This window comes from Periplaneta americana, chromosome 2, assembly GCF_040183065.1.
Source record: "Periplaneta americana isolate PAMFEO1 chromosome 2, P.americana_PAMFEO1_priV1, whole genome shotgun sequence".
NCBI classification, from domain to species: Eukaryota; Metazoa; Arthropoda; class Insecta; order Blattodea; family Blattidae; genus Periplaneta; species Periplaneta americana.
The window spans coordinates 110,589,462-110,661,550 of NC_091118.1; positions in this window are offsets into that span (position 1 = coordinate 110,589,462).

Sequence of the window (72,089 nt, forward strand, 5' to 3'; positions counted from 1 at the left end):
GAAGATTGAATTCTCTAGGCTCTTCGGCTTGCCACATGACGGCATACAGCGAGCCATGACACAATTTGAACTCAACACGCAGTGTATATATATATATATATATATATATATATATATATATATACACATACGAAAGACAAGAAATAAGAGTGATGACAAACGATTGATTAGACGAAACTTGTACAGACATAAGCCGCCTGCTTACTTCATAACTGAAATACTTCATTGCTGGAAACAATGTAAAACTAAAAATTCTTTTAACATAAATTCAAAATGAAATAAGTCTTCTAGATAGGAATCGAACCGAGGAAAACTGTCGCACGGTCTGAAGAAGAGCAAGAACATTAAAAATGTTAAATAATAAACTCCAGTCTGCTGCAGAGTTCTGCACGAGTGACTTGCTCTGCAGGTCGTACGTCCAACGCATAAATTGACTTTTAGGGTCACAAATCCTCTGCAAGTTGTTGCGCATTTTGGTTCGTTTAACAGCACAATTCTGCGCCCCTCACTTCACTCTCCTCTACGAAGACTGCATGTGGTCGTAAGTTCTTGTTTGTCAACATGTGGTCAGTGGAACGCTTGTCTCTTATTAGAATTTAGTCAAATGGCTACTTATTACACTTAACTATGTATCACTCCAAATAATTCGAAATGGATCCAGTTAGATGAGAAAACTCTTCCTTCAACTTCAGCTTATACCCTTTCATTAAATTGAACCATATTACGAGTTAAGTTATAGAGGAAAACTATTTAATACGCCCTGTTAACAACCACTTCACCGACGAGTTTCTTTGTCTGGTTGCCTCTGTTGCAAGGCCCTGAACGTTAAATTCTAACTATAACGGTGATGTATTAATTAATAAATGAATAATGTATTTTAACGGACTTTTTCTTCGTACCTTTGGACAAAAATTGTAACAAAATATACAAAGTTACCTTTTTCGGGAGTTGCGTCGATGCCACCAGCAATGCACTTGTTAATTAACCCAGATTAGCCTAACGTATTTTATATAGGACACTTTCGTTTCATGGCGAAAGTTACTCAAATTTTGGGAAGTACCTCTAATTCTTCTTTATTTCTACACATGAATTTGTATCTGTGTTGTATGCTTATTTCCTGCAGATAGTAATTGGTGCCTAGTCGTAAGCATGTTATATATAGCTATATGAATCACGCACTTAAACATTTTTCCGAGCTAAGCTAGTCTCTACACCAGGGTAACAACTTTTCCTACGGCCGGGGACTCGTCTGTAGAAGCTAATGAGGCCCGCTGCGATGCACTACTGCCCGTGAGTGTGAACAGGGAGGGCTCAGGTAAGATAAACGGTGGTACGGCACGTCTGGATGTTGACGGTGCAGATAGACGCGCCGTAGCGTGGAACCTGTTTTGTTAATTTTGTACTTGCATTATTATACTCATCTACTTGTATTTATTATAACAGTATGCAGTAAGATAATATATATAAAACTTGTTTCTTCATAATCGGTGGATTCATTGCAGATTTATGTCATTCATTATTCATTATTCTTGCATCTGAAAATAAATTTTGCCATTCAGTGAAACATTTTCGTCATATCTTAGTCAAAATAGCTAACCACTACCTCGGTAGTCTTTGCCATAGCTACTGTAACCATAGTTAACGTTGTCATGGTTAACGTTACCATGGTTACCGTTGCCGTAATAATTGTTGCCATGGTAACCGCTGTCATGGATATCATTCCCATGGTTACCTTGGCGATGTTTAACGTTGCCATGTTACCTTGGTTAAAGTTGCTATGATTACCGTTGTAATGGTAACCGTTATCATAGTTACCGTTACAATCCTTATTTTTGCCATGGTAATCGTTGCGATGTCACCTTGCTCAAATTTGTCATAACCACGTTTGCCACATTGTCATGTTTACCGTTGACCATATTAACAGTTGTCATGATAACCGTCGCCATGGTAACCGTTCCCAAGTTACTTTTGCCATGGTAGCCGTTGCTATGGTTACCATTGTCATAGTACAGTTCTCATACAATAGCAACTATTATAACTGTTGTCATGGTTACCACTGCCATAGTAAATTGTTCGTGGTTACCGTTGTCATCGTAACCGTTGCGATGCTTATCTTTGCCATGGTAACCGGTGCGATGTTACGTTGGTTCCGTTGCCATAATAACCGTTTCCATGGTAACCATTCCTATGGTTACTGTTTTCATGGCTATAGTTGCCATGCTAAACGTTGCAATGCTTATCTTTGCCACGGTAACGGTTGTCATGGTACCGTTACCATGTTTACTGTTGCCATGGTTAAATTTGCCATGGTAAATGTTGTCATGTTTACCGTTGTCATGGTTAAATTTGCCATGGTAAATGATGTCATGTTTACCGTTGCCATGGTTAAATTTGCCATGGTAAATGTTGTCATGTTTACCGTTGCCATGGTTAAATTTGCCATGGTAAATGTTGTCATGTTTACCGTTGCCATGGTTAAATTTGCCATGGTAAATGTTGTCATATTTACCGTTGCCATGGTTAAATTTGCCATGGTAAATGTCATGTTTACCGTTGACATGGTAACCGTTGCCATGACCATCGACACAGAAATCGTTGCAGTGGTTACCATTGTCAAGTTACTGTTTCTATGGTTCCGTTGCCTTGTCGTTGATATGGTTATTGCCATGGTTACATTGCTATAGTTACCAGTTACCATGGCTAACGTTGCCTTTGTTACCGATGCCATGGCAACCATGGATTTAAAACAACCTCACCTTTATTGCATTTTAACTTCCGACAGGCATATTCATCAAAGCTAAAGCTGCTGCTTGATGAATTGTACTGTGTTGTACTGCACGAGCACAATCACCATCAACAATATTATGTGTGTTGCTTCATCAATTTTACTCTCTACCGTAGGTAAATTAGGCTACAATACCAGGAGCTATGACGTCAGGAATTCCAAGATGGGTTTTTACGTACGTCTTCACTTTATACCAAATGATCTCGATTGGATTTAACATTGGAGAATAAGGTGCCAACCATAACTTCTGAAATACAAGTGATAGTTTCTGAAATACAATTGACAAATCTGAAATGTAATTGATATTTTCTGAAATACAATTGATACTATCTGAAATTGAATTGACTAATCTGAAATACGATTGATGTTTTCTGAAATACAATAGATATTATCTGAAATTGAATTGACTAATCTGAAATACGATTGATGTTTTCTGAAATACAATTGATACTATCTGAAATTGAATTGACTAATCTGAAATACGATTGATGTTTTCTGAAATACAATTGATACTATCTGAAATTGAATTGACTAATCTGAAATACAATTGATGTTTTCTGAAATACAATAGATACTATTTGAAATTGAATTGACTAATCTGAAATACATATGACAAATCTGAAATACAATTGATATTTTCTGAAATACAACTGGAAAAGGTGCAGACCCTTATTAAAAGGCTAAGATTTTTTCGTATGTTTAAGATCAAGTGTACAATGTCAAGTAAAAGTAAATATTAATGCTTTATTTAACGTTATGTTTCATGTTTCTTATAAATGAATATTTATTTGAGAATTTTTTTATACAACTATAGGCCTAGGTAATATCTAATAACAGAACCGGAACTTTTTTATTATGATACTGTTTTGTTTTGTCTTTTTGTAGTAATTAAACATCTCTAATGTTATTTATTTCAATTTATGTATGTTATTCAAAGTTACGAAATTTTTCCACGTTGGCCAAATGCTATTTCGAGAATAATGAACGGGACTCGAAGCGCACGAGAGTTACGAGACGAGACTCGAAAGACAAGTGCAACGAACACAGCGAGCGAGAGCGGCAGTTAGTTTTGTACATCTCTAATTCGAACACTTAACAGCGCCTTGCAGAAGCGGCAACTATCTACACGAGCTTGTCAGTGAAGTGGTCGTCGTAGCAAGGCGTATTAGAATTTGGAACCTTACTTTCTGACTTCCCCTCGTAGTTCGAGGGTAGGCCAAGTCTTAGTAATTTATCGACATGTCAGAGGGAGCTTGTCGGGTGATTGAGTGGGCATCCGGCTAATAATTGATGAGCCAAGCGTCTAGCTCAGTAAAACATAACTACAGTTGCCAAACAGTGGGCGAATTGCCGAAAGGGTTACTGAGCTCCCGGATGAGAGTGATTTTAGTCCATTAACTTGAACCGATATGATAATCAGATAGGCGTTTCTGATGCTAGCGATTAAATGTTAATCCGCTCACGTAACGAAGCTTGGTTACGCATGGCGGACTCCGTAAAATTTGTGGTGGAGTAAGCGACAGGGAAACGGTTTTTCTTTAGGATTCAGAGGTAGGTCAGCCATCTTGATGGCTCGTTTTCAAGTAGATTAAATGTAGTAGTAGCGTGAAAGGTTTGGTCGCAGCTAACTCTGATTGGAAAAATTAATATCGGAATATGATCAACATTTTTAAGATTTCAGTCTTTGAGGTTTGTATTATCGTGACTCCTCTGTTATGTGAATTGATTAATATTCTCAATCATAATTAATAAATTTATTAAAGACGCTTTTGAAAGTTTTGTTTCTTAACTAAGTGTGTCTTTATTTTAATGTTATTGACGGCTTGGTATTTTCAGTGAACAGATCGTATTTTTGGAACTTCATTTTAGCCAAATTCTGTATTATTTTATTTTATTTTATCTGACTTCCGTTCAGAAAATGTATATAGTGACTTCTGTTATTAAGTTGTTAGATACTGTGAAATTTTACACTGGATAGACGCTGACCCATTGCAATAACCCAACAGCCCTGAGAATCGAGCAGTTAACCTTTTATTGCTTTTTCCTTCGGCGACTAACCAATATTACCTGCAAGGCAGCTATATAATATTTAGCCTTATATAACCATAGATAGGAGTTTTTACTGGATAAACTGAAAATAGCTTTTTAACGAAGTTGTTAATCTTCCGTCTCCCTTTCACAATCTAGCTTCGCATAGGCCTAGAATGTGTATACACCAAAGTTCATGAATATTATTCAATTAGAGTTCTTTATCAACAGTGTTAACATTAACGTTAGTGTCCGCCGAGTTAGGTCTGTGGTAGCACGTCTGCCTCCAGACTAGTTGGCCCAGGTTCGATTCCCGGCGAAGTCAGGGATTTTCAGGTAAAATTTCTATCTCGGGACGGTACACAACTTCTAATCACTAATTGTTCACCAATATGCCTGAGTTAAATGCCATTTCTCTTCGCAGTGTATAACCTATGAAGAGAAGGCATATGTCACTGTTGATAGTGATTCGTTCGTCGGATGGGGACGTTAAGCCTGGAGGCCCGCTTAGTGCTATTCGCCAGGAGTAGATTACGTACCGGCACCGAGTTTCCCCTTCTCCCTTCCTCACCTTCGTGATCATCCTCACCCATTCCATACAATACACTTACACGAACACTTACACACATAAACTCACCCTAGTACACGACATAACAATATAACATAGGCCTATAGGTACATCATGTACAGCGTGGCCAGCGTAAGTGGTGTACACATTGAAAATGGCTCACTGTCCTGTCATCTATCCGCAATATGTGGAACCCGAATAAAGTAAGTGACGTGGGTAGGCGTTAGATAGACATACATTAACGCTAGTTAACAATATTTATTTATGGTCTATTATATACTTAATTAATTTAACTTAGTACTGTCCATGCCAAAATAAAGTGACGAAAAAGTTTAGACCTATACTTTGTGTGTAGGGACGAAATATTAGGTCGTCTCAAATTTTCCCATATCATTGATTTGGTCAATTATTCATATGGATCTAATCGTCATCGTTTAGGCACAATCCAAACTTGGTAGAGCCCGATCGCAAACTCGTGGAACCTGCGCGGAAGAAGAATTGGCATCCACTTACATGGACTCGCCCAAGAATCTTGCTGGGGGGTGTTTGAACAGTACGCTCTAAGAGTAAGCAGTCACCCGCACACATAGAACCCCCCCACTCCGAAGCCTGAGAAAGAAGCTCGCGCATGTTGGTGCCACGATTTTGCGATCGGGCTCTAGAGGTAGCGACAGAACACCAAGATATTCCGACAATTCACTGCTACTGGCAAATGGTTACTCTCCCAGTTTGTTGGATATAGCCTCATTCTCTAGAATAGATGGTCTTCCTGAGCGAGGTTTATATTCAAGGCTTATGTCTCCACCATTCAACCGCTTAAACCAGTTTTACTTCGCCTTACTACTGTACTTATCACACCCCTTCATCTTTCACTTTAAATATATATCCAGTTGCTGATTTTCTAGTCGTGCTCTTTTTTTTAAGAAATGCAGAGGCACTCAAATTGCGACTCTTTTGTCGCACATTTAGAATGAGAAACTTAAGATAATAGGCACCATGTAGGCCTACCGCAAATAGATAGGTATGCTGTTAAATGCTTTTTAATGCGTTTAAAAATAGCATAACTGACAATTGAAGGGCTCGGTGCAATAAGGTGTTAACCCACACGTAGTTACTTCTGAGATATGAGCATTTTAAAGTTTAGAAAAAGGCATAATTCCAAATATTGAAATTTAAATGCTGAAACTGCTTTCAATGTGAAGCTGTGACTCTTAAGTTACATTTATGTAATTTTGAAACATTTTACCGAATTTGGAAGACCTATATTACAGACATATTTCATAACCGGGGATGTCTATGTTGGTTAGCACCTTATTGCACCAGATGGTTGGACACTACTTTGAGAGGGATTACGAATGAATTACAAACATAATTTTATTCTGAACACTTATTCAACCTAACTAAATTAGAATTATAATGAATAATATCTTAATTTGTCCTCTACACTTGGACATGCTAACATTTTGTTGTATTATACTGTGTTTACAACAAGATTTGCTTATAATAATAATAATAATAATAATAATAATAATAATAATAATAATAATAATAATAATCATCATCATCATCATCATCATCCGAGGCATGACAGTCCATGAAGGACCATGATCGTCCAGCCGGATGTTGACCTCACGTCCACATGCCGAAGCAGAGGTGGACGATCATCCAACCAGAATGCAGGTATCGTGTCGTTAGCACGGTGATCCCCCCAGCCGTTATAGCGGCTTTCGTAATCAGATTTCGCTACCTATCGCAGCTTCCCTTGTGCATCACGATGCTGGGTGGGCACTGTTCCCATACACTGGCCGAAATTTAAATGGCATTACAGCAATTCAATTTTACCACGCACTATATATCATCAAGTATATCCACATTTTCAGGTTAATGTTCTTCACCTGCAGTACCGTGAGTAACGAGATTCCTGTAGAAAACATGATGTACTGGTGGGATCTATTCCAGAAGTAACATTACATCTGATAATTTTCGACTCTTTATATGAAGTTGTGTTGAATATTTAGGTTGTAAATCACAAATTGAAATTGTTGAACTATGACGACCCCATTTTTTGAGAGTGTACTGAATGTAATGACAGTTCATGCTAGTAAGTGTAACCAACTTCTAAAATGCCTGGTAAAGCTGAATCAATCTTAAACAAAGAGGCGTTTGAAAATTGGAGAGGTTTCTTTGAATCTGAAACTGTTTTCTTTCTTAAGTATTGAATAAGTCAATGGACGAAAATTTTTAAAGTTCAATTGATGCATCTTCGTTACTGTAAACTTCTTTTTTTGTATTAGCATTTAAGATTATACAGGGTCTATCAAAAGATCAGGTCAAGCCTTAAGAACGTGATTCAGAACCCTATTTGCAACAAAAATCCTAATAAATTTTTTCAATATCCATCCCCGTGTCCACACCTGTGGAGTAACGGTTAGCGCGTCTGGCCGCGAATCCAGGTGGCCCGAGTTCGATTCCCGGGCAAGTTACCTGGTTGAGGTTTTTTCCGGGGTTTTCCCTCAACCCTATATGAGCAAATGCTGGGTAACTTTCGGTGTTGAATCCCGGCATTATCACCTTCATCTCATTCGGACGCTAAATAACCTAAGATGTTGATAAAGCATCGTAAAATAATCCTCACCTCTTCCGATGTGCCTTCATTTCCAGTCAGATATAATATAATCTGGGTCGTCGATGCTATCATCAGTGTAGTTACTTACGTCATCGTTTCAATTAATTTATTTTTTTCAGAATATGTTCATTTGGCTACTTTCTCCTTCCAACTTGGTATAGGTTGGCGCCTTATTGCTCAAAACAAATGACTCTTAACATTGATTAGAAAAAGGATATGCATTTACTGCTGCGAAATTTATACTCATACCAGAACCATCTTTTGACAGAAACTGCACAATATTATTCCACGTATGTTTGTGTATAAATCTCAATTTTCACAAAAGTGTGGGTTAGCACCTTATTGTACCGAGCCCTTCAATTGTCTATTGCTTAGCAACTGAAGGAAAAATGAGAAGAACATTAAAGAAAAGGCGTCTGAGACGATCTAGTAGATTAATTACTATGTGTGGTATTTATTTTTTTATGTAATATGATATACAATAAAATTTTTTTGACAAAACGTAATTAAGAAAGATGTTACATAAAGCGATTAATTATAATATTACAATATTATTAATTAACGTTCGATCACTATGTCATAATTTGTTATGGATTTCTTATGCTTATTTTAAAAGTTTTATTAAAGGCAAATTGGACTAGGGGATATCTTTTCTTACAATACAATCGCTCTCGGAAGCGGTTACCTTGTGCAATTTACACGGGGGAACGAATGAAATCCTTAACATGAGTTCCTCCGGGAGAGAAATAAAACTGTGAGTCTCATGTAATAGATTCAGTGCACTCAAAGGAACTCTATTCTTTGTAGAGGGCTCCAGACAAAATATGTCTGCCATTTCTGGTTACCGTATATAATGAGTTTGGAAAAAATTAAACATACATGGAAAATGTCAAAGAAAATTATCTTGAAAAGTAGCGTTCATAAACACAACTTTTAAATAAACATTGAGAAATGTATCATACAAATAAAGAATAGGTATAAACTGTAGTTTGGTATGGATGCATTCTTCGGTTCTAATCTTCATTGTATACCGGAAGTAATTTCTCTTATAACCTATAGTTTCGCACCAGATAAGAATATGAGGGGATGTTTCTTTCTTTTCATTACATAGTGTTGAGATGGCTTGCTTGTCTTTGATAATATTTATCGTATGAAAATATTTTCAGTACTATTACCGCCTTGTAATCAGTTATGTTATTGGTGTGGTTCTTTGCTTGTGAACATTCCTCAAAAGCTTGTTTTCTTGGCTTCATTTTACGTGGGTCCAGTAATATAATTAGAGTTTTGTTACCCGCTCAGTGCTCTTACATCCATTACTGCAAACTCTGTGGAAGTTCTCTGTCCAATATTACTACATTAACACCAAATCATCTTTCATCTTTCTTTTTATAAATTATGGCCCAGTCGACTACGATAATTCTCGAGATTTCTACAATAATTTTCTCTCAGTTTAATCGTCTATGGATCACAAGCAGAAATTAGATATTACGATCCTTTAATGTGTCAATGCTGAACGGCCGAGATGGAAGGAAAATAAATTGTGAAGAAATTATGAAATGACGGGAATGAATGGGAGATTGTTCTGAAAAGAACTATCCATAATCATCATCATCATCATCATCATCATCATCATCATCATCATCATCATGCCACTAGCGTAGCTCAGACGATAGCGATCCGAAGTTGCTGTCGAGCTTAGGTTCGAATCTTGCTTGGCCTGATTAACTGGTTCACTTCTTTTTCTAGGTTTTCACCTGTTGTAGTCGAGTGTTGCACATTTTCAAGGCGATTCCTCAGACTCATCTCTCGAATACAAACTCGCTGTCACCAATTTCACCGCCGTAGGACAACAACTTAGTTGATACAGAGTTGTTGACTCACTAGTTTTAAAAATCGTCATAATCACCATAATCAAGTATTATAAAATTTCATTTTTTTCTAGTCTCAAGAAATTTAACAGTTAGAATTTTCCAAAATTTGAATACTGTAGCCAATCATTCTTTTAACTTTTTAACGTGAAAATATATGCGCGTGACATCCCAGAAATAAGGTTACAATTTCTTTTAAAACGGTGACGTCATTAACTACAGTAGGCCTTGGATGACTGGAATTATGATGTGTTTAAAACAATGTAATTTCGAATCAGACCAGCAGCCGTGATAAAATATGAAGGGATCATAGTGAGTTTATTATTCGTAAAAAGTTGGGATGATAAATAAACACGGGGAGTATAAAGACAGAAACAGTTAATTTAGTCGGGTCGGGTAGCTATGTGGTTTAAGGTGGGCTTACCTTAGGCGGCGAGGTCCAATGTTGTGTGGGTTCTAATCCCGTCGTCCCTATGCTCTGCTGATCCCAGGCTAGGAGAGCCCCACATATGTGTCGGTGTCTAATGTGTGCATGGTCCATAGAAGGTACTCACTCCTACTGGCATTGGTGTGCGAGTCATACAATACGGAAAGCGAAAAATTAACAGTTTGACATAGTCTCCCACTCTAAAGTTCTTTACTATAGTATTAATTTCCTAATGAATCCAATTCTCCATAATTATTATTCATTAAAATTCCAATCAACTCATTAACAAATATTAATGTGTCGACTATCAATTGCTTTATTTAAATAATTTCAAGGGAAATTTGTTGTGGGGCCGGGTATCGATCCCGGGACCTCTGGTTTAACGTACCAACTGAGCTATCCAGGAACTCCACCCGACACCATCTCAACTTTTCTCTTTATATCCACACAGCTCGCGTGGGCTGACGAAACGCCAGAGACCCAAATCGATTGCACACAACTCTGTGTGAATTCGAATTGTGGTTTTCTGTTAACGTGCCTACAGTAACGTAAATATTATGCAAATATAGTTTTTCAGGTAAAGCTCCCTGTAAAGCCGATTTGAATAATTTCAAGGGAAAAATTGTTCCGGGGCCGGGTATCGATCCCGGGATCTCTGGTTAAAGGCACCAGCACTCTACCAACTAAGCCACCCAAGCTGCTTAGACCACAGTCTAGTATATACAGTCACGAAGCTTGAGTTTATGAGGGTACTAGGAACAATAGACTGTGCCGGTACTATTTCGCATTGTCTGTAATGAGGCGATAGTAGCGATTCTAGTGGTTAGCAACTATCTAAGGATGCATATTTACTACGTATTGAGCTTCGTGACTGTATATACTAGACTGTGCTTAGACTGTGCGATAGTAACGATCCTAGTGGCTAGCAACTGAAGTTCAACTGTCATTGGATGCATATTCCCTACGTATTGAGCTTCGTGACTGTATGTAGTAGACTGTGGTGATGCTCAGCTATAATCTCTAGCTCTCTTCTCTAAACTCTCGCCGTGTGAACGTAGCATTAGGGAAGGATTGAGAATTCAAGCTCAGTGCTATCAAGGACGTTCACCCATGATAGAAACCACATCCTCTAAGACATGGCCTGCCGTTACCGATGGCGATGGATCTAGAATTGACGCTTCATGCAAGGATGAAGAGAAGCACTTGGGGGAAGTTCGGGATGAAGAAAAATCTAAAAAGGTATGAGCCATCCCTCGTCCTGGTTAGGGATCTTGGGACTGATGAAATGACTATGTGAGATGCAAGTCTGTTGGCCTCCGGGGTACTCCGTTCGACTGAAAGAACAGATAGCTTCAAGAGGGGAGCAGGATGCAGCTTACCGAAACATATACAGGAAGATAGCTTACAGGTCAGCACTATTTGAAAAATAGGGGTGTGGAGAATGTAACATGATACCGCAAAAGTCAATAACGAGAATTTCATTATATTATAACTTTTCAGCGCTCCAGATAGGCCTACCTAAGGAATACTTTCGACATGCCATATATCTGATGTCTGTCTGTCTATCTGTCTGTCTGTCTATCTGTCTGTCCGTCCTCTCAAGGATCAGCCACACATTTCACTATTGTAATTTTACTATAATTCAACATTTTATTTTTCAGAATACATAAACACTATACAGGTTTATTCAAGAGTCCGGCGACATTGACAAACTCCGTTACTATTGCAGATAGCGAAAAAGGAAGAAAAGGGGAAGTTGTTGGACATAGGCTATGTAGTTTTGAATATGACGTGCTTGAATTTTCAACTTTGAATACATCGCCGAGATTTTACAGTGGCATTAGCCTCAATGAGAACAGAAAATGCGGTGTTGCCACATAATTCGTTCGTAAAGGGGCCATTTACGGTGTTGCAATCGCCATTAGGTAAATTACGAAATTATGACAATAATTATTAGCAGTGTTAGCAAATTCAGAAAAACCCGCCAGGCAAGAATGAATTTCTCCCGAGTCATTATGCTGTCAATATAAAAAAGTGTTCCTTTGCACTGTGAGAAGTTAAATAATTGCTCATCTCTGCATGTCGACTATTTTTTTCGTACGTATCTAACATTCACCAGAACTAGCGGAAGCCACTAATTTGGCAGCACTGGGGTTGGCGGTTGTGTCGAATTAAGGCTCAATTGTTTATTCTACGTTGTAAACTCAAGCATATTAGATTGAAAACTACATACTGTATTTCCAACAACTTCCCTTCTTTCTATTTTTTTACTATTTCCACTAATAACGGGGTTGTCTATGTCGCCGGGCTTTTCAATCGTCCTGAATGTACGCCAATAAGATATTTTAATGTTTTTTAAAACATAACATTTATATTTAAAAAAATCGATGGTGTTTTGGCAGAAGGTCGTAACCTACAAACACGTAATTTTACACGAGAGGCAAAATAATATTTTTGATAATTTGATTTGATTACTTTATTATTCTGAGTAGATACGTATAAGATTTGATAAACCAAAATTATGTATTGGCATTCAAAGTTTCCGAAACAAATTGCTCCAATTGTAGAAAATGAAATTATAATTGTGTAAAAATAAGAAATTATACTCAAATGTAGTTTATGAATTTTTGCAATAGCTTATCTCCATCACTTTAAGGGAACATTAAAGCATAAATCATTTGGTACGTGGGCATTTTTATTTTTTTAATAAAGTGAGGATTATTGTGATATAACTTTGTCAACAATAAAGAATAAGGTAATTATGTTGAATTTTACACCAAGACTTTTGTGAATAAAACTAAATAAGACATAGGGGACAGCGGAATAATTGCACGTACCCAACTTCTTATTATTACAAATTCAAATATACATAATTTTAATGTAACATTGAAACTTTCGGAGATAATAAAACAATTAGGTTCTAAACAACATTCTTTTTTATTGATGATATATGAAAAATTTGTAATACTACAAGTGGAAACGGGAAGTAGACAGTTGGGGGTAGTAGTACGCAGATTGCAATTGGAATACAGTAGAGCATCGATTATCCGAATACCGATCAACTGAAATATAATTTTTTTCTGGGAAAACTATCAAGTTTTGACCTATGTTGTATGACATTTTTTGATTCTGTAGACCGTTCCCGACGACTGTGAAAAGGACGGCACTTATACCCCTTACACCCTGTATATATCTTGATTACGGCACATACTTTTAACATTTTGTATCACTTAAGAACAATTTTTTAGTGTTTAAATGAAAAGTGCTCTTTGTAGTGACGATGGTGATGGTGGATGTGCTGGTAGAGATAGTAACTTTGATGGTGACATTTTTATATGAATTTCGCAGTAATGATAATAATCTTGGTGGTGATGGTATTATTTATGGTGTTTGTAGTCACGAAAGTGATAAGAATTGTGTTTATGTTGGTGGTGACTATGACAGTGATGATGATGATGATGATGATGATGACGACGACGATGATGGTGATTGAGGTGGTGATGATAGTGAGTTTAATAATGATATCTGATATTATATGATCATACTTTTATTATGATTACATTGATTGTTTTGTTGATTATGTAAGTGATGGTAATTAGTAATCATCATAATCATTAGTCGACCTGGTTGGCGAGTTGGTATAGCGCTGGCCTTCTATGCCAAAGGTTGTGGGTTCGATCCCGGGCCAGGTCGATGGCATTTAAGTGAGCTTAAATGCGACAGGCTCATGTCAGTAGATTACTGGCATGTAAAAGAACTCCTGCGGGACAAAATTCCGGCACATCCGGCGACGCTGATATAACCTCGGCAGTTGCGAGCGTCGTTAAATAAAACAACATTTACATTTCATAATCATTAGTACCATCATGATTACTGTGATTATGTTGACAATTGACGGTGCTGATAGTGACAATGGTGATAATGATATCGGGGCAGTTGCCCTGACAACGTTCTGATACAATATAAATTCAAGTAAAAGTCACAGAGGCCTCAACCCGGGCCGCCGCACCGTCACAGAAGTAATTCTCAGTAAATGGTTGCGACTTCCATTTGATAACATCTGCAGCAACAGCAGCAGGCGAATGGGCGTGTGTTTATGGGAATCTACAAGCCATGTGTGCGGGGCTGAATGTGTTTTCTGGGAAGGTATACCAACCATCAACAACTTCCACAAAAGGAAATATTTCGCAGGACTATGTTCTTCTGCTTTTTTCTTTATTGTGCTTTTATTTGTCGCATCGTTGTGACATCTTCCCCCTGCACGGGGGTGGACATCTGTTGTGTCTACAAGGGATGCGGCTGAGCAACCCCGTCAACTACTTCGTGGGGGAGAGAATTCATTTCGACATTCCAGTCACCTCGCCGCGTTCAACTCTGACTTCGTGCAAGTTGCTGTCTCTCTATTTAACGACACTTACCAACTACAGACAAAACTTAGATTCTGTTGAGATGGTAATCAATAATGACGGAATCAAATTGATTTTGTCGATATTTCTTTCTTCTCCATTTTTTAATTACTAATCAACTATGAATAATACTTAAATTCTGTGACATTTAGATAAAATATAATGAAGCAATCACGTAGTCATATTATTTTGTGTTCTCTGACTTTTTTTATATGCTCCTGCTGCCTTTGATCAGATACAGAAGATGCTTAATTATGTCAAATAGCGAAGTTCAGATATCGGGGTTTGCGCCTTATAATGATGTGAAGTCTTTTTCTTTTATACATCTTGATTACATAACTTTTAACACTGTATCACTTCGGAATATGTATTATATGTCTTTTTCGTGTTAAATTTTACTGTACCTGGTTTACATGTTTCGGCCTACTATTGACCTTCTTCAGAACTGGTTGTTGCTGGTCTTGGCGCCTTTTGTTTTGTTTCCTGTGGGGGTGTGTTTGTGTAGTATAATGTGGAGTCAAAGAGTGTATATGTTCTGAAATTGAGTTGTGTGTTGAGAATTTAATTTCATTTGGATATGTTTTTGTGTGTCTGTGTATTTCGCATTGTTCTAGTGTGTTCTGGAGAAGGCCAATAGCAGAGCGAAACATTTTTCTTTTGCATTTAGTAACACTCATCAGCTAAGTACAGGGATATTTTATTTTTACTTCAATTTTCATTGTACCTAAATTTGTGAAAGTACTTCACTCCCACCAATTCTACTAATAAAGTTCCAACTGTCCTCCACACAGATCCAAGACCGCACGTAGTAAACACTACTGAGTTAGTGAGTATAGTACGTTCCAGAAATATGTTCACGTTTTCCAGTGACGAAAGTGCTTTCAATATTGAATCATATATTCGCACAGGTACTGCCGTCCGTTTGACTACGTCGCATCCCGATTTCCCCCACCTGCTTCTACTCGCCTCTCTGTAAAGGCTAGTAGCTGGGCTGTCTTAGCTCTTTTCTGAAAACATTAATTTCAGTTAGTAACTGGACGTCTACGTAATATTATACAACTGTTTAAAATAACTTAAAAAAGGACCTCGTTAAGTAATTAACTATCAAGTGATTTTCCCCCTTTCTACGATCCTGCGACATAACCACTTGGACGGATAGTAGACAGCATGTCTGAGCAATTTTATCTGGCCGGGTCTGGCAGAAGAGAAGACTGAATTTACAGTACGTAAAGTACTCTTTTATAGAGTAGGTACAGAATTATTTCAAGATGAGTTACTAGTACGAAGGACGAAATTAGTAATTGGAATTAGATGCAATAGTCTATAGTGCGATAATATGCACAAAATAACTGAAGTCTGTATTGAAATGAACGGCCACCATTTTCAAAAATATGTTTAAATATCCATATTATGATTATTTTTCAATTTAACTTCATTCTCTATATTGTATGCTAATGTGCTGTACACAGTTTAATAATGAATACGTTCGCATGGATAACGAAGTTCGTGAGTAAAAACACTTATTGTTAATACTGTACTGCATTTTGATTAAACAAAAACTTAATGAAAATTATCAAACTCAAAATCGCGATATTTCCTAGTATATGTAAGTAGATGAACTACTTTTATTCCCTCTTATACCTAGTAAAGTGATTTGTTTGTATTTTACGCCAGTATCATCGAATTCCAGTCGTCGAAATAGGTAGAAAACGCTGTTTTCGGTTCTCAATCGTTAATCCAAAGGTATAGCCAGGTTAATATTAAAAATGTTAGTAAAAATAAAATGATGTCCCTGTAGAACTTCACTATCTGCGAGACTTTTGTGTGGCAATAGTGGGACAATGGTTGAATAAACTTTTGTGCCCTCTTGACTTTATAAACATTGCTACTTCTTTTTAAATAGAAACACCGTCAGATGAAATGTGAAAGATTGTGAGATTTAGATGTAAATCGGATTTTAAAGAGAATTTCAAACATCTTAGTATGTGGTTTTATTTATATTATTTTATGATTATATCCGTAATATAGGTTCTGACATTACGGGTTCATATCCGAAAAAATATTATAGGCCTATTTCGACTCCTATATACGCTTATTTAATTTGAGCATAACATTTTGAACCACCCAGTACATGAGGAAACAAAAAGTATCGAGAATTGTTTATGCAGGGAATATGTTCAATGTGATCTGTTAAAGATGAACATAGATTTATTTGAATTACCTTGCGGCAAGAATCTGTGTGGCACAGTTGGACCAACGCGGTTCTCAGTTTAAATATTTCCGATTTCATTCAAACTCTTATCCTTGATTAAGTTACACAGAAAAAATGAAAATGATTGAGATCGGAATTGTAAGGCGGCCAGGTCTGTTCATGTTCGTGGCACCGTGGATTGCGATAAGACTTGACTTGATCACTAAAAGTTAATGCGGGAAATCGTGTTTTACATCAGCTGTGTGTGGTCTTGCAACATCCTGCTTGAACCATTGAGTATGCACGGGTAGTCTAGCTGCGTACTACAGCTATGACATGAGCTGATTATGCAGCATGGCTGCATAATTATATGTTCATTGTTTTGTTGAAGAAAAAGGGCTCGATTATGTCATGGCTTGATAAGGCAAACCTGCCACAAATTTTTAACCGTTCCGATCCTTTACACGAAAGTACCGTGGTCGTCCGACAGTCCATGATCTAATGTTATGCTTATTCACGACTGTAGGTATTCAGATGGAAGTACGTCTCATAGGTATTGTGAAGTACGCCTTCTGTACGCGTCGCCGAAGTTACAATTTGTAGTCTTTGCTGTATTCTATGTGCAAGCTTGTTGTTGTTTATTAAACTGTCCGAAGAAGGTCTGAACCTCACAAATGATACCAAGAAGGCACCACTCATGGGGCAACTATGGGAGGAGATAATGGGGTAGGGTGGCCAGTTCCTTCCCCCCCTCGACTAGCTACTTATTACACTAGTCAAACTTCAGATGTATACAAACAATTGTTCTTCCTCTGACACATACCGTCAAGTGAGATGTACTGCCTGATAAAACACTGGTCTGCGTTTCAAAACTTTTTTCCTAAGGTCAAGGATTTTATAACTGATCTTTTATGTTCCTTCCATGCTGAATTGAAAAATATAACTCATTTTGCTCAATCAGGTCAGGTTTCTTTACTAGCCAAGATTTTAGTTAGTATGTATTTACTGAAATAAAACGTACAACAGGTAAGAAGAAATTATAATTACTATCACAAAACAGACTTAAATTCACATCAAATATACATTAAATATATTATATAGTACATAAATACAGTTAATTTGGAAGAAAGGGCCTTTTCGAGAAATTTCATTACTGTTTCAGACCTTGAAAATTACACTTGAGACAAGGGCCATAGCTTGCAACTCTGTATAGTGATAACTTAGTAGGAGATAGAGACAGGGATAAAATCAGCTTCTTTCTTGCAGCCCCATATAGACTGGCTTGAGCTTTCTCAGTGATGAGACTGATTTAAGGAACGTTTTGACAAAATTAATAGAAAGTGCAAGACTCACCCTGACCGATTTTACTACATTTGTGGTAAAGTCACTATGCCAATCGAAAGTTTAAAATCACTCCATTTGCAAGGAAAATGCACGAATATCATGTCTACTTTGGTGTCAAAATTGGTGATCAGGACAAACCTTTCGTATCTCGTGTGTGCTGCACTTTCTTCAACGCATCTGGAAAGCAAGACTAGCCTTAAACCAGGTTCACACAACGCTCTGTCAGAAGCTCTCGTGGATCCTCAAAAATTCTACTTTCGCCACTGCACATCAAATGTGGCCTAATGAAAAATTTTGTCAAGACACTCAACAAAGAAAAAAGAGCTCTTGCTTTCCTAGATCAGAAATTTCCACGTGTCAGTGAGGCAAAACTAACAGCAGGTATTTTTGATGGCCATCAAATCAGGGAGCTTATGAATGATGCTAAATTCAATGATCATAAAAAGGATAAAGAGAGTAACGCCTGGCTCGCATTGAAGTGTATTATTAAGAACTTTCTGGGCAACCGTAGGAGCTCAGAGTACAAACATGCTGTTGAGGAACTCCTGCGAAGATACCAGGCTCTTGGTGCATTTATGTCCATAAAGTTGCACTTCCTCAGTTCGCATTTAGATTACTTTCCTGAATACTGTGGGGAATACAGAGAGGAGCAAGGCGGGCGCTTTCATAGAGACATTCGAGTGAAGAAATAGAGGTACCAGAATTGTTGAGATGTAAACATGCTTGCAGACTATCGCTAGCAGGCTACCTCAAGAGGGATGTTCCAGATGCAAAATACGCACTAAAGTCCTTGAAAAGGTCCTTCCTTCCACAATAATGGTATTCGTGTTTCATTCTATATAGGCCTACATATTTTACTATTTACGCAAATCTAAGTCAGACTTGAGACTATAATTAGTATAGTCTCATAACTATAAGATACAATTTATCTCTGAAATACCATCTTTTTAAAAAATGCGATAGCAAGAAAATCTGACCTGACTGAGTAAAATGAGTTATATTTCTGAATTCAGCATGCACTAAATATAAAAGAACAGATGAACATGTTGACCTGAAAAATGACGCAGACCAGTGTAATAGATGTACGTATCAGTCAGAACTCAATCAGATGCAAGCTTATTTGTAGGAATGGGGATTGGTTAAATTGAGAAACGTGAGATTTTCACTTCTGCTGCGGCTTTTCTTGTGGACTTGCTGCGACTAAGCTCTATGGCCGATCTCAAAGCTTCGACATTCTTCGAGCTCCGAGCGCTTGGGTATCTTGTCAATGTAAACTTTAAAAACAATGTGTTATTAAATTAATCCTAACACTGTATGTTGTCCGATAGCTTGAACGAAGTCAACAGTTGCACGGATTGTTGTGCCTTGAATTTACTGTTCATAGTACTGTATAATTATGTTTGTAAAATGACGTCAGACAAACAATATAAATATATAATTTTATTAGAGGACCTCGACGTCCTCTACTGAACATTGTGTGTCAATAACTTGGTGTAGTCATCACATAGACAGTTATTAATGCAGAAAAATTCGTTCCGGCACCGGGAACAGAACCCAAGATCCTCAGCTTGGCGCACTGAGTGCTTCTACCATCTCAGGTATGTTGGGACCCGATCCACAGCGCCGGCTGAACTGTCCTCCTTTGTATCGTCATTAATAAGTAAAAACAATACAAGCATTAGATGATCGTTTACCTTTTATTTCTACATAATTATGCTGTTAAAACTTGTCTGCTGATTTTTCTCAGGCAGTTGGCAAAATGAGAGCAGACGATTACAAAAACAACGGAAGTATATGAAGCTCATTGGTTATCAATTGAAATGAAGGGCAAGACTGGGTTACTATGACTATTTCGTTTATATAACGTCATTCCATTTTCGACCAATGAAGTGTAATGAAATTTTGAATTCCAACCAATCACAGTCAGACTTTGCGATAATTTTTGCAGCTAGATTTATCGCTATCAATTTATCGCATGGTCGTTCTTTTGTTTAGTCGTTGTCGCCAACTGTTTCCCCGTAAATTGATGATCATGAATACATTAAGATGCAACTACACGGTTAAACTTTTCTTTCAACTTTAAAGCAATGAATGCAAGATTGATGTTTAATATTAATTAATATATTTACGCAGTGAAGACGATGTTCAAAACGGCGCACCATGTAGACACAAAATCTTCATGAATCATAATTGAACGTACCTTTTAAACTTGATTCTTTCAATATTCTTCCCAGATTGCACGCATACGCGATTGGAATATTGAGCTGTGTAGATGCAGCTTTAGTTCCGTTACACACTACAGCGAGAATGCTTTTGCCGAGCTATAAAAAATGCTTTCCTGTAGCACTGAGTAAGAGACAGCTGACATTGGTCCTGCTCCCACAGGAAACGTAACCTATAACTGTAGCCTATAAAATTTGTATTTTGTGAATGAAATTAAACAATTAATAGAAAGTCAGATGTTCAAATTTATGTAACATCATCGCATATCAAACCCAAAGACCTTGTATAGTAATATATACAAAGTCTTTAATCAAACTGCCTTCCATATGGCATAATAAAATTCGTGCTTTAATTATCTATACAGAGATGGCTTCAATGTGTAGCAACATGTCTCGCTTTGAATACATAAGCATTGCTATATAGCTGTCCCTACACATATTACGTTCTTAGTTCTCGGTGTAGTGTGTAATGTAACGATGAAGTAGTCTAGTAAATAAAGTGCGAAATTATACTTCCACATCTTCATCTTTTAATTCAATGTCGTTATAGGCTACCTGAAAAAATTATTCCTTCATTCAGATTTGATAATTGCGTTTTCAACAATTCTTCATTTAATATTATTTACATTTTTATTTTATTCACGAAATAGTCCTAATAAATGTCACTCGAGGTATGAGATTACTACAAATAATTCATGACGGCAATCTCACGCTTACAGCCATCATAATGCTCAATTGCTCAACTCACATCAACAATACTGTACAAGGTTTCTATTAGAAGCCTTGAATACTGTAATGAAGGTGATAGCTGGAAAACTTATCTGTTTCTCTATCAATTTGTATATCAGTGTTACCATCGTAATTTTATCCTCTGATACACTATAGGCCTAGACGTTTTTTATATAGAACAGTGATGTCAAAGCAAGCTCATTTTTCTGACCTTGACGTCGTCTGCGGGGATCAAGCGCCAGGTATGGAAAGAGAAAGAATTATGCATATGAATAAACAGCCTGTTGGATTAAGAAAACAGTGGTGCACAAACTTCAAACGGAACGTGAAATTTTATGTCGTTATTTTTATATGGCTTCTTTCTTTTTAATATTTTACTTGTTGTCTGCAAAACAAAAGTACTACACCAATTTCTTAATATTGCACTTGTGTTTTAAATGTTAATAACGTAATAAAGAGTTAAGAAGAAATATTCACATAAATTCTACAGTAGTACAATTATAGTACTAAGTGAATGAAACACATAATTCATAAAGAAAGTGATATTCCAAAGAAAGAGATTGAGTATGACATGGTAAGATGGAATTGATATTGATGGTATCTTTAGCCTTATAAAAGTAATCAACAACTAATCAAAACAATATTATAGTACAAAGCAAGGTACCTAGGTATATGTTTTAACTTTAACTAATATTACATAACAAAACTCTTATCGCATTATGATTTTAAGGTGATATTGGTGCAAAACATCCTATCATCAGAATATTAAATTATTTTCTCGAAATCTGCTGAAGCTATAGAGCTGACGTTTTTACAACAAATAGGCGCATATCTTTTGTCTTTGACTTAAAAGTAGTTGCTTTGTCACTTCATTTCCTTACAAACATTTTCTAAGCGAATATTTTCAAAATTTTCAATACACTATCTTCAATATTAAGTATTTACGATATATCAGATTTACGAAAACATTGTTTCAGTACCTGTAAGGCTTCTAAATAAACATATTTGAAAATTTCACTTTTTTGTATAAAAGTTGAGAAAATAATTGAATTTTGAATAAAAAGCAACCATTTGTGAAAAATGAGCATTAAATTTAAAACTTACACTCTTATAATGCACTTATACTTCTCAGACAAAATATATAAACATTAACACGGATACAGTTTTAATAAGTTCTCTTCCCTTTATCTATTGAATCAGTACTGATCATCCCTGTATAAAGCGGCACATACTACCTCTCTTTTTCTGTCTCTTTCCTTTCCGTTGTAAAGCGCTCACTCTTTTCTGAGCTCTAAAGCGCGCGCTTGCGCCTATGGGCATCAGTTGACATGACTGATATAGAGTGTAACTAAAAGGCATGTCAAAACTTTGGGGATACATTCCTTGGATATAAAAGATGAAAATATTCTATTATTGGTTCGCAAAAGATATAGGTCTATTTCCTTGTTAGAGCTACTTTTCTTCAGCACTATCTATATTGCATGACGCACAAGCTGGTGTCTTTTTGTGCTAGGCATCACAACTATCATTTGCATTGTGCACTACACCCCATATTAGAGCTCTGAACGCAAAAAAAAAAAAAATAGGAAAATGCAAAACATTTGTATATCACGAAATGTAAGATAGACAACCTCAAGAAAATCTGCAAATATCTTATAATACTAGTAAATTATATATCCCTGAAGAGTTTCGAATTGTCCCACAGCCTTTCACATTGCGGTCACGAAGATTCTGCCGGCATATCTTGCACTGTGATTGCATGCACGAGCCATTTTAAGTGCACCCACAAATAAAAATCTAGTGGATTTGGAACAGGGGTGAATGGACGCCACGTTTGGATGTCATATAATGTTAACAGATCCTATAGTCAAAAGACAAAGGTAGGATTAGTGATTCCTAGACAATGAGCTGTACTGTAAATCCAGGCAATGTATGACGACCTTGCCACACTCCAACATCGAAGGGTTAACATTCTGTTCTCAGGAACTCTACTCTGTTATTTCTAATTCTCCACCGTCAAAGGGTTGCCTTTTGTTCTCAGAAATATTTCCATTATGACGTATAGCATCGAAACAACGACAACGGATAATGAAATTTTCTTCTTTTATTAAAAGGAGACGGACATTAAGTCCAGGGCATAAATGAAGGTAAGATTTCGATGGCTTTCAAACTGCATCAACTCTCTCCCAGTTTCCATTAAGTGACCCGGAAAATTCCAAGGCTGAGTACGCCGTCACACCATAACAGCGTTTGTCATTTCTACATTATCAGTCTGTTTTTAGTGTTCCAACAGTGAATATTTTATAAAAATGTCGAAGCGTGAAGTGTTTTCTTTGGAAGGTAAGGCGAATATTATAAGTGACATTGAACGTCGTCTTTCGCAAGCGGACGTGGTTCGACAACATAGTTTAAGTAAATCAACTGTGAGTAGCAGTATACAGTGTAATCCATTTCAGAAAAATGAAATATTTTATTCTCTCGTTCACAATTTCATTCATTTCTGTCATTTAAGGAGTCAGACTTTGGATATAGTAAACCTTGGATATAGTGAAGGAAATATGCAAGTCCGCAGAGGTTCACTATATCCAGAGTTGACTGTAATAATAATAATAATAATAATAATAATAATAATAATAATAATAATAATAATAATAATAATAATTTTAATAATAATAATTTTAATAACATGGCCTATCACAATCACTTAGCACAGTTTGAAACATTCATATTATTGACTTAGCAAATTTCGGAACAAAAGAACTGTGAGATTGTAAATGGAATAACACTGAACATAACATCGTCTGGAAAGTTTCAAGTATAACGCTATATAAATGTATGCGAAATAATAGCGTTAACCTTTAAAATAAAAAAAGTTTATAAATGACTTAGCACTGTTTGGAAAATCAGTTTTCAACTACAACCGTACCCGTCCGTCACGGACAGAAATCATCATGAGTTCAGATCCGAACTGCTTGTTTACATTAACAATTTCGTTCGTCCAGCGACAATCAAACCCGGCGGTTTTGTCTTTGAGGTCGTTTAAGGCAGGAGTCATGTTCAGTTGGCAGTATAATACCGTAAAATCGCCGTTGGTTGGCGCTAGTGCATTAACACAGGATAAATTGTAACTTTACGACGAAATAGGTGGAGGTCCTGTCATTAAGTTTTATACATTTTGTGGCCATCCTCTCCTTTGATGGCACACAGAAGCAGTAAAAAAAGGATTTTCAATAATGGTATGAATCATAGCTGCGAGTTTTCATGGGTTGGAAACACAACTACAGCTGCGCTTCTTCGTGAATGCGGGAGTGGTCTGCAGCCGGTTGCAGCAGCGCTTGTGTGGTGCAATTAAGAGTTAGAAATGGTGAGCGCATATTTCTTCCGTTTTCATTTCTTGTTAATTAACAGCCTTATATTAAAACCGATAAGTCCAACAAGATATGATTATTACACGTTATAATGCTTTAAGCTATAGACTTTCAAGCTGCAGGACCCGGCCAGTTGTAAAACATGTGATAGGAGCGTATTTCATAGACATACAGTTATTCTGTGTCCTCCACTGTGGCTAAGTTGCAATATTTATGGTTATCCAATGCAGTTAATCAGAATTCGATTCCCGGCAGAGAACCACAGACTTAGTCTCAATGAACACAAAATAGACTGTTTAAAAATGTAATCTTTGTGCCTTCTAAGAAGCTACTCTAGAGGTCTTCGCATCACCTCAGTAATACACTACTGTTTGTAAAAAGTGTAACACCCAGAAAGAATGGCCCGAACGACTCCATACTCGGGAGATGTGTAGAACAGTGTACCACCAATAATTAATTGCGTTTCCAGAAAGATGGCATACACATAGGCGCAACAGTGACGTCTCTTGTGTCACCAGCAAGGTCAGTGTTATGCCTTGCTCAGTCAGTGTAGAGCTTCCAAACGAACTGGAAACATGTAAGCTAGTGCAGGTATGCCTCGTCGATGTGGAAGGGCGCAATATCAGCACATGAGTGAGTTCGAACGGGGCAGAATGGTTGGTCTCCGGGAAGCAGGATTGTAGTTTCAAGGATTCATCAAAGCCAATGTCACTGTCACTGAAGTTTCTAGACATTTCTTTCGTAAATTATTCCAATTACGTCTTTTTTACATATTCATATGAATTAACAACTTTTCTCAGTGGAATGTATTGTCCTCTCATAGTACTGAAATTTTGTTGTAAAAATACGAATTTATACGAGTGATGAATAACTATCTCGGCTTTTTAGATTAGATGCACAACAATATTCCTTCTATCATTGATGGCACGGAAAGATGCTTCAAGCTAGTTATTGGCCATCAGTCTTAAATTGGTACTTGTCAATTAGTAATACATTAGTTCATTGTTTTATCCTTACACTTCTGTTTACTTTTCCATGAGTCTCTAGCTTCTATGCCTTGCTTCTTAATCTTCTCGCTAGAGTTGTCCATTTGTCTCCCCGTCTTTAACTTCATTTTGTCCTACTGTATCCAACGGTCGCCTCTTCTTGCTAGTAATTGTGTCAGCTCTTGACTTTGACCTGAGCTATCGTCTCGTCCGGTAGAGACTTAGATTATTGCTACATACAGTAATAATATAAATAGATAGTAGTGGCATTTTACTACTACTGATTATTACTTAGAACGATATGGTGATTACAGTATACAAGAATTCATCGTTAAGAAATTATAATTCAATAAATGCTATTCATTTTATTTCTCAAAACTAGTTTTCATCTTAATTATGTCGCTACCGCTTGGCCGGGAAAAACATTATTTTTTTTATTAATTTTTGTAAAGTTGTACGATACTCTTTCACACTTTTTCCCCTTAAGATCACTAACGTAGTTCGTCAATCCTTTACTTAACTGCATTATTTTTTTGAGTAACGCATATCTTTGTTCTTGGCAGCCTCAATACTTACGAAGTTTCGTGAAAATATAGATTTTGTCTAAATTTCGGATTTCAGCCAATATACTACAGAAAACAATATATATTCAACAGTTGAAACGTTATTTAGCTCGACCGGACACACAATAAGGACAAAACTTCACGAGGGATAAGAGCTGTTCATAGGAATAACACAATACGTGAAACTGACTTGAGGCTCAAAAAGAAGTAAAACATAGCCTAAGATAAAAATCTTATTAATGTTAAACAAAAAATGTCCTTTATTTCTCGCACACTAGAACAACATTATTCCTACCATTTTCTCTAAAAATATTACAAATAAAGGTAATAGCTTAATAATAATAACATAATGATAATAAACGGTCTTCATCTCAGGTGAGTGTTTAAATATACCACACACCAACACAAACACACACATCGCTATGATATGTTGCGGTATTCCTTTGAAAGGCGAGAGATACTCCTTCAATGGACAGCGATAGGCAGATGATGGAAAATCGTAGAATTGTGGCTATATAAACGAAAAAATCCGAAACATTTTCTTCCAACGTTGTTTTTGTGAACCACAAGTTCCACTTGGACTCCCTCAAAATTTGAGCCTAATGTTATATATTTAATAATAATAATAATAATAATAATAATAATAATAATAATAATAATAATAATAATAATAATAATACGACTATCGACTTAAAATAAGTATGCCTAATGTTATATATTAAATAATAATAATAATAATAATAATAATAATAATAATAATAATAATAATAATAATAATACTTATTTACTTACAAATGGCTTTTAAGGAACTCGAAGGTTCATTGCCGCCCTCACATAAGCCCGCCATCGGTCCCTATCCTGTGCAAGATTAATCCAGTCTCTATCATCACACCCCACCTCCCTCAAATCCATTTTAATATTATCCTCCCATCTACATCTTGGCCTCCCCAAAGGTCTTTTTCCCCTCCGGTCTCCCAACTAACACTCTATATGCATTTCTGGATAATAATAATAATAATAATAATAATAATAATAATAATAATAATAATAATAATAATAATAATACGACTATCGACTTAAAAATAAGTATGCCAATCATTTTAATGCCTAAATTGCGTATGTCTTTTGGCATAAGATTAAATTATTCTTAAAAGTTCAACTAACTTATATTGCTTTAATTCGCCATTTTATTCGTCCCGTCAGAAACGTAAACGAGTCAAAAACCTTATAAAATTAAAAATCAGTCTGAGTTATTATTTTTAAGCGAAAGATGATACTTATTATGTCACAAAAGATATTGAAAGCTGCCTCGTCTTGCATTACTGTATTAAAAAAATTCTTATATTAATGTAGTTTTAAATATTTAAAAACACTTACAGGTATTAACGATATGTCATTTATTGATAGTTTTGCTCGGAGCAGGTATTTATGTACATTCGGAAACTCCTGTTTTCAGTGCCATTTTTGTGTAATTCTAAATTAAAGAACTTACATAATTCAGATAATTTCTGGAACATTATTATTGTTATTATTATTATTATTATTATTATTATTATTATTATTATTATTATTATTATTATTATTATATCAACATGTGAATATATCAAAGTACAATGTCGATTGCAGATATTTTCTTTTTTCTCTATTACAATTTTATAGTAAAGACTTTGATTGAAAATCAGCATTCGAAATATAAAATAACGACGTTCTTTCTAACAGGTACAATATTTCATGTAACAACTTTCACATATAGGAAGTCTACATTCTTGATTGAGGGGCCTATACAAAGAAAAGTTCCAGATTCAACACTCCCACAAAATATTATAAATCTAGGCTATTTTTGTAGAATTTTATTAAAATATATGGCACAAGAATAAAGTTATTATAATTTCAGGAGTATTGGGTGCTGAAGTAACAATTGCAGTTTATAGAAAATATTAAATTATTTTCGTAAAGACGAAAGTTTTATAATGAAAATATAGGCCTAACATTGTTGGGAAATGATTCGCCAGAAAAGTTCTAATTTTAATGAACGAAATTTCTCTTCTTTTTTTGTTTCCTTTTTCGCTCATTTAAATATTATTTGAACTGTGTGCATACGCGCCGACTTCTTTGAAATATTGGGGTGAGGGCAGGACTCCGCATGAAAGTCCGGTAGAACTTTAATGGTTCTTTCACAAACATTTCCTCACATACTTTACAGAAAAAAACATCGTCTGATTTTTCATGTAATACCCATGGAAAATACTTAACCATAGATGGTTCAAAACTACGGCCTTTATGCTTCACTGCTTTTTTCATTCTTCGTTGATCTTGCAGCGATGACGAATGTGAGCTATCAGTTTCACTGTTTCTACTACAGCCAAATTTATCACTCCGTTTCCGTTCATTGTACTTGTAATTTAGACAGTTTTTTTAGCAAGAATTTATCCATTGTCAATAGTTACATCGCAACTGCTGATCACTTAACAAGCAGATATCTGCGACGACGATCATCACCAGAAATTATCATTACTGTTACTTTTTAAATTTCGTAACAAATTTAATTGTTATGAAAAAATATGAGTATTAATAATACTTTTCTTTTACTGACATTAGACAAAATTGTAGTCGAATACGCGGTTAATTCAACTGTTAATTTCGTCTTATTGTTTCTGCTTGGTAATATTTATGACCATTGTTATACGATCACAATAGTTCAAAGATTTAAACTGAACTGAAAAAAAAAATGTGGATTACAGACAAAGAAGTGGAGTCACAGTTGCATAATGTATGGAAACTGACCGATCTCAAATGCAGAATTAGTGAAAGGGTAAGGGGATTTTAAGTAAAACATGGTAATAGCTGACCCTCTCTATGCATTTGGTAAACCATTTTTAGCTTATGTCCTACTTTATTTTTCAAGCAAATTAATTATTTATTTTAAAATGAGGAATCTCTCTTCGAATTATTTGGAGAGACGAGGCCCTTTCATTAATTTTACTGGGGGCCGACGTCCCTGCTTTATAAAAACTCAGTGGACAGAAAGTGCCTAGTCTCCCAGAGTCGGTACCTATAAGTGTATGCATCAGATATATTCACAAAACAATGTTCATCTTCATTTTTGTAAGGGCTTTAAAACGATAAATAAATAGATTAGATAGATTAGATAAGATAGATAGATTAGATAAGATAAGATAGATAGATTAGATAAGATAGATAGATTAGATTAGATAAGATAAGATAGATTAGATAAGATAGATTAGATAAGTTTAGATAAGATTAGATAAAATTAGATAAGATTAGACAGACAGACAGACAGACAGACAGACAGACAGATAGATAGATAGATAGATAGATAGATAGATAGATAGATAGATAGATAGATAGATAGATAGATAGATAGATAGATAGATAGATAGATAGATAGATAGATAGATAGATAGATAGATAGATAGATAGATAGATAACAGTAGTATCATTCAAAAGAAGACAATTGAAAATACGTGAAAATGAAATTGTGCTGAAAAATGAATATCTATAGGCCTAGATTTTTAGAAAATAAACAGATCTATAAATATTGCTGTGACCATAGACTGACGCAGAATCGAACAGCTTCATTTTAAGAACCCAACGAAAGCATCACAAACGCAGAGAAAGGAGTGATAAATGGAAGGAAGATTTTTTTATGTGTATACATTCATTCGTGAAAAATGTACGTGCCAAAACAGGAGCTTCAGGTGGCGTTCACACGTATATGTGCGCACAATACTTGTCAAACATGCAAAAAAAAATTACAGACGTGTTGTTGCCATGGCAACCCCCGCATCTGGCTTGCACACGCGGACAAGGACAATTTCATTGAATGCCATTCCGCCCATCCTGCTAATGGAACGCAGCCATTGTCCACCGCCGCCTAAATGAACATCCACGGCCTGCCGGAGTAACATCCTTGACGCAAGTTAACAGTCGATTGGCTGCATGGACAGACAGGTGGCCATTAAGAGTCCTCGTCAATGGAAATGCAGTGCATGTCACAATACGCAGTGTTTCCACATTACTTATGTGACAAGGTTTATGAAATTGTTCCAGCTTTCCATTCCTACAGCTTACAAATTTTGGAGTCTGATAAAACAGGAAATGGAAGTTTACTTAGGCCTATTAAATTTACAAAATTCACATAAACAAATCATTGAAGGAAATTAGCTACGTAATAACTATACTTTAAATTGGAAAATATAAATCTATAACGGTTTTAAGAATTTTTCACCATTCGGTACGAATTAAAAACCTATTAAAGCAATTATGTTTTTGCAATGTGATTAATTAGCCAGCTTAATGAAACTGTAAGGTGGATAAAGATGTTGCTCCATGACGGCGTATGGTGATCATGCAGGTAGATCTCTATGCTTTCATGATCTTGGCACTAGAATTAGGTATTGTGCTTGGCAACACGCTTCGATCGCCTTTACCCTCTCAACTCTTAATGAACATTTAAAAATTACGGAATAAAAAATGAAGCTGAAATTTCAGCTTCAATATATATTAAAATTATCCCTTCCTTTCAATAGTAACAGTATATACTCACAGATATCATTTACTAAATGTAAAAAAAATCAGATCTGTAAGTATATGTATACTGTTACAAAAAGCCTCATACTCAATTTAACACAAGAATGAGTGAACACTAAAACTGTTGAAGTTTCGGCAACGAGAAAAATCCCATCATCATTCGGGATTGAACCCCGAATCTTTAGGTTCCTATTCTGTTTCTCTCTCAACTGAGCTACCCAGCTGCCTCATGGGACTGTACCTCATATTATACATTATGATTGAGAGTAACTACAGCGTTGGCAAAGTGTTCTAGAATTAGTTGCATAATGTCTTTTACATTAAACAAGCAAACTATTTAATTGACATCAGTGATTGCTGTTACTGAGTTTTTAACTTGCAATTAGGCATCCATTCGGGGAAAGTGTTGGTTACAATTACTCTAATACTCTACGCGCATGTCGCGTCTTAGCGAGAGCACGTCGATGCAACCTTCGACATATTTCTGCACTTACTTACAAATGGCTTTTAGAGAACCTGGAGGTTCATTTCCGCCCTCACGTAAGTCTGGTCCCTATTCTGAACAAGATTAATCCAGTCCCTACCATCATATCTCACCTCCCTCAAATGCATTTTAATATTATTTTCCCATCTACGTCTCAGTCCCTTCAAATGGTTTTTTTTTCCCTCCGGCCTCCCAACTAACACTCTATATGCATTTTTGGATTCGTCCATACAGCTCATGCATTATGTCCAGACACTCCCCCACTCTTCCTTCAGAGCTGCGCACGAAATCGTATGAGTCTGCTTACGAATTATAGGGAAATGAATTAGTCTTTGCCTTGAACTCGGTAGACACACGCCCGACCTTCCCTTCTACTCCTACCCCCTCCACAGAAACGTTATTCCCCTACTGCGCATCGCGAGTATCTTGACAAAATGCATGCGATGTACATGCTACACGCTCTGTCCACCACATACGTCTGGATTTAATGTTCCTCATTATGTCAAGTGAAGAATACAATGCGTGCAATTCTGCGTTGTGTAACTTTCTTCGTTCTCCTGTAACTTCATCTCTCTTAGGCCCAAATATTTTCCTAACCACATTATTTTGAAACACCCTTAGCCTCTGTTCCTCTCTCAAAGTAAGAGTCCAAGTTTCACAACCATACAGCACAACCGGTAATATACCTAACTGCGTTATAAACTCTAGCTTTCAGCTTTTTTTTTTTTAGAGCAGACTGGATGACAAAAGCTTCTCAACCGAATAATAGCAGGCATCTCACATATTCATTCTGAGTTTAATTTCCTCTCGAGTGTCATTTTGTTACTGTCTCAACATATCATATGGAAATATAAATGACGTTCGAATATCATCGCATATGTATTACATTTAAGATAATACTAGTGGCTTGAACAGTGAATGCTGCATTTATTTTCTTGCAATGGTTATGATATTATTCATTTATTTTATGATTATACTAAGATGATCAGAACTGTTTTCAGAATATGGAAGGGATGATAATAGGAGGAAGTAGAATAAAGTGCATAGTATTTACTGATAATATGGCGTTGTTGACAGAAGAGAAGGTGATGCCAAGAGATATATTGCTGGAGATAATTGACAGCTGCGAGCAGTATGGGGTATAAATAAATGCAACCAAAATGAAAATCATGATTATCGGAAGTAAAATAAAGAAGGTTATCATGCGAATTCTAAGTGAGGCAGTAGAGCAAGTGGACAGCTTCATATACTTGGGGTGTAGTATAAGCAGTAACATGAGCTGCTTCCAAGAAGTCAAAAGGAGGATAGCAATGGCCAAGGAAGCTTCTAATAGAAAAAGGAACATGTTCTGCGGACCTGTGGGGAAAAAAAAAGAAGGAAGAGACTAGTGAAGTGTTTTGCGAGGACTGTGATATTGAATGGGGCAGGAAGATGGACATTACGACGAAGTGAAGAGAAACAACTAAAAGCAATTGAAATGTGGATATAGAGAAGAATGGAGCGTGTGAAATGGGCAGACAGAATAAGAAATGAAGACGCGCCATAAAGAATGGGTGAAGAAAGAATAATGCTGAAACTGATCTGAAATAGAAAAAGAAATTGGCTGGGACACTGACTAAGAAGAAACTCCCTACTGAAGGATGCACTGGAAGGAATGATGAACGGGCAAAACGTTTCGGGCAGAAAAGGATATCAGAATTATAGACAATATTAAGATACATGGATCAGAGCTGCTGTATTCAGAATTTGAAGTATTTGACTTCCATCAAATTTATAACAATGTAGTATTACTGAATTTCGTACATAAAAACCGAAACATATTTAATTTATATTCACATAAATATAAAACCAAAAGATCAGACAACATATGCTTGACAATTCCTAAATGTACAACAACTGTAGCATATAATCACAGTAGCAACTTCGGTCCAAGGCTTTATAACATGATAATAGATAAAATTCCAAACATACAATTTGCTAATGCTCCTTATTTCAAAAATCTACTAAAATTGATGTTAACAGAGAAAATTTAAAGTCCAATTATTGTGATATGTGTTTTTTTCTTCTTTTTTTCTTTTATTACTTTTTACTCTGTTATTCAATAAGTCTTAACATTAACTTATGTGGAATACCCCTGAACACGAGTATGTAACTTACTCTTTCTGGGGGTGCTAAAGAGTTCTTACATAAAAAATCAATATATACAGTATCTTTGTTCTGGCAATAAAGTATAATAATAATAATAATAATAATAATAATAATAATAATAATAATAATAATAATAATAATAATAATTATTATTATTATTATTATTGTTATTATTATTATTATTATTATTATTATTATTATTATATACGGAGACTAAGAGCAAAGCGGAAAACAGGAAAGAATGGAGAATGCTGGGTTTGCAGTGAGAGATCTGGGCAGAACACTATGAATGGACTACGATCATTCTCATGAAGCGGTGCTGTACGATTATTTGAAATCACAGAACCACCAACCACTGGAACGAGTCACGCATTTAAAGCGATTCTGCTAATCCCCTGCCATGTTTTCTTCTTTGTCGATTAACCAGGTAATTGGCGAAGGAAGGAATTGAACCCACGCTCGAACGCAGCCTCCTGGATTAGCACACTTATTGTAATTACCGGTATATACACGGTACATCATCTTGCTGAAACGACAGAACACGAGTTTGTTAGTGAAGTGACCGCCGACGTAACAAGGTGTGGTACACACTCAACTACTGTCCTGCATCATAGACAACCTGCGAAACAAGCATGTTTGTGAAGTGGTCGTCATAACCGGGGTTGGTAAAGTCAGTGCCTACCGTGGAAAATGCTGTAAACTGAGTCCCTGCCAAGAAAGTGTAGGTATAGTTGAACAGTCTTAGTTAATAAAAGAGTAAACTAAGTCCAAGCTAAATTTCAAGACACAATATTTCCTCTCACTTTTTTAGGCTTGGAATCGGCAAGCAACTAGTAATAGTAGTCTAGTTGGAATGTTTGGTTAAAAATTTTGTCACTATACTTTAAGGGCATCTAAAATTAATTTAAATCTATGATGCTTTCTTACATTTGAAATCAGTATAAGGTAGGGGAAGAAACATGAAACCAACTGATTTTACGAATTAAACATGAAACCAACTGATTTTACGAATTAAAAATTTGACATATATACAGAGTGAACCATAAGTAATGTCATTAATTTAGGGGATTATTCTTTGAAATATTTCAGACAAAAAAGTTTTATATAATTTTGTTCGCTTTTGTTTCCTTCTCGATATAAAAATTATATGGTATGAAGCGTGTCTTGGAAAAGCCACTGATTTAATTCCCAATATGCTCAATCAATTTAAGAGAGCAGTGTATTAAGATAATAAATGATTGAAAGAATTTTAGTTTTGTCCTTTAAATGTGGAGAAATTTTATCTGAACAAATGTAACATTGTACATTTCTTTTTCAGAACGAGAAGTTGCATTTATTAGGATCAAATCTCTACACATTTAAAGGACAAAACTAAAATTCTTTCAATTATTCATTATTATAATACACTGCTCTCTTAAATTGACTGAGCATATTGTGGATTAAACCAATGCCTTTCCCAAAACACGCTATGAAATATTTCATATAGAACAATTTTTATTTCGAAAAAGAAATAAAAACGATCGAAATTATATTAAACTTTTTTGTTTGAAATAATTAAAAGAATAATCCCCTGAAATTAATGATATTACTTACGGATCACACTGTATTGATTCCCTAAATGCTTTATTTTTTGCGAAAAGAATTCTTCCCTCTCTTCGATTACACTTGCTTCTCAATAAAATATAAGAGTTTAACGGGATGTCTTTCAATACATCTATAAGTGGTATATATTGAGACAGTAACTATAAAATGATGAATTTAAGCGGGAATGGAAAATTCGCAATTGTTTATTTGTTTTGCTGTTAGTTGTTGTTTAGAAATCGGCACAAAGACGGAGTGAAAATATGTCGTCTGCTGCGATGTATGTGTGAAAGATGTAGTCCGTGAACATTTTAATTTACTGTCTTCAGGTTGAATAGACATTACATCGTCAGTGAAGCATTCCTCACCGTCTTTTGGATGTAAAATAAAAGACGAAGAAATACTTAAGGAAGCCACTATTCTCTGAATTGAGCCTCTATTTGTTAGTCATGCTGAGTTATTGTATTGCCGTCATAATGACATTGCAAGTTATGAAAAAAAATAACTTTTGACATTGAAATATTTTACAAATCTATAAAAGGGTAATAATCAATTATATCTCCACTTTTTTCTAGATATAATGGAACTCAGTTTACCTAAACGATTATGACTCTACGAACTAAGTTTACCTACACGAAAGTAAGTAAATAAGTACTCGGGACTTAGCTCACCCACCCTCTCGTGACTAAGTGTACTGTAGTTTACAACTTTATTCTCTTACTTAAGTGACAAGTTATATGCCTACTTAAAATAGTGATAGTGCTTTCTTTCCTATTATAAATATAAGAGAACAGCATATGATGTACGAATATTCATATAATAAGCTAATAATAATAATAATAATAATAATAATAATAATAATAATAATAATAATAATAATTTGTTGCTAGAAGAAAGATAAGCTACATATTTTCTTACATATAAAAATCACTCTGAGTTCCCCCAGATAGAGCACACTCGTGCTCAAGGTGCATTCCACAAAATGTTAACACATTTTCTTAATTATCATAATAAAATGTAAAAAGAGAAAAATAAAAACACAGGTATTACAGCAATTGAAATTATTTTCTATTCTCTCCCTAAACAATAATTTTTAATTATTTTTTTTAATAAGAAGCATTAGCAAATTGAATGTTTGGTTTAATTTATAGACTGATTATTTAGTCCTGACAGCTCAGCGACGCGAAAGAGTGGAAGTATTAGGAGTAGTGGGGAGATCTCCGGAGTAGAGATAAGGGCGAGCGGTCGGTAAAGGAATGCAGTACAGTTTAATTGTACTAGAAACATACCGCTTTACCACACGCATGACATCCGATCGCTCCGACGGCAAGCGAGAGACTAACCCAAACACCCCTTGGCGAAACTAAATGGACTAACCTGACCCAGGCGCACATCGCCAGGGACTATCAGGACTAAATAATCATACTGTAACCGTTATCTTATTACAGGGTCTGGACCGAAGTTGCTACTGTCCGCTGCTTCCTATACCAAGAAGGTCCCGAAACGGAAACCACTATGTGGAAGAATGAACTCTCTTCATCTTTGATTTGTTTATTAATATCTTTGTGTTCACCTATGACTTGATGTATGGTTATCTTTGTGTTTGTATATGAGAAACAGCAGAGGATTGTGAAAGGAAGTTGTGAAGGTTTTAGTAAGGAAACATACCGATGTTAATATATAGAACAAATTTGGCTCTTCTCCAAAAATTAAAGAAGCTAAGAATTGTTATGAAAAAGTTGTGCAAATGTTACCTGAAGAGAATGCTAATGTCAATACACGAAATAATTTTGGCTCTATTGTGATATTTTGTGCATTAGGAAATTGTAACGATGTTAATAGAAGAAGACGTTTATTTTAATATACTTAATCAGAATGGTGACAGTTAAATATTTAAAGTGACTAATGGTGGTCATGAAGGAAATGTGAATATTTCAACATAAAAAAATGATTGTTAATGCAAGAAATATCTGGTTCTAGTGCAATAATGTCAGCAGCGGAGAAAACTTATAAAGAAATTCTGAGGAAGTTAACACATTAGACCACTGATGTCATGCGCAGATTAAGTATAGTTATAAATCAATGTTTTATGCAGCTATTAATGAGCATAGCCCTATTACCACGGCATGGCGCGTCCTCAGGTTGGGGATCGAGGAGACGGCCTCCAGATATGGAGGGTAGCCGTGAATATATTGAATAAGCAGTCGTGGACAGCCGATGAGGTGTGGTCCTCCAGCTTGGGGGTTTTTACTTGAAGCAAGTAAAGAGATAGGTTTGGAAATAAATCCCGAAAAGATAAAGTATATGATTATGTCTCGTGACGAGAATATTGTACGAAATGGAAATACTAAATTGGAAATTTATCTTTTGAACAAGTGGAAAAATTCAAATCGCTAGGAGCAACAGTAACAAATATAAATGATACTTGGGAGGAAATTAAACACAGAATAAATATGGGAAATGCCTGTTATTATCCGGTTGAGAAGTTGTTATCATCCAGTTTGCTGTCAAAAAATCTGAAAGTTAGAATTTATAAAACAGTTATATTACCGGTTATTCTTTATGGTTGTGAAACTCGGACTCTCACTTTGAGAGTGGAACATAGGTTAAGGGTGTTTGAGAATAAGGTGCTTAGGAAAATATTTGGGGCTAAGAGGGATGAAGTTACAGGGGAATGGAGAAAGTTACACAACGCAGAACTGCACGCATTGTATTCTTCATTTGACATAATTAGGAACATTAAATCCAGACGTTTGAGATGGGCAGGGCATATAGCACGTATGGGCGAATCCAGACATGCATATAGAGTGTTAGTTGGGAGGCCGGAGGGAAAAAGACCTTTGGAGAGGCCGACACATAGCTGGGAGAATAATATTAAAATGGATTTGAGGGAGGTGGGATATGATGATATAGAATGGATTAATCTTGCTCAGTTTAGGGACCAATGGCGGGCTTATGTGAGGGCGGCAATGAACCTCCGGGTTCCTTAAAAGCCAGTAAGTAAGTATTAATGAGCATACAGAAGTTAATTGAAGAAGTTATTAATGTTAATGAGGAAATCTTGGATAAAGCGATCTATCGAATTTTATGCAGAATATTTTGAATAATTTGAATTTCCTGCATGGAAATCACTCACGAAAACTGATGTTATGAAAAGAGAATAATTGAGCTTGACGATATGAGAGTTTTACGTGAATACATGAGAATAGAATTAAGAACGAAGTAGGGGCAATATTTGGAGAGTACATAATATACCAGAAATAGCAAAAGATCTGAAGAAAACGAAATAGAAATAGTGATTACTCTGATATAAAATCAATGTAATAATAATATTAGCTATTTAGAAATGCTACCTTCAATCTCCATTATATTCTTATTCTATAAACTCTCAAGATGAGAGCTTCTAAATTAGCCAGTACGCATTCAATGCAGCTGTCAGTTCTAAGTTTGGAGAAAGCCTTAAGGGACTTTTCCCGCTTATTTAATCTAGATACTTTCGCAGAAAAATTCATGCTCTTGAAACTGCTACAAAATGAGCGCGCCACTGGAGCAATTCGTTCTATTTTCACAGTCCTCCTCACAAGTAGATCTGCTTCTCTCTCTCTCTCTCTCTCTCTCTCTCTCTCTCTCTCTCTCTCTCTCTCTCTCAGCCCACACGCGCACGGGCTTAGATCCACTTTAAACATCTCTACGTCCGTAACATATCTCAGGAAGGAAGATCTCCCCATGATAAAAAGAAAGAACACTCCTTAATAATTTATTTAAAGCTACAGAGCCCATTTAGAACAGAAACTCGATAATATAATGATGATGATAAAATTAAAGATTGAGAATGGTAGAATAGATCGAAGTACTAGGAGAAAACTTAGACTATTTTACAGTTGCTTTGTCCGCTATAAATAATGTCACAGAATTTTCTGACAGTCGAATACACATTGATAACATATGCAAGGAAATTAAGTAATACACTTGAGTTGCGATTAATATTTCAAACTTATACTTGTCACAACATGGAGTAAACATTTAAAAACTACAAAAAGTCAATTGCCATTAATATTTTATGCCCACAGATCTATTAAAATGAATGAAAGACGATTCTTCATACCCTACAATTTTCATTCATTTAGAAGATAGACCTATCCCAGAAGATTTCAGAAAACTATTGTTCCAATTTGGGTGGAAAAAGATTTTTATTTACGATTGAGAGACGATAAGAGTTAAATTCACTAATAAAGATGTCGAATAAATACAACATAGCAATAGGACTAAAATAACTTATAGGGCTGAAAAAAGTATTGGTTATAGCACAGTCTAGTATATACAATCACGAAGCTCAATACGTAGTAATTATGCAACCATAGATAGTTGCTAACCACTAGGATCGCTACTATCACCTCATCACAGACAATGCGAAATAGTACATGCACAGTCTATTGTTTCTAGTACCCTCATCAACTCAAGCTTCGTGACTGTATATACTAGACTGTGGTTATAGGTTACGCTGCATCGTGTTTACAAAATGCTTGTGTGCACCCATGACCAGTTACTGTAGCGGCTGCTAGTACAGTCCGCTCCGTATGAATGAACTCATAATATAATTTACATTTACAAGATTAGTTATGTTTCAAATTAACTCGGAACAAATATTAAATTTACATAAACATCATTATCAATTAAGTGTAACACAATTTCCCCATGTTCTGAATTCAGTCCTCCTATTATCTGTTCTTTGTCGGATATTTGTTTCGGCATTCTGATACAACCTCGCGTCACTTAAGCAGATCTACTATTGAGGAGAGTCGGATGTTCAGTCTCTCTGCTCCTTCAAACAGTAAAGACACCCGGCAACACGACGCATTTTGTAAACAATGTAGGCCTATATAGAAATGATTTTCTACCCTGATATCAATACTTTTCTTCAGTCATACTTACAGACGTAGGCAAATTATAAGACTAAATTAATTACATGTGCAACAAAGCTGTATTTATCGGGAGAAATAATGAACAAAAATGTATTTTGCAGAGAAATAATGAACAGAAAATTGAGTCTGGAGGTTACTAATATTTTGTGAACACGTTGATTTTGTCAGGGATGCTGGAAACCAAAGTTTGACACTTTCTTTGAATATCAGCATCATTTAGCCAGATATCAGTGCTTAAATGAGTCCATGTTTTGTTGTAAGCCTCCTTTGTTCACTTTCTTCTTCAGTACAGATTACAGATTTTCAATTTCGTTCATGTCCGGTCTTCTTGCAGGCCATGGGAGAATATCTTCTGCAGTATGTAATTAAAACACCAGTAGTACCAACATAGCCAGACAAAATATACTTAACCATTGGAAAAATATACCAGAAGATGTAAACAATTATATTTACAAAAATAGAAACTCTGTGAATTATACTGATAGTTGATATGACGAATTATATTATGTTTCCAAGAAAAACGTTTTAGTCTAATAATTTGTCCACGTCTGTATAAGATATACTGTACAGTTTAATAATAAGTTATCAGAAAATATTCAAAAATTAACCTCTCTTGGTCAAACTAAGCTCTTATTTAGTATTGTCACATCACTATCATCGGCGACAAGCGTTGAGCTTTGAATTTGACACAAAGAAGACAGCCAGGCGCGCAAAGGAGATTGACAGACCTTTAAGTTCTCCCGCGCCAATCATTTCGTTTTACAAGGATCAAATTTTCGTTAACTTTGTGACAGAATTGGACGATCAATTTTGTAATAAGATACAGGGCATACAATTTGAAAAGCTATTGTAAATTGTCAGAACATGCATTGAAAATTAAATTTCATTTGTGCACAAAAATTACCGCTAATCTGAATTTTTGTCTACATAGCTCCTTAAGAACGTGTCACTGAGTACGTGATTTTAACAGGAAATTATCGTCTCTGTATGCCCTATAATTCCTCAAAGTTTGTCTGTTAGATTTGTGACACCCTGTATATTAGCCTTCAAATGATAACTATACGTTATAATGAATATTGTTTATTAGAATATTCTTTTATAGGTATAGATTAAAAATTGAAACAGAAAATCAGTTATAACTTAATAAAGGATCATAAACGCATAATGATTTTATATTGATCTATTTCAGTGTCACAGCAGGACGAAAGGACAAGTAGCATATCAGAAGAAATACACGAAGCAAAATAAGCTGCTCTCCTCTTTCTTTGAGGACTCAATGAACGACAGGACTTCCATATAACCTCTGACATGGAGCTCGCAGGAAAGTTCGACAATGCAATATTGGACATTCGTACAAAGGGAAGGCACGCAAGAATGTAACAGAGAGACAACTCATGGCACAGAAAGGCAACTTCAGCATTCTAAAGTATACAGTATGCTGTATATAAGTGGAGAAAAGATGCCCTGCAGATCCCTGGTCTTTTCCGCGAGACAGAGTTCTATGTTTACATGGATACGGCAGTAATCAAAACTTTGAGTTAAAATGCTTGCAAATCTAAACTTATTGCGTGGCAGTCTCAATACAGGAGAGAAATTGAAGGGGTCAGAGTCATAGTGGGCCAAGCCCCATACATTAAAAACGAAGAAAATAAGCTTTAAAATTAGGTGCTTACCATAATTCAATGAAACATATAGCAAATGATATAGTGTGCACATTAAAACTAAATTATATGTCAATCTTCATTAAACGATGGTATTCACTTAACTTCAACCCTTGCTTTCTCCGTTTTTAATAAATGGCGCTTGGCCCACTATGGCTCTGAACCCTTCAATTCGTCTGCTAAGTCGATCGTAACTCTCTATAGTTATTGAATAAGCCTGACTTCAATCAGCGTATGTTTCTGTTTAGTTTTTATATCGATTAGCCCAGACAGAAACAACCAGACGCCTTCACCCGGGTAAAACGTGTGATTACACACTAGGGACAGTCTTTCAATACGAGAAGTTTCTGGTCCACATAAAAAACTGGTGGGAGGACTGTACCTTGTTCTTAACGAACGAAATTGAGTTCTGAACGGCTATGGAGGCAGCAACTGTTGTTGACATCTGTAAAGCGAAAGCCGATAACCTCCCTCATTTCGATGTAGGCCTACAATTTAATGAGGAGTTAGACTCATTTAGGAGACTTTTTAAATGATGAACATATTTGTTTTTTCAGAAAACCAATGATTTCACTTGTATCAAAATTCATGATTTTTTAAAATGACATTACGATAAAACGATCCTGCTAATTTACTGACTGATCGAGTGAGTAATGTACTCGTATTAGCACACTGAGGTTAATATCCAGGAAGCTATAAATTAAACAGGATAGTTATCCTACATAAATTTAGATTCCAAATACACTTATTGCAATTCATAAATAAAAGAAGGTCATGAAAATTAATTGTTGAAGATAAAATATAATAATAAATTATAATTAAATGCCACCGGTGTATCTCAGGCGGTTGGCGCATTTGCCTGTTGTTCTGGAGCTGCGCTGGGACGTGGGTTCGATTTCCTTTGAGTTGATTACCTAGTTGGATCATCCAATATTTTACTCTACTGTAAGGTGAATTTAGGTAAACATATGTCGAATCCTCAACTTCATACCACCAAATACCATCTAGCTATCACCAATTCCATCGATGCTCTTAGGTTATAATAGTTGATACGTCGTCGTTAAATAATAATCAAAAGAAAATAATTAAATTCTTATAATACTACTTAAGATAAATTTGTAAGTGAAATCATCAAATTAATTCTTTTACTGACAGAAGTATTTGCTCAGGCAGGGGTACAATGTTGAAATCGTAATTCAATTACACTTTGGAATGGACTGTTGACCAATCTCATGTAGGAACTCCGAGAATATTACTTCAGAAAGGTGCAAATATTAATGCACGAGATAAAGAAAGCAATATTCCTACGTTGAGTGTTTCTAGGCGAAGTCATGAAGATATCCTGAGAATGTTAAACGAATGAGGTGCCGATGGTTACTGTAATTGTCCGATACTGAAAATAGCTGAACAGGGGCAAAAGATAAGTTCGAGAATGTTACATCTAATAAAGTGAAGTGATAATGCGATAATGAAGATAATTTTCAGGAGAAATTTACAAGACTGCTACCATGCAAAGGCGACGATGTTACTGTAGTGCTTAGTGCAATTGTCAAATATTTGAAGCAGTTACAATGGTTATGTGAAAGTTAAGAGGTTGCTAATAAGTATGCAGCAAGGCTAATATTATGGCTTTGGAACAGTATGATCATAATAAAATATTCAAGCTGGAAATACCTTAGTACTTGTTAATGTTTGACTAGTTTGCTCACGATTCCCATATTGGAAGCTGTTGAGAATGGTCAGAAGGAAGTTACAACGATGCCAATAGGGAATTGCGATGATATCATTGTATTGGATCAGAGTGATATAGTGTAATATTAAAAGTGGTTGAGAATGTGAATGAAGGAATTTGAGAGTACGCCAATGGAGACTTGTAGTACTGTCACAGAAATTTAATCTCTTTAATAGTCCAGTGCGCTGAATTTAGAATTTGGCCATCAAAGGGACTTTAACTGCCTGGAGCTACGTTAACTTCTTCCTCCATGTTGCCCTCAGGATAGCCCCAAATGATCTGTTGAAGAGTCAGCCATATTCATTCCTCGAAATAAAAATAAAATACATCACTTGATTTGAAAACATTCTACACGAAATATTACATTATTTAGTGTTTTCTGGAAATTCTTGAACACATTCAGTCTTTTTCAATTTTTAAATAAAATTAAGAGCTATGGGGAAACTCTGATGAAAATGCTTCTTCAATCTCTATTTTTTTTCTTTTTTCGGCAGAATTAATCAGTACATGAGGAATACAAATAACCAATGTTGTAAACAGATAAACAGTCATTTAAATCACACGATCATGACAAAATATGTTAGCTGTAATGATTTCCAGTTCAGCAGGAAACTTATCTCTCTTTCATAGGGAGGATAATCATATTATATTGTACTTATTCTGTGTTATCTATATTTTTATTTCGGGCATTCATCTTGGCGAGCATAAAAATAGCGGCAGACCCTTAACGAAATATAATTTTCCTTTCTTTCTATATGTTATATATTATGTCTGATTTCCACTGACTTGTTGTTTACATTATACTATGATCGTCTACTTCAGTTTTGTGTGTAAAATTGTAATGTACTTTACGTTGTAAATTTGCAGTGTTTCTTGAATCGCAGTCTTACTCCTGGTTGAGTGTTAGAGAAGGCCCGTATGGTCTTAACTCTGCCAGATTAAATAAACCATTATTATTATTATTATTATTATTATTATTATTATTATTATTATTATTATTATTGTATTATTTTATTTGTTATTATATTATTTCATTTATTATTATTGTTATTATTATATTATTCTATTTATTATTATTATTATTATTATTATTATTACTATTATTATTATTATTAGGCTATCATAAGAGTACTTTTGGCAGTAGGAGATGTGTTAATGACAGATTAATGAGTATGAATCTCTTGTAACCAAAATTCCCGAACATAACCTTTTCTGAATTTTATCTTTCGGGGAAATATTAAATAAAATAGCCAATTACAGGGAAAATCTCCATTTTCTGAAAACATAGGCCCAGAAAGTCAATCTTTAACAAGACAGAAATAGCGTCGGGTAATAGGACAATTCTTTGACAGAGCTAACTATGAACTATGTAAATATTAAAGTTTTTCGTCACTTTTGAGGCTGTAAAAGCTTCTAAATTAATTACGCACTTCATTATTTTTATTAAAATAAAACTTATTGACAATGATAAGTAACTGTTTAAGAAATTATTTCGCTAATACTTTAGAGGTTGCGGCAGCCAAGTGCAGCTCAGCAGATAGAGCAGCTGGCTATGGACTGAAAAATTCAAGGTTCAATGCCAAATGGTGACAAAATTTGCTCATCAAAATTTCCAGAACGGCCCCGAGATTCACTGAAACTTTATCAAATTGAATACCGGTACCGGGTCTTGCCCGATAGTAAACAGCGGTCGGAGCGTGGTGCCGACCACACTATCTCAATCTAGTGCTGAAGTCAAGAAAGCACGGAGCTCTGCCTTCATGTGTCCCTAAGCACCTTCACAGCGTATAAACCTATTAAGGGCATATGCTGGGTAACTTCCGGCCCTGGACCTTGGACTCATTTCGCTCAAGTGCTAGATAACCATAGCAGTTGATACAAAATACTGAATTTGTTTTGGTGGACATTCAATAAAGTTTTCACAATTTTGACCAACAGCTTTTTGAGTATTTTCTGGAAGAAACGCAAAACAATTATGACAGTCACAGATGGACACGATCAGTTTTCAGGTAGTTGCAAAATAAGTTTCTAGTCCATAACTGCCATCAAAACAAAAGGGAGAAATTAGAAATGGTAAGAGTTTTGTCCTAAAACCGGCGAATTTATAGCATTTCATTATTTTTACTTTACAACTACTGAAACATTTATTTTTATTTTTATGTAACCACTTTCAGCTCTTTACACGACCTCCACTTTGGGAACCACTCGTTTTGACTATGAATTGCAATGTTGCACTATTATCTCAAGACTAGGCTTCATGGAAAGAGGAGGCAATCATGGAATAATTAAGGAGATGGTTCCGTCTTGTTAAATTTAAATGCGGGAATATAGCAACAGAAATGAAAATACGTAAACAGAAACATTTTATTCCAAATCCAAAATATCCTTACAATCCCAACCATGCTCACAATAACAATTAAGAACATCATAAATCTTTCATGGGATTATAGGATTCCAAAAATCCTCTATCTGTTACTGTTTTGTTATTTTCTGCAAGAATAATACATTTCATTCAAAAACTTTTTTCTGTAAAATGATACTGATCTTCTAAATTGATTCTAATAATACAAGTTGACAAAGGTGATTTCTTTTTCAATATATGGAGTTTGAAAATAATACAAATGTAATATAAGTGACAACTAGAATAGTTACTTAGTACTATTTCTCAGAAAATGTTGCTATTCGTCCATAAATCTATTAGTGTAATACGTAGTCTACGAGTTTGTACGATTATTACATTTAGACTAAACTGAATTTGCGACATTTTGTACCTTATTCTATCTCATGTGAATGTGTTGAAAATAATTTATATGGATGGCACACCGTTATCCGCTATAGCTTCAAGTTTCTGCGCTGGAGACCTGGGTTCAAATCTCGGTGGGACATTATGCTGAACGAGACGGCCCAGCTGAACATAATTCCAAAAGATGGGTTCCAAAAGTGTTTCCAACAATGACGGGCCCGCTGGGAGAAGTAAAGGCATTACCAAAGGTCTACTTTGAAAGAGATTAGAGTAAATGTACTGTGTATGAATAAATGTATTTTTGCCGACCAAAGGTTCGATATTTTTAGAACACACCTCCTAAAGTATCTGTGAGACAAAACCTTTTTCTAATACTGCACATACTACTCAATGCAAGCACGCACTAACAGAGAGGTGCTATAAGCATGTGCGTAGATTTCGTACGCGATATCTATCAACTTCACAAAAAAAAAATAAAACAACTTATTTAGACAGATTGTCGCTGACGCAAACCCATTCTCCTAATATAATATAACCGTATTCCTCAAATACAAACAAACAACAAATCTAGCGCAAGAGCATCGTACTTCTCTGCATCAGCAAGCAAGCGCGCTTCTGCCTAAGCTATGTCGCTCACTAAGATATAATAATAATAATAATAATAATAATAATAATAATAATAATAATAATAATAATAACAACAACAGTTAGTGGCAACAACACATAATGCTGCGATAGTTGACAGTATCATACTAATAAATTTATCCATACAAATTTGACAACGCAATTTATCATTTGACTTTCACTTCTTTATTGATTAGTTATTTACCGAAGATGACAAATTATTATTATTATTATTATTATTATTATTATTATTATTATTATTATTATTATATCACAGAATAGGATACAGGTTTTAAATGGAAATACACATTTATATGCCCAATTTTTCCAGTCACCATCCTGTACTGTAATCATCTCGTTTCCATCATGCCAATGTCACCTTCAGCCATGTCACTTTTAGGTCTTTCTCTTCTTTTCTTTTCAGTTGAGACCAATTTTTATAAACGCCTTTATGGAAACAAGTAGCATCCATTCTTTTCATATGTTCAAACCATTACGTTATCGCAATCATCGTAGTGTATTGGGTAAATTAAGAAATGATGACGATAATTAGCAATGTTACCAATGAAAGTACAGGGTTCCTTACAAATTAAAAAAAAAACATTGCTATTATTTACCTTAATTATTGAACTTTTTAGGATTTTTCACTGTTGTGAACTTTAATTGTCTTTAACTGTATTTAATGCATTAAATATATTTATTATTATTATCTGGTATGATTTGTCTACGGGCAACCTCAAAATTTGAGGAAGCAAAAAAATAAATAATAAAAAAATTACTGCAATATTTCTAATTCTATCTAATTTAGACAATATTACTGTTCTTCTTAAAAATACATTTCTGTTGACTGCTATTTTGATCTTAATTTTGCATTTATATTCCATGTTTCTGCACCATTATTAAACGTCTCACTATTGATTTATAAACGTGGATTTTATTTGCTTAAATATTTGTTTATTCCATAAAATTCCGTTCAGTATTTATTCATTCATAGTGTCCTGCCAAGTGCAGGTCTATCACTCCAAACCCAGCATTCTCCAATCGTTCCTATTTTCTGCCTTTCTATTTGTTTCCGCATACGATCCATGTATATTAATGTCGTCTCCCATCTGCGTTCAGTATTGTTATTACTTATTATCCTCTTTGTTATTTCAAAACACTGTTTTATTCTTTCGTTATTTCAAGTCCCATATATTTGATGTTATCACAAATAATAATAATAATAATAATAATAATAATAATAATAATAATAATAATAATAGTAATAATAATGATGATAATAATAATAATAGGCCTAATAATAATACCTTTTTGGCAAATTGTAAAAATAACTTTTTCCCAGTCTCGCTAATTGTATATATAAATAATTTTATTAAGATTTATTTTAATTTATTATTATTGTTATGGAAACATACATATGAAAATATTGTACCAATAGCCGTAAAGGAGGGCAGAAGGAACCTATAATCATAGACTGAGTAGAACATATCGAGGGCATCATACCAAAAGGGCGTATCAACAAATTTTGGTTTATTAAAATAATTTAGTGGACCTATATACGTTTGAGAACAATCGTTTGAGAATTAAAATGGACATGAGAAAGAATCAATGAAAGTATGTTGTTATGCAGAGTATAGACAGATATTAAAAATCATTCCATATTTATATGGATCTAATGTAAACTTGCAGTTTACGCCTTTCTGGCATGATGCTCTCGATATTTAATAATAACAACAATATTTTGAAGCATAACATGATGTAGGCCTACAGCAGTGCAAAATCACAAGCACACGTTGTGACGGTGTCAGCAACGATCGTCCTGCCTAACGCGCGATACCCGGGGGCAGCCACATCCCTTTTATGGTCGCCCCGGGAAACGAGATAATACCCTCACCACGAGGTGTTGCTCGTGGCGGTCCTTCAGCTGTGGTGCTATCTGCCGGGAAGCTCCATGTTGTGTGACACCGTCACAAGATCTGTAGTATACTCTAGAGTAGTTCGGTGTACCTCTGCTGAGTTTCTTCGTGTATTCGCCTAACAACTTTCTGTTAATCAGTCCACATGTGAACTATTAACTGTCGTCATTGCGCTGTTTACTTGTCGCCGTACTATTGAAGTTACAACTTAAGAAAGTGGCAACGTTGTGTTCAAAATAGCAAATAACATTTTTATTTCCACTGACATTAGCTTCATGTAGCTACTAAAAGACGGCATATATCTAGAGTTAGGAATACATTTATAAAGTGTAATTAATTACATATTTACATAAACTCAACATTTTTCGTTTCTTCCTTTTATTTCTCGCAACCTTAGCTTCATGTAGCTACTAAAAGACGGCATATATCTAGAGTTAGGAATACATTTATAAAGTGTAATTAATTACATATTTACATAAACTCAACATTTTTCGTTTCTTCCTTTTATTTCTCGCAACCTTGTATCAACTTTTTACCCTGATTGCGACTGTTTTCCTGTCAAAATTGTGTACATTTCTCGTGCAAAGTACAACGTGCTATGGGCTGAGTTGTATGGAAAAGATTTGGAACTCTCATAGTTATTCCGTTAGTCCAAGACCGTGACCTCTAGTCTCTTCAAGCTTCCTTTCTTGTCATTTCTTTATCACAAACAAACTTAACGTGAAATGAAGTCATAGAATAATATAAGTAACAGAAAATATAAGGAACAAAAGAATATGTGAAAACATGGGAAAGTGAAACAGAGAGGAAAGAAAGTTGTAAGGACAACAGAAAGAAAGAAAATAATGAAAGAAGAAGACTTATGAGGGGCAATAAGATACGAAGAAGGAAACAGTATGAAGGATAAGGAGAAGAGAGAATAAAGAGAATGAGAAGGAATATAAAAATAGAATGAAGAGTTATAAACAAAAACATGAAAGAGAGAAAAAGGAGTAATAACAGAAGATGAAGAAGGATAAGAAAATCAAAGAAGGAAAAAAATGAGGAAAATGACGAACTGTCCGGAGAAATTATAGAGAATTATTGGAGAAACCAGTAACATGAGCTGCTGCTAGGAAGTCAAAAGGAGGATAACAATGGCTAACGAAACTTTTAATAGAAGTACGTAAGTACGTTCATACAATTATTATATTCATTTACACCAAATTTCATATATTCTGATATTAAATTTCATTACAGATAAAACCCAGTCTCAAAAATCATCTCAATGTAAATGTCAACCTGTGCAGTACACACGTTCTTAAATGTGAGTTTAATAAATTTTAACATCGCGTCATATAAGATTCTCTACATAATAACTAACATAATTCAGATTGATTTCACCATAACCAGTAATGAACCATTGAGACAAGGCTTGCAGCAAAACATCCAATTAATGAAATTATGAAGTTTAAAGAGGAATGAAATGTTTTTATCATGTTCACAGTTTTATGATGCTATAATTTAAACACAACACAGCAGTGCAGCCACAATTTTATATCATTATTATTTATTAAATTTTTATGTCTGTACATTAATTTTAGATTGTTAATTACCATAGGCCAATTTAAATAGTTATTATTTCATTATTAAAAAGGTTGTGATTAATCATTCGCTCCACAATAAGAGACAAAATATACAAGATATTGTATGTAAAAAAGCCTGATGATGCACGAAGGGCGAAAACGTTTGCTTAATTTTTAATTTTTATATTTGTATAGTACACAATGATCGCTTACATGGGTAAGTGTCATTGACTTTTTATATTTGTGATATGTCAATTAGACTGAATTAATAAAACAATATTATATTATATTATATCATATTATATTGACTATCTGAACATTTCAACATGCTTTCTAAGACAAAAGTAAATGTATGACTTGGGATCACAAAAGCCACTGCTTATGATCCTTTCATATTCGCGAAAGCTACCTGGACATGCGGGAATAATTTCTTCAGTCATAGCTACAGCAGGATGACATTGTTGACACCGTTATCTATCAGCAAGATGGAGCACTCCTCATTTTGCGTTAGTTGTGAGAACATACCTCAACCAACTCTTTCCTACTGATGAATAGGCAGAGGTTCAACACAAGTATGGCAATGGCCATCACGCTCACCTGATTTGACGTCCTTATACTTTTTTTTTGCTTAGAGGTTATCAAAATCGGGAGTGTACAAAATCAAAGTAAGAAGTCTACAGGACCTGAAGAATTTAATTCCAGAAGCATCTGCAGCGAACTCTGACGTCATGCTCACGAATATCTTTAGGGCTTCATTCAAACGTTGGACACAATGCTGTGAAATGGATGGCAGTGATGTTAAATTATAATGAATTACATATGTAAGGTATGGGGCCCAAATTTCGTCCCCTAGTGCAATTTGGGCCTTTCTACACCCTCAGGAGTGTAGTGCTGATGTGAAAATTGGTATAATTTTTTACATTCATTGCTTTACAAGATAATGCATCACATATGCAGAAATATATTATATTATAACTCCCAGAACATAAAATATGAGACTCTGCTAATATTCTGTTTTCAAAAAAGTGTTCCCAATTTCGTCCCTTATAAAATTCTTAATTAATAAGGTATATACTATTAAAAATGCCGGTAACATTGTACTTATATGGAAATTATTTATTGAAATAAGTATATTAGAGCAAATATTGTATAATTACAAATATTAAAGTTGCTTTAAATGATACAAAATATTTTATAAGTTACAAAATAAACTGAAAGCTTTTTATGGTTGTACAGAATAAGTCCAGCCTTCCAAACAGGTGTCACAAATAAAGTTATTTTTGTTCTGTGATCTGCAACATAGTTCATGGTACCATAGGACACACTTTGTACAGCGAATCCATTTCTCACCGTGTTTATCTCCAGAAAAGTGCTTGCCACATGCAGGACATTCAGCATCATCCTCACTGTCTTCGTCGTCGGTCATCACATATTCAATGTCTTCACTACTGTCACTGTCACTGGATGTTTCTACCCCTTTTCCCTTTTTTCTCTTTGGTCTTGAGTTTTTCGAAGCTGGCAGTCTTTTGCGAGACACTGCATTTCTTTTTGCAACAGCAACCTCAACACTTTGTTTGTGTGGAGAACTTGTCACCACAACTGCAGTACCACGTCTAGTAGACGTCGATGGCTGGATGACAGGGATTGCCTTAATGTGTTGTGGGCGGACTGCGAGAACCTGCTGGAAGCTGGTAGCGATGTCTTCAGCTTCATCGTTTCTCTGAGCGTTTGCCACAAAATCCACATCACTGAAGATATTAGGATTGTAAGGGACGATGCCCGTTTTGCGAAACCCGTTGAGTGCTGTTTCCATGGTTGCAGCTTTTACGTACCCTTAATTGAAAAGTCTACCAAGCTGTAAATTTGTAATAATACGTCCAGGATTACTACTGAGCCAACTCTCAATAGCCTGAGCATAATATGTCTTCAAGGGAAACATAAAAGCTAGATCCAGGGGTTGCAGTTTCGCTGTAGTGTGTGGTGGCAGACGATGGAAACCCCATTATTTCGAGCACAGTCAATCACATTAATATTGCGTGTGTGAGAGTAATGTCCATCTAGGATTAATACAACAGGATGATCTTTTGAAGGTTTCACTGTGGACACGAAATGCTGGAACCACTTCTCAAACAAATCCGCAGTAATCCAACCGGATTCATGAACAGCCCCGACAGTTCCTGGAGGAGTCCCATCCAGAAGCTCCGCTTTCATGAGTTTTCTGGGAAATATCGTCATTGGAGGGACATAATGGCCTGCAGCTGACATGCACATTACTATTGTTACCAGTGCCCCTCTTTCTGCTGACGACATTTTGTGTATTTCTCTCTTTCCTTTCATTGCTACAACTTTCTGAGACATGCTGGACAACAGATATTCCCGTCTCATCAACATTGGATATTTTCAACGGGTTGTGATTTACTTTCATCAACTCTGGCTCTAAAATCGAGAAAAATTTTTGAACATTTTCTGGGCTAAAACCTTGGATCCTAGCAAGTGACAGTGGCTGAGGTTTTCTTAGCGACAGTTGTGGATGTCTTTTCAGAAATAGACGCATCCATTTACGACCATCAGCTTTATTCGTACTTGAGAAAGGATGTTTGATACTATTGCGTATAGCAAGTTGAAATGCCATACGACGGAGGTCCTTCACAGTCAAACCATAGAAATGATTTTCCATTGACATGCAGTAATTGACTAACTCATTCTCCAAAACCTCTGGCAGAACTGGTTTTCTACCAATTTTTCTGTTTACTAGTTCTTCGGCAGTGAGATCCCTCCTTTTTTTTACATAATCCTTCAACATTAAACGCCTTACTTGCAGATTTATAACCAATTTCCTTCGCTTTTACAGCACATATGGCCCTCTGCATAGCCTCTTTATCCCATTTCTTGCGTGTCGCCATCTAAAAAATAATGAACTAGTTAGTTCCGAATTTCGTCCCCTGGACGAAATTATGAACACCAGAGGGGACGAAATTAGGAAAAAATACTGTCGCACTCTCGTGGCAGTTATAGTAACCCTATACAGTAAACGCCTTAAAACTAATATACAGTCGTTAAATTAAACATACGTATTAGCAAATGAAGGTAATTACAGTTTAAAACTATGACTCTTATAGTAGTAATGGAGCACACAAGTACAGATTGCAAGAACTCACCGCAACAAAAAACACAATAACGTTTGTAAGAAGCAAAATAACGTGACTGCACACAACGCACTCTCACAGGTTACTAACATGGCGTGATTCTAATAGTTTATCTTGGAGTTGCTAGGAAGCAGCACCTGACGGCAGAGATATACAAGAGGACGGAATAAGGCGCAGGGACGAAATATGGACCCCCTACCTTACAAAACATAGCAATAGTCCTATATACAGTTCATGACGAATAACCAATATTTCATTAAAATGGATCGAGACTTTATGTCCACTCTATATTTCTAGCAAGCTCTTCGTTGCATTAGTGCTTTAACGTTTCTTTAGAGATTCTTGTAAATCCAGCCCTATGCAGTCTTCTCTATACCGACTGCTAAGAAGTTATAAAGCGTATCTGTAAATTTGCAGGTAAATAAAAACTTTTTTTTTTTCAAAATGGACCAATTCTTTATAATATGTTTATGAATTGTAAGACCTTCTACTCGACGACAAATTATTGAACTGTCCAATTTTGTAAATATAATAATAACTAGTGGCTTGTGCAGCAAATACTGCAAACTAAGTCCATAAGAAGTTCAAATAAAAATTGCTCAGATTTATTTTCAATGAAGAATGCCAAACATTTTAAAAGTTATTTGCTTCCATAATAGTGAAACATACTGCCTCTGAATGTTTTTTTATGCCAAACACTTTTCCTTGAACCTATTCGTCTTCAGTTCTTGAGTTTTAATGCGAAATAGCAAGTAACAATGTCAGGACGATCAGCGAGTTTTTCATGTGGGAGTAATGCAGTAGCTATTTCAGGTCATTGCGGATTGTAGGTGAGTTTTAAGAAAATGTAAGGTTTGTCATGCTGCTGCATGTTTCGTGAACTACCTTGAAATGTAGAGGGCAGAATCACTTTTTCCTACTAAGAGATCTTGCTGAGGTGATCAAGAGACTACAAAATATTGTAGGCCTGTTATTTTATCAGTAAGTAATATCTTTTGGTCTTTTCTTAGAAATTGTAATTTTTGCGCTTCCTCCAGACAATACTGATCTACCAAATACTGCTGGATTAATTTTTGTAACAATGCATGTTATCCCGTATATTTTCTGTAATATAGGCTGTTGTGAGGAATCTATTGCTGAGATACGGAAAATGAGGCGAATGATATGTCAGATTTGTAGAATCTTATATGCGCCCTAAATAAAATTGTCCATCGTAAATCGTTAGCAGTTTCAGTGTTTCATTCGTTTCTGGTTGCGGGAAATAAACTTACTCATCACGGTAGCAAGAAGTGAAATGGCCTGCTATTTTTCGTACAACAAAATCTGCTTGGCAGCGATCACAAATCTAATCGATTAAACGAAATAAATATGAAATTAATTTTGATGCAGTTCAAAGACGCATCTAAAATAGGAAGCATGACTCAATTACTACCAAGGAAAATGAGAGAATCAGACATATAAATATCTATATCACACTGCCATTAAATATATGAAAAAAGACCCACACCACTTGATTAATAACTATAAAAGTATTTCATTTTTAATAACAATATTGTTACCTTACGTAAGTTTTATAGTTTTCAGTAATATATATATATATATATATATATATATATATATATAGCCGTTAGCCGTTACTCAGTAAATTATAGAAATGAAGATCTAATATAAAATATTCTTTCTCTGCGTCTACTTACATAATGCCCCAAAAGGCTTCACTTTCGTATCAGCAATATGTGTTGCATTAACTATAATCATATTTCATTTTTTATGATAATAATGTCATCAAACATTTTTAAGTTTTGTAGTTCTTAATATCCAATTCACAGCTGTACTCGGAAAACTACAGACCAGAGAATGAGACCTGTAAATTATCAAAAAATTATACAAATGAAGATCGACATGTGAAACAACCTGATACATCTGAACTCTATGTCAGCAATCCTGTGGGTCATGGCCTTCGTGTAATAGTCTATTGTTTATTGTAATGTGCGTTTTGTTTTATTCTGAAATACAATTAATTAGTCCTCAAAACTGACGAAAGATGGATTTTGGAAAATAGGAAAATGATGTAGAAAATTGACATTTCACTGGAAATACTATTTTTCTGAAAAAACTTTGGGTTTCAAGCTTCAAAATGAGGGGTCATTTATTAAAATCCGTTCAGCCGTTTTTCTGTAATTTCCATTACCAGTTCAAATTATATAATAATAATAATAATAATAATAATAATAATAATAATAATAATAATAATAGGCCTAATAACAATGTAATTAAATTAAATTACAATTTTTGTAAATACGAGGCATCTCTTCTTAGCCATCGATACATCCTTCCAGTTACATGTCATCAAATATTAGGCGTCAGGGAAGTAGAGCTCCTATGATGTTTTAGTCTCGAGACAAAGATGGAGTAAGTGGTTAACGACATACTTTGGCAAGGAAAGAAGCCCGAAGAAAAGGCTGAGTGAGTCTCAAAGCATTTTTGCAGGATATGTGGTGGTTTCGCTCGAGTTGAAGCTAAGAGGACTAACTCTGCGCAGGACATTACATATCGGTTCAAGCTTCTTTCTTCTAGATTTAGAGAATCACTTTAATGACATTTGTTATTTCTCTTCTTTCACTGACTGCTAATGATAACGAGCGACGTGTAAAATACAATGACACATCCATTAGATTGATTGGTCTTTGTTCGTTAGTTTCATTTAGGAGTGAAACCTTATCAGAAAACCCGATTGCCTTCTTTCATTGTGGGCTCTACTTCCATCTTCTGGAATTGAGTCGGTAAAGTGGGAAACTACTAGGGTTAATAATGGCGATTTTTTTATAAGCCCTGAATACACTTCTTCATTCAGAACTATTCGGAGAAAATATCTATGAAGTCTCTCAAATAATATAATTTATTGTAAGCGAACTAGAAAGAATGGATTGTTTTCATTCATTAGAAACACTCGTTATCACTACTGTCCGTTACTCAGAAGACAGCGGAAAGAATGTGACCTTCTTGACTATCACTGTTGATTATTATAAACATCGCTCAGATAAGCATCCCAGTAGCCAAGTTATTACTCGTGCAGGAAACATGAGTAACAATGCGTATGGAAATTAAAGCTAAGTTGAACAGAAGGAGACCTAATGTTTCCGCTTACTGCAGTAAAAATATTGCATGTGTTGTCGTACGTTATCTGTTCACATCCCTTCCTCCTCAATCCGCTCTCGTCTTCTCCTGAGTCACTGACAGTACGTAGTAAGAGCACGTACATTCCAAGTATTTACTGACAAGTCTAAACAAGTTAGTAAAAAATCCGGGAAAAAATTATCTACAGTAATTTCACTAAAGGTTTTGATTTATCTAGAGAAAATCAAAACTCGAGTGAGATTTAATTGACTATTACACGTTTAGAAGGAAATATATAAAGGTTAGAAGAAATAAAGTACTAGTATAATACAAAAAAAATATTAAATGATTTACGAAAATAATACACTGCCTTCAAATGTATTACTGTACCATCTCACCATTACAAATATTCCGCTTAGTGTGTTATGATGAGCTGTTCTCTTGTTACCAGTTGTGCCAACTATGTAATCTTCATTGAATTATATGGACGGCTTTGTTGATTAGTATATTACGATGTACCGAAGTACATATGATATTTCAGTGCAGAAATTCTGCGTCATAATATGATGATGAAAGAGTGGAACAGAGAAAAATTCTCTCCGGCACCGGGATTTGAACCCGGGTTTTCAGCTCTACGTGCTGACGCTCTATACACTAAGCCACACCGGATTCCCATCCCGATGTCGGATCGAATCTTCTCAGTTTACGTTCCACCTCTTGGGTTCCCTCTAGTGGCCTACCTCATGCACTACGTCATAGAAGTATGACAGTGGCACAATGTCCACACATGTGCAGAGGTGCACTCGTTATGAGTGACTAAGTGGCCGGGATCTCTGTTCCACTCTTCCATCATCATATAATGACGCAGAATTTCTGCACTGAAATATCATATTATTATGTACTTCGATACATCGTAATATATGATATGCGAAAAATAATCACCTTGTGATTTAATACGGCGCTTATTCTGTCGGACTTTCAACTTTCTGTTGACGGAGAAATCAAGTTATAAAGCGGAAGAAGAATTACAACACAAACGTCTTACTGAGATGCTGACTTTTACTTCATAGGAAGTGGTAGTCAACATACACAGAAAAAAAATCATTATTTGCATTATGATTCAGTCGGAAAGTTAATTGTAAAAATATAGAAGAATCTTAAAATAAACAATTACATTAAGGACTATGGAAGAAACCAACTGGAAACTGAACTTAAAAAATATTCATCCTTTAACATATTGATCGAAAAAATTATTTTCCCTTAAGTGGACACTATAGTGAGTTTTGTTTTACGATCGTAATTATAATGTGAAACAGTTTTAAATGATCTAGCCATATAATCAAACGTGGCCAAACATAGGTTTGGGAGTGAGTTGAGAGAATTTTTTTTAATGCTGTTTTCTCGACTTAAAAATTTTAAGCAGTTTATTTAAAAAAGACTCCTTGCATAACAGTTATTGTCAGATTAGTCTGAAACTGCTCACAGAAGTCAATTAAAATAATGTTGATAAGTAAAATTTAATTAGCGTTTTAATGAAATATTAATATTAAGTACCTTCGGGGCATATTCATATTGAACTTAGATTAAAATTTACTGTAACGATAAATTCATCAAAATTTTGAAAATTACCCTGACTCTGTATTTTGATTGATATCAAAAAGGTAATTAATTTTTATTTTCAAGATTTTGAGCAAATATGAATTTAAAATTCTGAAAACTTTGACGCAAGGAGCCTTTTTAGTGACAACAATAAAATTATATTTAAAACATGTAATTTTATGACTATTAACCTTATTGGCACCAAAGGTTTGTACAGATGATAGTATTGTAGGCTTGTCTACATATTTTAAATTTAAAAAATTGCGGAGAAATATTGCAAAAGTTCCAAAAAATCATTTGTGTCCCCTTAAGAAATAATTATGGCATTTGACAAATTGTGTCTCATTGGAACCTCGAATGGAAAATTAAAGACCGCAAAGGAGATGGTGTAGGAAGTGGAGTTGCCTCGTAATGTTATGTTACTCTCTATTATGAAATCTCTAGAAATTTAAGTATAAAGACACGAGTTTTTAAAATGTTAATAATAATGAATCTACTATCTACCTGTCGAAAATATCGTTACACGAGTCTCTTAGGAATTCCTAATCAATTATTTCTACATTTTTATATTACATTCCTCGGTGATCACAAATTTAATTATATAATAAAACTAGCACTGCCTGTCCGAAAGCAGATATATGGACTGAAATTTTGAGGGTTGATGAATTAAATTTATTAATTGGAAACAGCTACTTTCCACCGAATACTGATAGATAATTCTAAAACCTTGTCTTACGTCTCTTGGAAGTGACCTTGATGCACACAATGATTAATGGAATTTTTAATGCTTCTGGCATAAACTGGTTAACTAGTTATTGCTCAGAAGACACTCATTGCTAAATTTCATTTTTTTCATTACTTGGACTTTAACTTCCAAATGGCATGGCTAAGAAAAAAGGCTATTTGATTTAGTACAGTAGGATTATTTAGTCCTGACAGTCGCCGGAGATGTGCGCCTGGGTCAGGCGAGTCCATTTAGTTACGCCAAGGGAGTTTGGGTTAGTCACTCGCTTGCCTTCGGAGCGATCGGATATCATGCGTGCGGTAGAGCGGTATGTTTCTAGTACAGTTGAGCTGTACTGCATTCCTTTATCGACCGCTCGCCCTTATCTCTACTCCGTAGCTCTCCCCACTACTACTATTACTTCCCCTCTTTCGCGTCGTTGAGTTGTCAGGACTAAATAATCGGTATTTTAAAATGTAACAGACCATGATATTTGTCTGGTCTCTCATTCATTAATATCGTAACATAAATATCCTCCATCTTTGTTTATTTTTCTGAAAGTCATACTATCATACTCTTCCCAATATCATCTAAATTATTCTCAAGGTGATTATTTGAACTTATACAATAATTTATTAATTATAATTGGTCGCTCATTTACAAATGAAGAGTCCACTGCAAGAATGATGGATGTCATTTGGAATACATTTTTCAGGAGAAGCAATTGAAAGTTTGAAATGTTTAGCGCTCAAAGGTTAACTGTGATTTTCCGATTATTACTGGATAATGACTATCAGTGTTAATGCTATGTAACTCCGTATGTACATTCTGTATGTCTTAAGCTATGCATTGACAGTCTTGGTTCATTTTCGACAAGAAAGTGACATCCATCATTCTTGCAGTGGACTCTTCAAATACAAAAACGTTCGTAATGCAGCGGGTTGACTCAAATTTATTAATAACTCAATATAAAAGGAAATTCCAGTCACCAAAGTAAAAAAAATCGGGGTTTCTTTTCTGGTGTTTTATAATTTACGTAATAATATCAGAAAGGAAGATCTGGTACACAAACAATTCGAAACATTGAAACTTGAAATTTATTATGGAAATTTTTATTACAGGAAACTTGTTAAATAAAAATAAATTAAAAAACACATTATTTAAAAATGTATATAAAATCTAAAAACAAAACTTAAATACGCTGAATCATTTAATAGGCCTAATCTAACATTACTTTACCTCAATAGATAACTACGTAACAGAACGAAACGAAATTATAAACTATTTCGCTAATCACTTAAAATATATTCACGAAACTGATAACATTGGTTATACAGACAATAAGGCGATGATTATATACCCTCTACCTAAACCAACAGTAATGGATGGCGATTTTCGAAACCCAATTACAAATTAAAACCAACAGAGACAGTTGAAATTTTTAACGTATCTACAAAAGTTTATAATTAAAGGTTGCTTCCAAATGTTTGTTCCTTTGTTACCTCATATAATATTCAATACCGTCTCGCGACATAGTGTCATGATCATCATGATTAGGGCTCGCGTTACGAAATGTGCGGTAGGGAAGAAATTTCGGCCACAGTATGGGGCCGGTGTTAACCTAGCATCGTAATGAATTTAGGTTGCGAAATCAGGTTACGAAAACTAGCTATAACGGCTTGAGAATCATCGTGCTAACCACACGGTACTTACGTTCTGGTTGGATGATCGTTTACCTCTGCTGAGACATGTGGACGTAAGCTCAGAAGCCGGCTGGTCGGTCTTGGCCCTTCATGGGCTGTTGATTCACGGATAACGAAATATTAGTACAATTTTTAAATATTGTAAGTTCCCAAATTATGGAAACAAGCTGTTACTCTCAAAATGCATTATATTATAATCTATAAACTAATCTCTATTCTAAATAACAATCAAATTTCGTAACAATTATCAACAAGGACGTTTTCTTTCATATTAAAACAATCTAAACGCAAACTAGTCTGTAATCAATTGAAATCAATTATATCCATAAATGTAACCCGTGAACAAACTGACATAACATATTTCTAATTCAGCAAAACTTTCGATCTAGTTCCACATATCTTCCTTCACACATTATGGTATCTGTAAACTTAGGTAAACTGATTTATCCACGACCATAACGAAAAACATGCCTTTACTAAATACTTTTGCGTTTGTAAAGTAGACTTTTATTCAACATTACTTTATTCCACTGGTGAGATAAAGACTTTACCTCACAGTTTGAACTTTATCTCACAGTTCATTAGTATTTTCCTAGTACCCGGGCACACGTGTATACTTTTGCATTGAACTATTACTCAAGAAGTTAATATATTAGTTACTAGATATCACTACCTCTACTTCTTTATTACCATTTCTTAAATATACATACACTCCAACTCCTTCTCTTTTCTCTATCTACTACGTCGTAATTTGTGCAGTGCATCCATATCTTATATATATATTAATTTGAACTAATTTACCTTTTGGGAGGTTTTGGGAGGCGAGGAACCTGCGAAGTTGGATTTATAGGCTTAGGATTTTAGGATTTTATAACAACACACGTTAGTCAACTGAGCTAAACAGACACGATGATTAATTACGTTTTAATATTCCACTTAAGTTTACAGAATTAAAATGTGAAATTATTTTAATCACATTAGTCCCTTGAACACTTCTAAATGATCCCTGAAACTTCAAAAAGATGAAAATACACGTTTAAAATGAAAAACATATATATTAAAATTATATAATTAATTATAATTTGTTATTTATCCAACGCCTCAGATACCATTCTTCACTAATCATGGCCTCCTACATCATGACCTACCTAGTACACGTATCGATTCTAAAATCCATGCCATGATATGTGATTAAATGAGGACTTATTTTCAACATATTTTCTTTTATAAAACATAATTTTTCGTTATGGTCATGGATAAAATTACGTATGGTACTTGTGGGCGTGATCTTTCCACTCGCGCAATGAAGATGCACTTACCTCACAAGTACCATAAATAACTATTAAAAGCTATCTCTGCTCTTCTAAGTCAATGGCACCTGGATTTACTTCTTGTAGCAGCTTGTCATTCAGAATTATCATCGGCCTAGTTCATTTTTCATTGCCTCAATAAACGTACCTAATTTGATTGTTGTCTGTTGTAGGGAGCCATGGTTTCTTTGTGCTTACAATAAAGAGATGACTTTTAGAGTTTCCATGGAAACTACGATGCAATGTACTAATGAAGACCATGATAGCTAATTCATATCTTTATTCTGTGTTGTGACAAGGAAATAAATGCATGTCATTTTATTGCGGAAGATCTCAGGATGAAGATGAAAGACCTTCTACACGTTCTTCAATTGAATTCACTCTACAACCCATCACTAAGGACGAATGACAGAAGTATGACAGCAGCAAATAAGGTTTGATAGATAAAAGCATATTACTTTTAGATATTCAAGAGCAAAGTTACATTATTTTCTAATTCCAATATTAATTATTATGATTTGAATTAAAGACAGAGGGTATATACTCGTACAATGAAAATATAATTGAATTGATATACCGTCACTTTGGAGCAACGTTAGCCCACTTTTACCGTGCAGTGTAGTTTAAGTGATGTATTTTTTTATGAATTTAATTTCAAATTGTTCTTATTTTCATCGTTGGGGTTCCTAAAATGTCAAACAGTATTATACTGCAATGACAGATATATTACTGGATTTTAAATGTTGTTATTGTTTTTTTTAATATTTGGACTAATTTTGCCCTGAAATGGGGCAACTTTAACCCAGTCAACATATTGTATATCATAGTAATTAAGATTTTAACACGTCTTTCGTCAAAGTACGTCAATTTTGCATATCTGCATGAAATACTAAATAAAATACAAGATCATTACAATAATCTGGTTTCTTATTTATGTAATGAATAAATAATTATATTACAGCAATTGAGAACAATAGATTATAAAAAAGAGATTTAAATGTTTTCTAGCTGGATACCCATTTAAGAAAGAAACAGATTACTGTATCAATCGAGGGACAAATCAAACCCCTCGTTCCAATCATTTTTAGTGGTTCAATTATTTGTTTTAAATAACACCAATTGTAAATTAAAATGTCCTTTTAGTTTCTTCGTCTTTGCCATGCAATCCACAGTCACACTTGATTCTTCATTTAACGGGAGTTTTACCACACGTCCAGGAAACAATTCCATCTCATATTGTACGATGACAAAATCCCTTTCTTGCAGTGTCTCTTTTAGACTATGGGAGAAATACTGACCTCTTACATTAGTCGCTGTCGATTCCTCTGAATTGATGTCAAGTTGAAAATCTGTAGTTTTGTATACTGATATCTGTCATGTTCAGAAAATGTGCAGCAATCACTTTTTCTTCTTCCGGGGTGAATATTGTTGGACGTCCAGGACTCTTTTGATGTTTAGACTTCAATTTTAGCCAATCGTGTTTCTGGGAATTTCGTAATATTCTGAAGGCACTCTCTGTGTTCTTAGTCCTGTCCTGATATCCTGTAGGCAATGTTCAAGATCTTCCTTTGTGTAATTTGCATATGTGCGGGTCTCTATTGCCTTAATATGTGTTCTTGGCATTCTTCTTACATGACATATCGCATAAAAAGAATGAATTAAGTAGTAAATTAATTTGCATATTAATATTGTAATTACTATAGGCCCTAAACACGTTAAAATTGATGGCGTTCACATTAGCTTAGTGCTAAAGATACCCCAGAAATCAAATGAAAGAAACATCACTTTGTTTGGGATGAAATTACATCAACAAGAGAAAACATAAAAGCCAATCATAGTTTTCTACCTATTCCGTACATATTTATATATAAGTTAAGATACTTTACTGATTTAATTTGTAGCCTGGACACAAAAAAGTTTGCAGAGAGTAAATTGATGTGATCTAATAGCTGATCTACTAGTGAGTGTGCTGCGGTCTTGACGTAAATCTGATAAACTTAAAATGCCCTGAATATGTGCATAATATTATCATCTAACTTATAGGCCAATTAGAGAAATATTTTAGTATCTGAAGTCGAGTGGCAGATATGAAAATTCAAAACATAGCCTACCTTTTGTTTGGGCCAAATTTATACCGAAAGGGCTAAAGTTGCCCAATATGACGGTATATCAGAACATTATTGCGTTCAAGTTTCTCTCTTTATGAAACGTCTGTTTCAAACAAGAATTTTGTTGCGAAGATAGACAACGTACAGATTATGCAAACACGAATATATCATCATCATCATCATCATCATCATCATCATCATCATCACCATCATCCGTCACGAATTAGGCCTGTGTAGACCTGTTTCGACACCATCTAGCAGTCTTCTAAAGGGTCTTCCTAACCGTCGATGTATATGTATGTGTGTGTGTGTATATATATATATATATATATATATATATATATATATATATATATATATATATATATATATATACTATTTAGCAAACTAAATAAGGAAACTGCGAATAAACTTAGGCACAAAAATCAATTCCCTCGAAGATCGATTTTTTTCCAATTGACATGATAGTAGAGAAGTGCTACAAAATTCATATACAATGCGAAGGAGAAAAACTTTCACTTACATGTGTTCACATCTTGCTTTAAGGGAAACAGTGCCATTTGAAGAGCTAGCATTTTCCATCTTTAAAAAGTTATGTTCTAGGTTTATATATAGTACTAAATGTTTTTGACATCATGTCAATTATTTGCTTATAAGATCACTTGATCTTAATTCCTTACATTTTTGGCTGTGGGATAAAGGCTTTTATAAGTTATATTCAAAGCCTATAAATTACATGGTTTCATTATATCAACTGATTGTGAATGCCTGTTAGCACACGCATGAGCAATCAGGAAACCTGAAAAAAATGCGTTCTTTGCCACGAATATCTGAATATTATATATAAATTACTAAACAATATAGAGGATTACAGGTAAAAGAAAATGTATTGGGCTTTGGGGATTGTTCCATCAAATGACCGGTCTTCAATTATAAGGCTTTTCTTGAGTGTTGAAATTTAATTTGTTCATTTTAATCCATTAAACGCAATTTCATTGAGAATTAGTGCAATTCCATGCGCTAAAATATTGCTACGCCTCTAATATTACTAAGTATTTAATTTGAGAAGAGCGGAATGACAGCTAAATTTTTGGAATGGCTTTCCACTTTCTTGCCAAACAACCCTGCTCAGGAATTTAAAAGATAGGTAGGACTGGTATAGTTGAGGTCAAGATTTCACACTGTTAAACGCTTACTATATAGTCTCCGTTTATATAAAAAACTACAGAAATATGTGTATAATAAATATAACAAAGTGATAATGTGTATAATATAATGTTCTTTTTTGCAGAAATTATTATGACATTTTTTATTTCAGCAAATTCGACGTACCTATCTTCTGCGATAAACTTACCAGAAAACTGTACTTGTTAGAAAGAGAGAGGTGTCTGAAGTACTATACCTTTCCCTCTCTCTCTCTTTTAACCCCGTATCTTGTGGCAACAATGTACTAGGCAAAGCCCCCCCCTCAAAAAAAGAACAATGCTTTTTTTTCGTAACCTTGAATCATCTATACATGAAGCAGTTGCTATATCAATAAAATTGAAGACCTTGTAGCTCTGTAGTGTTTTTATATTTGTTTATTAGAGAATTTTACTTTTATTTTGAATACTCTTTACTGTCGAGTTTTGGAAAACTGTTTTCGATCATCGGAACAGATGCATTATAGGGGCCACCCATCACACATTAAACGCAAAAAAAAAAAAATCATTGGAAGTAAGGATTCGATTAACGTTTTTAGTATTCGATAGGCATTATTTGCTACCAAATTAGAAAAATAATGTAACATCCGTGTTCCATCAAACATAATAATTTAATAAATGATAAGAGACATTTTCCAATTGTCAATAAGGAATTTGAAGATGTACACTACATAAACATACTTTTCAGTAATTAACAAGTAGAAATTAAAGAAATAAAGAAGATAAAGTTGTAGAACTACACAAGACACGGTTCGTTTTTCTTTAATTTAGAATAAAATTGAAAAGAGTATACAAGAAAAGGCACATTTCTAGTCAACAGGCACATTTAAAGAAATACGCAAGACATTATTTAGTTGTTAATATGGATAATGTAAACATAAATAAAGTTCATTTTTCATAGTATTAAAAAATCAAATTGAAGGAGTACCGGTACCTACACATTTGTAGAAAACATCAATAAGTAGGCCTATTATATTTTCGGAATAGAAATGGTTGTACTTTTTGTTCGACTTGCTTGCCTTCCTTTTGTATTTTGCACATGGTTCGTTTACATAGATCTAGGAACTCGTTCCGTAGATTTATCTTATGATGCCTGAACATCCTCCTTTTTCTCTGAATCAAAATAGTTTATAACTTTGTACAGGATGAATCGTAAGGAATGTCATTACTTTCTGAAACATTTTATAGCGTGTTTTGAGAAAGCTGTTCACTTAATTCCCAATATGACGAGTCAACTTAAGGAGCAGTCCATTATGATGATAAATAATTGAAAGAATTTTAGTTTTGTTCTTTAAATGTGCAGAAATGTAATCCGATAAAAAGGAACTTTTTGTTCTGCAAAGGAATTTTACAATGTTATATTTGATTTCCCCAACATTAAGGCGAGTGTCAGATAATCTCCGGCGAATCCTCGACATCACCATCGCATTGTTCTGTTGCAAGAGAATCATTTCGATAAACTAATGTTAGTATCTTTCTGTCAAAACTACATGAACTCGTTCTAGATGTCGAGATTAAAATCCCCATCAACTGGATGTCCGTTTAGAACAAATTCTCAGTGAATCACATCTTCACAATTCCACCAGATATACAACATTACTCTGGAGTCGAACTGATTTTATTTTAAAGACGACTTTGGCAGATTGATGGGGATCGAGCCACTGTTTTTAGGTGTCAGGGTTGAGGTAATATAGGCCTACCCAGTTTCACCATGTGTGACAATTATTCTGATAAATCTATCGTGCATGGAATTAGCGATAAGTTGACAACAGATAAAATCTATCTACTTTGCGTTGAGCCTGTTCAGGTGCCAATTCGTGAGGTACAGATCATAAACTTCTGTATGATTTCTGTATTTTATGTCGACGACTGCCACATGCTCACAATACGTAATAATCAGTGGTGGCCGCTTATGTGCTGCAGTTCACAGTTAATTACCTGTCCCTAGCATAATCTTATTTTATCTTTCATTCTTTTTATGCGCTCCAATGTACAAAGTATCGGGAACTACCATTTAATTGTCGATAGCTTGTGAATCGTCTGCAAGTCCCAGTCGGTAATGTGTGTTGACTTCCTTATCGCAATGAACAGCAGTAAAATTCAGCGAACCTTGCACATGCGCACGGAGCTTACATTCTCTTGATGTATGACGTAATCATGGTTTCCCAGTACAAACAGTGTGAGCTGCAAGAGCAAGCGGTGAGTTAAAATAACTCGTTTGCATTTGACATTATTTGTGTTCTTGGCGCAATCCATTGGCTGAAAAGATCAGTAAGAGTATTTTCAGATCTGTTGTGCATAGTTACTAATAACAATTTCCCTCTCGACTCCATAAAAAATCCACTGTCCTGCCACAAAATGACCTCGATTGTATTTCCTTCTACCAAATTTTGATTCGTCAATTTCGATAATTTTTCTAATTCCTCCAATTTTGTCGCTTTGTAACTCAATGTATTCAACTGTTGCTTTTTCAGTAAATTGTTTCCAGTCAGTAACCGTCTGACTAGCAAAATAATATTCATTCATAATTTATGTATTTGTATAGCCATGCAATAAATCGTAAGTTAACAATAATTTCTAGCATTGTTAATTTTCTCAGCGCGAACCAGGATGAATGTCTTTTTGACGTCTAACGGCCACAAACCCTGTTAATTATTTTTTATGAAACCATCTCTTTTGTGACTGCATTTCTTTAAAGTCGTTTCAACATTACATTTTCCACATATCATTTCAATCTTGGTGACAACAAACGCTATGAATGAATTTTGACTAATAATTAAGTAGGCCTTCATTCAAATGTTATATTTATGATGCTATACTCACCGTACATAGATTTGCATTTCATATCTACATGCATATTTTTCTTTTATCAAATTATGATGTTTTACTGTTATTGCCGTTATTTCCATTTTTAAGTATAGACTAAGTCAACAATATAAAACTTCATTTAGAAGTTGCCAACATATTTTATACCGATTGTAACAACAATACATATCCATAGTAACATTCATACCATTCAACCAATCAGGAGCTTGGCCCCTATAATGCATCGGTTCCTAGATCATCGTCTACCGTAACAATGTCTGTGGTTATAATCTGTTCTCTTTACATAGAACGGTCTGAAGTCTTTATTTTTACTTGTCATGCATAGAAAAAAGACGTTAGAAATCCGCTGAAATAAAGTAGAACAACACTGGAAGTCGCGATAGCAGTATGAAAAGTTTGAACTATGTAACCATTAACTAGCAGAGATATTTTCTTGAAATTTCGACAATATCATTGACACAAGGTGCAGTGCTCTGCACAGAGTAAAATCTTCCCCGAAATAGAGACTCCAAACCGCTGGCATAGAGGTAAGTCGAAGGTGTAGTTAGTTAAAAATTTCAATTTCTTAATAATCGTACAGTAGAGTATCGATTATCCGAAAGAATTGGGGACGAGGGGTGTTCGGATAATCAAAATATTTACGAAAACAAATTGTACCGGTGTCATAGGAGCAGTATGGAACAAAGAAAAGCTGATATTGAACACAAAACTGTACATACAGTATATATTTTGTATCACACGTATTACAAATGACACAGAGAACTGACTAGTCTAGTTTGACAAGTTAAAAATGGCCATTAAAGTAGGCCTACAGTTTAGGAAAAGAAGTCCAATTTTTTTTTTTTTTTTTTTGCTGCTAAATCTCGCAAAGAGCGCCAGAGAAACTTCTACATGGCGCGCGCGCAAATTTGAATTTGCCTACTAGAAAGCTTTCGATTAACCGATGTTTCGGTTGATCGGTATTCGGATAATCGACGCTCTACTGTATGAATAGTGAAATAATTATTTTCATAAGTAATGAGTTGTGAATATACTTCGATTACCTTCACCAGAATTAAGAGAGCGAATTTTAGACAATGGGATGCCTGTAGAAGGTTACCTGAATTGTCGGAAGAGAGCTACTTGTTGCAGAACAACATCTTTTTCACGGAAGAATTAGAAGCGAAGTAGACATACTAGTCATTTAAAATGTTTTGATTGGCAGGAAGGAACGCATTGTTTTAGAACGGTTTCTAGCGTAAGCCATAGAAGTGATGTTGCCGAAGTTTGAAAATCTGTAACAGCGACCTACGTAGTTCAGGAGGTAACGTGTTTACCTGCTGATCTAGGGATGGGCTAGTGCGTGGGTTTAATTTGATTACCTGGTTGGATTTTTTTTTTTCAACTTTTTTCCAACACTAAGGCGAATGTCAGGTAATTTAGGACGAATCCTCGGCTACATCCTGGCAAATACCGTCTCACTCTCACCAAATTCATCGACGCTTATTAACCTAATTGTTGATACAACGTCGTTAAATAACCGAATAAAATACGTATCGGCATATTTGGAGGAAAATGTAGTTTTGCGTTAATGTAGATAATATTTGCAAGTTTGTGGTATTGAATCTATTCTGGCCTTGACGATGTCCCTGGTCTCCTATTTCTTAGCTTTCGATGTCATGCAGAATACATAAATATTAATTGTTCCTGTCCACACCTGTGTAGTAACGGTCAGCGAGTCTGGCCGCGAAACCAGGTGGCCCGGGTTCGAATCCCGGTCGGGGCAAGTTACCTGGTTGAGGTTTTTTCTGGGGTTTTCCCTAAACCCAATACGAGCAAATGCTGAGTAACTTTTGGTGCTGGACCCCGGACTCATTTCACCGGTATTATCACCTTCATTTCATTCAGACGCTAAATAATCTAGATGTTGATACAGCGTCGTAAAATAAAAAAAATAATTGTTCCTCCAGTTATATTCTGAGTACTAGCAGTACCAAAACTAAGAATAATTAGTAAGATTTTTAAAAGAAAAAGCAGTTTATTACAGACAGTGGACTAGGCCCTACTGCGAGAAAGTTACGAATTTCAATCAGACGCATGCACTAATGACATGCAACATATAGAGTGATTCACGAGGAGTTAAAAAAAGACATTTTGAGCGTAAAATGTCATATAAATTGGGTCCTATTCTCAATACTTTTAGATTTACACTAATTTGAAGTTGTTAGTAAAATACTATTTTTATTCACTTTTAAGGGTAAAAGGATATTACAAATACAGAATGAACTATTCAGGTATATCATTTCTTTAATTGGCTAGTATTCTGAAGCTAAAAATGTGTTGTAAAATTACATAGTTGCTTCGTACACTATTTGTTTCGATTTTAACTACAAAATTACATTTTTCTTACGCACTTATCACAACAATTGTTACAAATCATTCCAGTCTTGTAAATTTTTTAAGATTGTACACTAGGATGCAGAATTAAACTGTAAAGAATCAAGTTCCTAAAGTCGTACGATTTGTAACAATTTTTGTGATAAGTGCGTATGAATTATGTAATTTTTATCAAAAATCGAAAAAAATCTGTACATAGCAATTAACAACACATTTTTAGCTTCAGAACACTAGCCACTTAAAGAAATCATACTTCTGAATAGTTCATTCTCTATTTGTAATATTCTTTTACCCAATAACTTCAAATTACTGTAACTCTGAAAATATTGAGATTAGGACACTTGTTTATATGACATCTTTTGCTCAGAATATCTTCGGAAATAAGCCCCGTAAGTGCCGGTAAATCCTCGTTAATTACTCTGTATATTGAAATGTTTGACTCAAATCTCAAAATTCTAGTATCTGTCAATCATAACCTTCAAAACTTTTGGGTTAATTAAAATTAATAATTGTCTTCCTCCACGCGATAAGCAAACGACAGACGCGTGTGTAGTATACAGAGTGAAAACCTCAACAATGTATGTGACTTCAGTGAGAAAGTCACCTTCCAGTACGTGTTCATACCAACGGGCGCATTCACTTGCAGCAGGTGATGGCAACTACCACCTTCATCAATATTACGGTGCTTCATACAGGTAGGACTTACAGGTAGGACATATATATTTTAACGTAAGAGTAGGCCTAACCAGTAAAACAGATTATATTTGGAGATGAAATTCATTAACAGAATATGAACAAAATGTTTTCATTTAGTGAATGAATTGACGACTTCGAAGTGCTCGGGAATTTATCCATAATAAATGAACATCTGGCTTTATATCAGGGTAGATCAGAGAGTAACGCAAAACAATTTATTATTTTTAGTTAGGACGTTCAAAGTTAGCAGATAGTTTGAATCTTGCGCTACAGACAGCAATGAATCGATCGGATGTCACCCTGGCGGGACGAGCTGTAACTATTGAGTAAAAATGGCGCGTTTTCTACCATCGGTCACTTGTGAAGGGCAGCTAGGTGTAGTCCGTTTTTCGTGAAAAAAGAAAAATTCAAGTGAAAATCATAGGGAAATATTGGACGTGTACGACGCTTGAATGTCTGGACCATAGCAACATCTCCAAGTGGTGCAGGTTCTTCGAAGACGTCCGTCGATGAAACACGCTCTGGTCGACCAGTGACCGCTGCAACACCACCCAATGTCAGAGGCATCGTTAAGGCGGCAATCACTCACCCTACAGTCTAGGCTTCGCACCGTCTGATTTTCACATCTTCGGAAATTCTTAGGAGGACAACGCTTCGGATTGGATGAAGAAGTGAAATCAGTCGTGAGCAGGTGGCTATGCGCCCAAAAAACGGAGTTTTATGAACGAGGTGTACTGAATATGGTGTCACGATGGGAGAAATGTGTCTAGAGACTTGGTTCCAATGTCGAAAATAGGTAAAATCTGTAACTTTCTAGTGCATTATTTCATTTTGCTTACCTATGAAATAAGTTGCCACAAAAAAATTCTAGTGCGTTACTTTTCGATCCACCCTCGTATTTAATATGACTATTCCGTTAATATAACAAACAAATATTTAAAGAGTAAAACGGAGTAATTTAGTGATTTTCAATCGAAATATCATTTTTGTTTTTTTTTTCTGAAAAAAAAAAAACGAATAGGCCTAAACAATCTCACTTATAAATGAGAAAGTATCAGTTCCCTACGTCCTTCGGATATGTGAAAGGGCACTTCAATGGAATTTCATCGCAATCTTAAGACGTGCAGAATGGATTTACAGATGTTACAAGATAACAGTCACGATAGTTACAATGAAAGAGGCCATTTAGACTTCAACAACCATTCCTATATATAGATTTGCTAAGGCGGAATGGGCCCCATTGA